Here is a 72,089-nt window from a genome sequence, read left to right as displayed (position 1 = left end):
AGCACCCAAGGCATGCCCGTTTTTCACTGTTACCATTAGGTCGGAGATACAGAAACCTGAAGGCACACACTCAGTGATTCATTAATAGCTTCTTCCCCTCTGCCATCCGATTCCTAAATTGGCATCGGACCCCTGGACATCATCTGACTTGTTCTGATATATAGTATTTAAGTTTTTTTGCACAATTTCTCATATATTCAATATATGTATACTGAGGTTTATTGATTGATTGATTATTCTTTTTTTATTCTATATTATGTTTTGCATTAAACTGCGACTACTAATTATCAAATTTCACGTCACATGCCGTTGATAATAATCCTGATTCTGATTCGTCCACCTGCAGGTTCAGACTTACCCTTCATAATAACCAGGGGAAAACCTCCAGAATTATAATCCGTAAATCTATCTCAATGAAACCCCACTAATCTCGCTAGGCTCATTTCCCACTAACATCTCAAGTATGTCCCCTCCCTGGTGGACCATTTACATGCTGTTTCTGTAAACCATCATAGATACACCTGACAAATAATCCCCCGTCCAAGCCTCAGGTGGTAAGGAGGTGCAAGTCATTCTGGAGAGAAGATTAACCAACTAGTGTATTCTATTGTTTGACATCAGTCAATAACCTGCTGACATGTCCATTTCCCTCTCTTACTGGCTATTGTGACGGGATGACTTCGAGCTGGTGACATTCTGCCTAATCAGCAGTGCGGCTCCTCAACCTCTTTTAGCTCCCTCTGGACTCTCTAAATCATCTAAATCCTGGAATGTTTAGATACCAGTCCTGACTCTCTCTCAACCAGATATCTGCAACGGATGAATCACCGTGCCATGTATAAATGCAGGATCTGGGTATGTCTGCCTTAACAGTTTTCCCCCTACACTGAAATAAACTCACTTTTGCTGTTCGGTGCCACTGTGCTCGTTATGGTGACCCCATCTTGACTTCCTTTAGGTTTGCTTTGACCTCATCTCTACCTTCCACCAATGCAACCTACTGACCTGTAGCTCTGGACACCAACATATCCTCCAGATGTCACTTGATAAAAATCATCAGGGTGGCTTCAGCAAGATTCCCTGTGAGAATATAATTTCAGTGTAATCCATCCTCCTTATACCGGAAACCCCAATGATGGGTGTTCCTGATGTCTCATTCGCTCACTATCCTTCGCGACCTCAGCCCTGGAGATGTCTCCTTCTCGAGCTCACTCCTTCACAGTCTCATTCACTCTCACTATCTCTCTCTCCCTCCCACCCCTCTCTCCTACCGCGATGTCTGCTTCTCTCGCTTTCCCTCACGCCCACCCTCGCGCACACTCTCACCCTCCTGCTCACTCTCGCGCCCTCTCCCTCAGGCTCTCCATCTTGCGCGCTCTTCCTCGCGCCCCCTTTCTCGTGAAGTCTCAGTCACTTTCTCTCTCTCCCACCGTCAAATGTGACGCTGTCTCCTTCTCACGCTCACTGCTTCACGATATCTCATTCTCTCTCTGTCTCTCTGTCTCGCTCTGTCTCTGTCTCTCTCTGTCTCTCTCTGTCTCTCTCTCTCTGTCTGTCTGTCTCTCTCTCTCTCTCTCTCTCTCTCTCTCTCTCTCTCTCTCTATCTCTCCCACTCCTCTCTCCGAACGCGATGTCTGCTTCTCCGGCCTTCCTGCGCTCTCTCTCCCTCGTGGTCACTCTCGCGCCCTCTCCCCCAGGCTCTCTACCTTCCGCGCTCTTCCCCGCGCCCCCTTTCTCGCCAGGTCTCATTCACTTTCTCTCCTTCCCACCGTCAAACCTGGCGATGTCTCCTTCTCACGCTCACTCCTTCACGATGTCTCACTCGCTCCCACTATCTCTATATTTTGACCTCTCTCTCTCTCTCCCTTTTCTCCATCTTTCTCTCTCTCCCCCCATTCTCTCTCTCTCTCTCTCTGTTTCTCTATCACTATATTCCTCAAAGAGCTACGAGTGAAAGTAATGTTAATTTGTCTTCAATTGTAAAAAAAAAAATCTCTGTTACATAGCGATAGTTCAAGGTGGCAATGAGAAGGGAAACCTTCAGGTAGAGAAGGAGGAGAAAAGAGGTTGAAGGAAAAGACGGGTTGTGACGGAAGCAGGAGTGGTTGATACAGTCGAAAATATTATCCAAGATCAGGCAGTTTTGTCAGAACCTGGAAGCAGGGGAAACAGGGTCGCCTCGAGCTTCATTTTAGCATGGCGGGACGTGAGGTGTAAAGGGGATTTCTCTGGGAATGTGAAGCCAGCGATGCCATCGGGATCAGCTTTAAACAGCTGTTTTGTCAAACTAAGCAACACACACATAATAGAAAGGAGTAAACAGTTGTCAGGTTTCTGATGAAGGGTGTCGGCCCGAAACGTCGACTATTTACTCTTTTCCATAGATGCTGCCAGACCTGCTGAGTTCCTCCAGCATTTTCTGTGAGAAACGTCATCAGGGTCTGATTTTGTGTTTGTTGTCTTGAATTGCGACCATCTGCAGATTTTCTCGTATTTGTTTTGTAACTCTGTTCATCACATTGTTACCATTTACCCACAAGTGGGGAGCTAGAATAGGGCGTATGAAGGCAGCTAAATTGTAATACTTTACAGCATTTATTTCTAACGTTTCATGAGTTTCAAAATAAGATTCCGTGGGTATTTCACCGCATTCTTTAGTTCCTCTCGGAATTTGCTCTGAGTCAGGACGTAAATACACGTGTTGGTGCAGGAACTGAGAATCTGCAGCATTATCGATGTTTGGTCTGTGACGTAACGGGGATCCGTGACAGAACGAACATAACTGTTTGTAATCCGTCTATAGATAGAGAATACCACCAGTGTTCCCCACAACAATATGAAACTACCGGTGATGCTGAACAGCAAAACGATGGATTTGCGTCGGTTCTCCATCTCCCGGTCCTTGACATTCTCTCCACTCTTTTGTCCCCGGAGCCCCCTGCGGGCTCGACTGGCCGCTAGAATCCGCCTGACAGTCAGAATATTGAACAGCAACATCAGAATGAAAGGGGCGCAAGGGTAGAAAATGCGGTGAAAAATCTCAAATGCGGCCCATGAGGGAGATTTTCTGAAGCTCGGTGTGAAAACACAATACCAGGAAACACCATCAATTATTTTTCCAGCCCCGTACAGAAAGCCCCAGGGGACAGTCTCCAAACAGGCCAGCACACTCACTGTCCCAGTAACCACAGCCGCCGTTCTCTCGGTGCAATATTTTGTTTTCAGCTTCTCACAGCAAATAGCCACAAATCGATCGACGGTGAAAGCGACAGTCAGCCAGACTGAGGTCGCAGTGCTCGCAAACATCAACCACGTGACGAGTCTGCACACAGCAGTGATGAGCAGGAATGATCGGGGAAAATAAATCTCAGCAGTCCACTTCAGCAGCGGATTCGAAATAACGACCAGGAGATCGGCCGCTGCCATTCCCACAAGGTAGAGAGTGATACATTTGGAAAGCCCGCACTTTCCTCGGGACAGGATCACAATCGCCGCCAAGTTCGCTGGAAGAGAGACAGGGAACAGCAGTTTGAGAAATTCCAAACAGAATGCAATTCTGCAGTTCGAGCGGATCCTGTAATATTTCCACTTAATTGTGCCATTTAGTGGTGGGAGGGCCGAGAGAGGCTACAAGTTGAGAAAATACTGATTAGAAACCAGTGCAGCAAGTTCAGGGGATCCTGTGATATTTCCACTTAATTGTTGAACTTAGCGGTGGGAAGCCGAGAGAGGGTACAACTGAGAAGATATTGATTATAAGCCAGTGCAGCGGGTTCAGGGGATCCTGTGATATTTCCACTTTATTGTCGAATTTAGCGGTGGGAGTGTCGAGAGAGCGCGCAGAGCTGGCGGAGACAGAAAAGTTTACACAGTAAAATAATTTGATTACGGATTACTTACTGTGACCGAAATGTGAAATGTCAACGGAAAGCTAAGACTGAGTAACTACCTCTTCAGAGTCAATACTGGAGGGAACATTTTCTACCGGTGCCTTCCGCGTCTCGTTCGGACGCTGATGGCGAGATTCCTCCATTAGACAACCATGGCGATCACTGTCGGCGACAGAACTGCCGAAGGACGGAACAAAAACAGGAAATGCTGGAAATGCTAATTCGGGTAAAACAGAATATGTGGAAAAACAGTTAAAACATGTCTCCTCAGAAGTGTCCTCAGATAGACCCCAGACACGTGTGTTAACTGCTTTCTCGTTCTGTACAAGCTGCTTGGGGTATCGTGTTTATTGTGTTGTCCATCAACTGCTTTATATTCAGTGATATTGCGCACAGTTATTAAAAATCCACAACAGGTCCGTGAAACTTCATGGGACTCCGGACATTTGCTAACGCGTTACAGCCAGTCGATTGATTGAGCACCGCACCTAACTCAGGCAATCGCTCGTATACAAATACGGACAAGATTGTGCGCGGTGTGTTTCAACACAATATTTGCAAATGCAGTTCAGCTGCTACAAGACCAAAAATACAGAAACAAGAACATCCCAAACCGTTCGTAGAACGCTGCCTGACCCACTCAGTTCCACAGATGTTGGCAGAATCCCTCAATTCCTGTAGCCGTTTATTTCAGATCCTGATCCCAGAATCCATATCCCCGGTGTTTCCATTCCAACCCTGAAATACGGAATACTAGAACTGGTATGTGGCAGTGATAGGAACAATTACAACATTGGAAGTAAATATTATTTCCCACCAACAGCAGCTGACACTGCGACTTACCGGGAATTCCAAAGGCTGAAATAAAGGGATAGTAAATGTCTCGTATCCGCCAGATGACTGGATAGACCATTTCATGAGAATCTGTGATTCGTGTTGCTCCTGAATTCACAGCTCCGGCAGATACCGAGCTGATGCTTCACATCAACCCTGATTTATACAGAAGCTCAGTCTCCAGAGATACGGTTATACTCCTCACTAAGTTTCTCAGTTACAGGTACTACAACGAGCAATTTGATTCAACACCATTGTCTCTGATGTACATATACTGTATACATGAAAATTCTGTGGCATTACCTCAGTAGTGTCTCTGGTGGAAATAGGCCGGTAGCTTTAACTACAAGGACTGAATCTTGTCACGGAGCAGCTACATTTAGAGATTTCATTTTGTTGTCTATTTATTCAGTATTCGACGAAGACGAGCGACGCTGTCCTAATCCTGCCTTCTTTTTTTCTGTAGTTTCCCATTTTGATCTGTCCTTCAGTCATTCAGCTTCATCCTGGTCAATAAGGATACAATAGAGAAAAATGTCGGGATGGAAACGATCAATTGACCACGTTACTGATGTAGAAACACGAGAAAATCTGCAGATGCTGGAAATCCAAGGGAACACACTAGAATTCTGCTGAGTTCCTGCAGCATTTTGTGTTGGAGTTTCAGATGCAGTCGTCTTTTATACACATCTTAAATTTGACATGGTCAAAAGGTAATTGGACAGAAATGTGTTCTTGTGCAACAGAATGGAAGACCGGTAAAATAATAAAAATAGTACTCGGAATTGGAAGAACAATAAATGCAGGACGACTAAAAGTGAACGAGAAAACGACTAGCGTGAGATACAGAGAGAAAGAGAGAGAGAGAGAGAGAGAGAGAGAGACAGACAGACAGACAGACAGACACAGAGAGAGAGAAAGAGAGACAAACAGACAGAGAGAGAGACAGACAGAGAGAGAGAGACAGAGAGAGAGAGAAAGAGAGAGACAGACAGAAAGACAGAAAAAGAGATAGAGTGAGAGAGACAGAGAGAGAGAGCGCGATAGAGAGTTGGAAAAAGCGAGAGAGAGAAGGGAACAGAGAGAGAGTGAGAGAGAGACAGAGAGAGAGGGGGGGAGAGGGAGAGAGAGAGAGAGAGAGAGAGAGAGAGAGAGAGAGAGAGACAGAGAGAGGGAACAGGCTGTGTGACACTGTCGGATCTGTGGTGCCCTCCAAAACTGAGATCGGCTTGTTAAATGGATGATCCGTATTATTTTGATTTCTGTACTGCGAGGTACAAAATGAACACCCTGCATTCATCGATGTTCACTCAGGAGAAGGACCTGGAGGAAAGCGAGATCAGGAAGCGGGTATGGTGACATTCTCAGACCTGTTGAACCTAAGGAAGAGCTGTTGTTGGGTCCCTCAAAGTGTATTAAGGTGGGCATATACTTTGGGGGAATTAGTCCACTGGGGGACACTGACCACATGAGGGCAAACACACAGATCGAACTCACATCATGGTCAACACACACACAGTGAGCTGACGGGACTGTTCCTGTGCTGTTCTGTTCACTGTAAATTGCTCAATGACTTGAGAAGAATGGGCAAAGGATCAAAGGATCATGTAATGACATTCTTATTTTTACACTGACTGTGGTTCTCATCTGGGGCACACTGCCCGCAGGGGTGATGGGAATAGCCAATTAAATTGTTCATAGTGGAACTGGACAGGTCCTTCCGGGGAAATAACCCGCTGAGCTGTGGGAAGAGAATTCGGAATGGGACAGTGGAATGTTGTACTATAGACTTGATGCTCTATAGTATAGAATTGATGGGTTGAATGTTCTAGGGCATCCCCCGATGATCCTGTGTCCACTAATGATCCGGAACATTCGGTCTGGCCCCCATGAACCATCTAATTTACCTGGGTGTACAAGGTATTTCTTTCTGTAATAATGAGGCACTCTGTAAAAACACTGGCAGTGCATTCCATGCCCACTGAGATGCCAGAGCACAACACTGGTCAATGAGAGTACGAAGCAGTACACGACTCTAATACAAGGACAGAAATTTATGAAAATATATTAGTATTGATCCAGAGTAGGGCAGAATAGGGGAACAGACATCACCACAACCCCAGCACTGTTTTTTTGGTGCCACAGATTTCAAGCACCAGCCCATTGGCTCTACAGATAAAGGCATGAAAACCCCAGATTAAATTTCACAGCCGAACGCAGACCATACTCATCCCGTCGTGTACACCAGCCACCTGCAAAACTGCAAGAACACTGACCTGCACAAACCAGCTCTGGACTGCACGGACACTGCCCGCTTTAGCTCCAGCAATGCACAGCAGGGAGGCGGACAAGTAGAAACCAAAAATGCCCTGCAGGAACACAGACTGCTGCAACTCAGCATGGTGAGGAAGGCCAGGCTGAATCTCTGGTATAAACATGCCCTTCATAAGAGACTGTCCAAGAACAGTCAGTAGTGGACTACAGGGACAAAGTACTTCACAATATCCAGACATTCACTTCCACGACACAGAACATTAAAACGCTCAGCACTGTGCAGTGAGCGCAGAGACATGTACACACCCGGCACTCCACCGTTAAACTCTAGTACTATCCCAGCAATTCAAGGACAGAGATCTGCACAACCCTAATAATGAACTGCATTTCATGGACTCTATCTACCCCCTCCCTCCCAGTGGGCATCTTTCAGGATAGACCGGAGAATTGATAAAGTGGCATCTTGAGATCCATTTCCAACTGTTTTTAAAATGCCAGCAGGAGAAAGTGGAACAGAAATGTAGGCAGGCTACAGGAAAGATGTAATAGCAACAGAGTAGTGTGTGACTATAATTTCCCCAATATTGAATGGAATTCATTGAGTGTGGAAGTTTTGAGGAGCAGAATTTCCTGGCATCCTGGAACGATTTACCGGCATTTACAGCCAATACTCCCCAGTTTCAGCAGATTTAATATGTTGTGTAAAACTTAGACAAACTTCTGTGGGTGTATAGTGGAGAATATCCTGACTGGATACATCATGGTCTGGTACCAATGACAATGTAAGGAATAGGAAATGAAAAGTCAAGATGCGAATACTGTTGTTTTCATGTTCCTCCGAGATTTGCTGACGATCCAAGATACAAATGGACTGTCATCGTTTGGTTTTACCGAATCGTTTCCAGCCGGGTGGGTCCAGCCGTTTGCCATTGCTCCGAGTGGGGAATTCTGTCTCTTCGTGCCCAGCTGAGTGATTGCCGGCCGTTTGCCGCTTCATAACCTACTCCGTGCCTAGACTAGAACTGTCTGTTGTTGTTTAGTTTCGGCTTCTCGTATACAGCTGAGAAGATCCGGCCGTTTGCGGCTACTCCGGGATGGGTATTCTATATCTTCGTTGTCCAAGTCCAAGTCCAAGTCCATGCTCTGAGTTCCAGGTAAGTCCAAGTCCAGGCTCTGTGCTCCAGTCCACGTCCAAGTCCAGGCTCATTGTTCCAGTCCAATTGCAAGTCCAGGCTCTGGGATCCAGTGCAAGTCCAGGTCCAGTCTCTGTATTCCAGTCCAAGTCCAAGTCCAGGTTCCGTGTCCAAATCCGAGTCCAAGTCCCGGTTCCGTGTCCAAGTTTCTAGTCATGGCTCCGTATTCAAGTTTCTTGTCGCAGCTCCCTGTCCAGGTTCGGAGTCCGAGCTCCGTGTCCAGGTTCCGAGTCCCAGCTCCGTGTCCAATTTCCGAGCCCCGGCTCCGTGTCCAGGTTCCGCCTGTTTGTCATCCTACGTTCACGTCCATGTAAGCATCTAATCCACGCTTCCTTTTTGTCCTGGCAACTATTAATAAAAAAAAAACACGCTTCCGGTAATGCTATTTACGTGTCCGTGTCCTGCTTTTAAGTCCTCTTTCCAATCGCCGCGCACATTGGAACAGAAAGCTTGTAAACTGTGTGAGAGAGAGGATAGGTAGGTGATAGAGAAGGGATGCGCTGAGACCGATGTTTCGAGATATGTCTATTTTAATGCAAGGGGTATCATGAACAAAGCTAGTGAGGTTAGATCGTGGATTAGTACTTGGAGCTATCATGTTGTGGCCATTGCAGAGACTTGTATGGCTCAGGGGCAGCTGCTTGAAGTGATATACTCTAAATATGAAGGAATTTTCAGTTGGAAGACGGACACTACCGTGGCTGACAAGTGACATCAAAGCCAAAGTAAAAGCAAGGGGAGCATACAAGGAAGCCAGAGCTGACGTGAAGGTACAGGATTGGGGAGCTTTTGAAAACTTGCAAAGGGAAACTAAGAAGGTCATTCGGAAGGAAAAGGAATAACGCGAGGAAGCTGGTGACGAATAAAAAGGAAGATACTAAAAGCAATTTTTAGGTATATAAAGGGTAAAAGACAGTCGAGGGTAGATACAGGACCAATATAAAATGATGCTCGAGATACTGTAATGACAGATGCAGAGATGGCAGTGAAACCGAATGCTTATTTTGCATAAGTCTTCACAGTGGAAGTGTACCGGACATTCAGGAGTGTCAGTGAAGTGAAGTTTTGCTGTGAAAATTACGACTGAGAAAGGTGCTCAGGAGATTTAATGGTCTCAGGGTGGATGAATCTCCTGGACCTGATCAAATGCACCCTCGGGTTCTGAAGGAAGTAGTTGGAGAGATTGTAGAGGCATTGACGATGATCATACAAGAATTGCTAGATTCTGGCATTGTCCGAGATGACTGGACAATTGCAAATGTTACTCCGCTATTTAAGAAGGCAGGGAGTCATCAGGAAGGAATCTACAGACCTGTTATCCTGATATCAGTGCTTGGGAAGCTGTTGGAATCTATTGTTAAGAAAGAGTTTACGGAGTACCTGGAGCGACATCACAAGGTAGGATAAAACCAGTATGGTTTCCTGAAAGGGACATCCTGACTGACAAACGTACTACAATCCTTTGAAGAAATTATAAGCAGGGTAGACAACGGGGATGTAGTAGACGTGGTGTACTTGGGTTTCCGAAAGGCCTTTGATAAGGTGCCGCACATGAAGCGCTTAGCAAGCTAAGAGCCCATGGAACTATAGGGAAGTTACTTGCTTGGGCGTAGCGTTAGCTGGACGGCGGAAAACAGAGAGTGAGAATAAAGGGATCCTATTCTGGTTCGCTGTCGGTTACCATTGCAGTTCCACCGGGGTCGGTGTTGGGACCACTGCTTTTTACGATGTATATCAATGATTTATCCTACGGAATTAATGGATTTGTGGCTAAATTTGCCGATGATACAAAAAAGAGGTGGAGGAACAGGTACTCTTGAGGAAACAGAGAGCCTGCAGAGAGACTTGGATAGTTTAGGGGAATGGGCAAAATCGTGGCAAATGAAGGAAAATGTTGGAAAGTGTATGGTCATGCACTTTGGTGGAAGAAATAAACGGGCAGACCATTATTTAGATGGGTAGAGAATTCAAAATGCAGAGATGCAAAGGGACTTGGGAGTCCTTGTGCTAAATGACCTAAAGGTTAACCTCCAGGTTAAATCGGTTGTGAAGAACGCGAATGCAATGTTGCCATTCATTTCCAGAGGTATGGAATACAAGAGCAGGGATGTGATTGGTGAGGATCTATAAGGCACTCGTGAGACCAGAATTGGGGTATTATTAGCAGTTTTGTGCTCCTTATTTGAGAAATAATATATTGACATTGGAAAGGGTTCAGAGAAGCTTCTCGAAAATCATTCCAGGAATGAAAGGGTTACCGTATGAGCAACGTCTGGAAGCGCTTGAGCTGTATTCCGCTGCGTTCAGGAGAGTGCGGGGGGGGTGGGGGGCGTGAGATCTTATAGAAACATTTCGAATTAACAGGCCTGAAGACATTAGATATGGCAAGGTTATTTCCCATAATAGTCGATTATAGGGCAAGAGGGCACGACTTCGGGATTGAAGGTGTCCTTTAAGAACTGAGATTCCTTTAGTCCGAGGGTGGTAAATCTGTGGAATTTGTTGCCTCTAGCGGCTGTGGATGACAAGTCATTGGGTGTATTGAAGGCAGATATAGATAAGCTCTTGATTAGCCAGGGCATCAAAGGGTATAGGGTGAAAGCAGGGGAGTGGGGATGACAAGAAGAATTGGATCAGCCAATGATTGAATGGCAGAGCAGACTCGATGTACCGAATAGCTTACGATTTTATATCTTATGGTCTTATTGTCTTAAGTTCTCAGACTGCCAGGCTTCAGATGTTTCAGAAAGGACAGGCAGGGAGGCAAAAGTGGTCGGATCGAGTCACTGCTGATCAGAGACAGCATCACGGCTGCAGAAAAGGAGGAAGTGATGGAGAGCTTGTCTACTGAGTCTCCGTGGGTGGACAATAGGAACAGGAAGGGGTTAATAACTCTACTGAGTGTTTTTTTTTAAATATATAGATCATCCAATAGTAACAGAGACATCGAGGAGCAGATGGGGAGACAAATTCTGGAAAGGTGTAACAAATAATGGTTGACGTGGTGGGAGATTTTAATTTGCCCAATATTGATTGGCATATCCCTGGTGCTAGGTGTTAAGATGGGGTAGAGTTTAAATGTGTTCAGGAAGGTTACCTGTTACAATATATAGATAAGCCTACAAGAGGAGTGGCTGCACTTGATCTACTGTTGGTAAATGAACCTGGTCAGGTGTCAGGTATCTCAGTGGGCTGTGCTGGGAGCAAGGGTGGAACAAAATGCAAGACTCAAACACATCATGTGAGGTTAACTTATATTAATTTTATTGCTCGGTGCAAAGCAGAAGCAGGAATAGTGCACTGGACAAGGACTCAAGCCTGAGACAAGGCTGGGAATAAGGGTATGGGCTAGGAGTCGGAATCACGGACCGCCAGGGCCAGGACCTAGTACTTGGAGCCACCGGGACCAGGTCCCGGGACTTGGAGCCGCCGGGCTCAGCACTCGGCACTGGGAGCCGCCGGGCTCAGCACTCGGCACTTGGAGCCGGCAGGGCCAGGACTTGAGACTTGGAGCCTCTGGAGATAGGAATTCTGTTTTATTCACGGCACAGACTCAGACACAGGACATAAAACACTGAGCCGGGAATCCTCCGTAGACACATGACGGAGTCGGGAAACTTCTTGACACAGTGACCCAGTATTCCTTGGTACAAGGCCGGGATCGCTTTTAGACGTACGACATGGATACGGAGACCACACATTAATGGACAGACCTAGAACTGGGCTCAAGTACCCTTCAAGCCGCGGCGAGCTCATGACTCACCACAGCGGGTTAACTTTGACTGACCCGTACTGCCAAGGGAAGGCGGCTTGCTGGCACTTGCTCCGGGAGGAGACTAGGCTTGCTCCGGCCAGATGACATGGGCTCGCAGTACTTTCGCTGACTTTGCAAACGCTGTCGCGCCGAACGGCTGAAAGCCGGAAACTATAAACTGCCGGTTCAGCCGAGAGTAAATTGCTTCCAATCACCAAGCCCGAAGGACACGGGAAAACAGGGAACCAAAGGGAAACAGGGAGTCAACGGTCCGGATCGTATCATAAACAAAGTAAATTTAAAGGGACGCCGATCCGGACCATGACAGTGGGAGAGCATTTTTGAGGCAGCGATCACAATTTTATCTCCTTTACCATAGCATTGGAGAGGAATAGGAACAGACAAGTAACAAAAGCATTTAACTGGAGTAAGAGGGAAATATGAAGCTATCAGGCAGAGACTTGGAAGGAACAGAGTTCTCAGGAGAATGCATGGCAGAAATGTGGCAAATGTTCAGGGGATATTTGCGTGGCTTTCTGCATAGATAGGTGTCAATGAGACAGAAAAGAGGTGCTACGGTACAGGAACCATGGTATACACATAATGAAAATATAGTCAAGAAGAAAGGCTTACGAAATGTTTAAAAAACTAGGTATTGATAGAGATATATAAAATGATAAGGCTAGCAGGAAGGAGCTTGAAAATTAAATTAGGAGAAGGGGCCATGAAAAGGCCTTGGCGAGCAGTTTAAGGAAGACCCTAAGGCAATCGACAGGTCTGTGAAGGGCGAGAGGATAAGATGTGAGAAAATAGGATCAATGAACCGTGACAATGGAAAAGTGTGTGCGGAACCAGAGGAGACAGCACAGGTACTATTCACTATGCAAAAGGACCTTGGCGATTGTATGGATTTCAGCAAGGGATTTGATAAGGTAGTCCATGCAAGGCTTACTAAGAAAGCAAGGAGACATTGCTTTGTTGACCCAGAATTCGCTTGCCCACAGATAGCAAAAAATTATTGTAGACGGATCATATTCAGATTGGATATCAGTGACCAGCGATCTGCCTCAGAGTTCTTTTCAGGGACCCCTTCTGATCGTGATTTTTATAACTGACTTGGATGAGAAATTGGAGGGGTACGTTACTAAATTTGCTGATAACACAAATGTTGGGGACATTTGGATAGTGTGGAGGGCTGTCAGAGTTTAATTCGGGACATCGCTAGGATGCAAAACAGGGCTGAAAAGTGGCAGTTGAAGTTTAACCCATTGCCATAGGCCCGTCTGGCTATTCCCCATCTTGCTATTACCTCCTTAAATGGGCCTTAATCCCCTCGTCTGATTTTCAATCATTCCCAGTTCCTCTAATTACAACACACCCCGCCTGTATTGGAACCACTGGACTTGTCCGGAGTCCCCGCAGAATAGCATAACCTGGGACAGGTATTCAGCAAACAACGGGCTCTTTCCCTGCCCCCGCACCGCCCGTATGATTGCGCTATCTTCCTGCTGGCCGGGGCCTCGTTAACTAGCAGTCGTCTTTATAACTTATCCCGACCGGACAGAGAGGCCATGGAGAAATACATTAGTGCGTCCCTCTCGGCGGGCATTATACGACCTTTATCCTCGCCGGTAGGCGCCGGTTTCTTCTTTGGATAGAAGGAGGATGGGTCAGTTCGTGCCTGTATTGATTACCGAGGCCTGAACAATATAACAGTTAAAAATAAGTACCCACTATCCTTGATTAACTCGACATTTGAACCATTTCAGGGAGCCACCATCTTCTCAAAGTTGGACCATCGTAGCGCCTACCATCTAGTCAGGATGAGGGAGGGAGCCGAGTAGAAGACGGCCTTTAATACACGTCTGAGCCACACAAATACCCCGCCGTTTTTCAAGCCCTAATCAGTGATGTGCTGCGGGACTTCATTAAACGCTTCGTGTTCGTCTACCTAGATGACATCTTAATATTTTCTAGCAGCCCCCAGAAACACGTTCACCTTGTCCGACTAGTCCTCCAGAGACTGTGGGAGAGCAGGTTAGTTGTGGAGGCCAAGAAATGTAAGTTCGACGTCCCTTTGGTCATCTCCTTGGCGATATCATCGAGAACGGGCAGGTGAGGGCAGCTCCTGATAAGGTCCGGGCGTTGGAAGAATGGCCCAGACCCACGTCTCGCAATCAACTTCAGCCGTTTTGGTGGTTTGCAAACTGTTATCGCCGTTTTATCAGGGATTACAGTCGAGTGGCGGCGCTCCTTACCGACTTACCTCGCCTACCAAACTTTTTTTGTTGGGGTTCCGCGGCTGATTCGGCTTTCACTGACCTGAAGAGGCGGTTCAGCTCACAAGAGTCCGAGCTATTTCACCTCCCCAATGTCCAATGGACTGATCGCTTCAACACCGAATACTTTGTCCTCTTTTATTTGTCTTTTTAAGACAGTATTCAGCTTGAAGAATGCAGTAAAATTTGTATCTCCCCGTCGGGGAATTGAACCCCGGTCTCCCGCGTGACAGGCGGGGATACTAACCACTATACTAACGAGGAATTGGTGGTGGTATCGGAATATATATTATTCCGGTTTTGTAATGCGACAGGCAGGAAACGATGTGCAGCTCTTCGAATTTGGAAGTGATTTTACTCACTTACCTCCGGTCTGTGGGAGGATGGCGACCACAACTTGACATAACAGGAACTGCATCAGAGTGACCAGATTCAGAAAGCAGTGCGAGTCACAGTCATAAACCACTGGAGACAGTTCAGGACACGAGTCTCCTGCAGAATGATGGAACGATGGTGATATAATGGTGAACATATCTGTCTTCCAGGCAATTGACGCAGGTTCGATTTCCGATGATCGTAGTTAATCGACTTAATATTCTTTCATCGAAAATATCAGGTGTAAACATCTCATAGAACTTCTACAGTCCGAGGGGCCTAACCTGCCAACTCGGGTACGAATTCCCCAAATTATTTAAATCGAAGAGAGAGTGTAAAATTATTATTCACACTGGGCTGTCCAGTAGATCAAGGGTGGATTTCCTGTCTTTCACATTTTCCCGATGGACCGACCAATGCAGCTTCCTACTGTCACTATAAACCAGATTCTCACAACAAACTAGGACACACCAAAACACGTCGGATGATGTGTTCACACTGAGTGTTCTCAGTCCACTCACCACTCTGTCTATTTATATCCTAAGCGATCCTTCTCTCCAAGACACGATTAAATTAAATCCTTTAATGCGATTAACAAATGTAATATAGAATCACAGAATCATTCAACCCTGAAACAGGCCTTTCGGCCCGTCACGTCGATGTTGAGAGTCAAGTACCAATCCCACCAGAAAAGAATCTCACTTATCAGCTATTGCCTTCCGTGCCTTGATGATTCAGGTGCTCGTCCAGGCAATTCTCTTATATTGTTGGAATACCTGTCTCCACTAGCCACTCCGGCATCGGTTCCAGTTTCCAGCCGCCATCTGCATGAAGTTCTTCCTCTCATGCTGTCTCGGTTTACACACGTCAGGACAGTTTCCTACTATTCTGAACGGCCCCCGTTAATTTGATATGACCTACAAAGACCTCCGTCATCTCCAGCGCTCCATGGAAACGCCCGCAGTCTATCCAGCCTCGGTTTATACCGGAACTCTCCATCTCTGGCAAAATCCTTGCGAACATCCCATGCATTCAACACTCCAGTTAGTTTACAGAATGCCAAAGTCTTCAATTCTCGAATCCGCGGTAAACTTGATAAGTCGGAGCTGGTTTCTACCGACTGGACGACCATGGGCCCAGCGCGCTCCCGCTGCGCCACTCTGCTGTTGGCTGAACGTGGTGCTGAGCTGCTCCGTTGTGGACGTTTCCCATTCTTTTCCTTCATTTTTATTTGTCAATTCTTTGCTGACGTCACATCGTTCCCCTTGCGAGCTGCTGTTTGGTGGTTTATTTCCTCGCGTGTCTCTCTGCCCGTGACTCTGTCTGTCATTCAGTGCTTGCTACCTCCTGCCCCGTCCTGTTATTGTCTCTGTGCTCCGACCCTTCCGGAGGCCTCGTTCACGACATGTCAGCCGTGAATGTGTTGTACGTCATTTAATGAGTCCAGTTTCAGTGGCCCTGCTGTTACACATTCAGTTACTCTTCCACTGTGTCTCTTCCGCGTTCTCTCTCTTTGCCTCTGGGTTGTTCATTGGGATAGACATCAATGGTTCGAACAATGGACACCAGCGGAGTTGCAGCCGAGATTATCGGAGGACACTGTTATTGGGTATTTTGAACTTTACGATGTGTTGACTCACACCTAGGTGGGTTAATTTATTGTATCCAGGAGTGTCGTTAACATCTCGTGCCGTATAGCTAATTGAATAAATAACAGAATCAAAAGGATCGCAGCAGATCCGGCTGCTGTGCTTTTCTGTCCTGCTGATGTGAAAACTGGGGTTCGAGGATTTCGGCCTACTCCGGATGCTCCGGGAGCAGATCCGTTACCGAGTCTGTTTCGAGATGCTGTTAGCTTGCTTCTCTTGTTTGGATAACGTTTTTTTTTTCCTTTCTCTGCGCAGTGGTTTTTAGTGTTTTTTTTTTGATTGGGTTATTCGAGTTTCTTGTCTTGTGGCTGCCTGGATGAAGGCAAATCTGAAAATAAATATGTTTTGAATAGTTGAATCATTACTCATTAATAGAATCTGCCTCTATCTCCCTCTGAGAAAGGGAGATCCAGACAACCCCGCTCGCTTGCCGGCAGTCAGGGGACCCTACCTGAGGAAGGATACCTTAAATGACCGAGTGGGTGCGGCAAAGGGACACTAGATTTGCCCAGTCAGGAGACCTTAGGCATTGATCGCCGATACTCTCCAGAACAATCTAATTTCTTCACACACTCAGTGAACCCTGAGATTTGGATTTTTAAGATGTGCGGCTCAACAGGAAAGCAGTTCAGTCCATGTTGGCGGCAGATGATCTCTCGAATGTCAAGGGTGACTCAACCGATAGAATTTCCAATGAACGCCCTGAATTCATAACAAGACGCTTGAAGCGCAATGCAATAAAGGGTTTTAATTTCCTTATTCCATAGTTTCAGCACGAGACGGCGAAGCAAATAATACTTTGGTAGAAGGAATGAAGAAATTTGGAATTACGTGGACACGGATTACTCTGAGAGGACCCGCCTCTCCCGCAGTGGAACTTGCGCAGTGAAACCTCAATGAACTTCTGGTGTATCGCCTAATCACTCGGCCATGACAACTGCTACCACACAGATAGCGAGGCAGAAGGACATTTTCATGGGATCCTATCACCATGTCCCGGGTCGATTGGGCTCAACATCAACGCTGAGGGTCAGAGAATCTGAACTGACATCCTCTCCACATCCACTCTATCCAGGCCGCTCAATATTTGATAGGTTTCCATGAGATGCTCCCTCATTTATCTGAATTCCAATGAGTAGAGGCTCAGAGCCATCAAATGCTCCTTGTATCTTCACCGTTTCATTCCGGGATCATTCTTGTGAGACTCCCCTGGGCCCACTCCAATGCCAGCGCATCCTTTATCAGAAATGGGCCCACAATTGTCCACAATGCTCCAAATGAATCTGATCAATGTCTTACAATTCATCTTCATTATAACCTTGCTTTTAGGTGCTAGTCCTGGCGGAATGAATGCTAAAATTGTATTTGTCTTTCTTACCACCAACTCAATCCGCAACTTATCCTTTAGGGAATCCTGCACGAGAACTCCCCAGCACATTTGCACGTCTGATTTCTGAATTTGCTCTCCATTTGGGAAATAGTCTTTGTCAATGTGCCTGACCATACATTTTCGTACTCTGTATCCCAGCTTCCACTTAGTTGCCTATTCTCCAAGACCTTCTGCAGACGTCCTGCCTCATCAATATTACCAGCCCTCCATCTAATTTTCTATCACATACAAAGCCATCAATTTCGTCATCCAGATCATTGACAGATAAGGTACAAGGCAGAGACCCCTCCAGAAGACACCTAGTTACCGACAAACGACTGAAAATGCCATATTTATTCCCAGACTTTACCTCCCACCAGTCGCCAATATATTTTCGATTCTCGTATCTTTCCTGCAATACCATGAGCTCTAGTTTTGTTTAGCAACCTTTTTGCATCACTTGACAAAGGCCTTTTGAAAATCCAAGTTAACAACACCCACTGACTCTCCTTTCTCTATCTCGACTGCTATTTCTCCAAAGAATTCCAACAGATCTGTGTGGCCAGATTTCTCTTTAAGAAAACCATGTTGGCCGGACTATTTTATCAGACGCCTGAAAGCACATCCTTACGAATGGACTACAGCATTTTCCCAACATAAAATCCATGCCAACCGGTCCGTAATATCTTGTCTTTTGTAAACTTAAAATTATTTTTGCAATTTTCCTGTCGTCTGAACCATTCCAGAATCCAGTCATTCCTGAATAATCACTATTAACGCTTCCGTGATATCGTCACCCACTTCTTTCATAAACCCGCGGTGTAGTTCATCTGGTCCAGGTGACATCCGGAATTTCTAACATACTGCTGGTATCAACATAAAATGACAGACGCAAAAAGCGTAAGTTCCTCCGCTAGTTTTGTCGCCTATCCGATTGCCATCGTCCGAGGTTTACTCTTGTATTTTTAAACTTCCCACCTACCTGAAAAACGACTGTCTGTATCCTCTTTCCATCGGGCAGAAAGCAGAAGAGCCTGAAAGAACGTATCACAGGCTCATGGATAGTTTCAATCCCACTGTTTTATCTACTGAATCGGTTCTTAGTACGATAAGGTGTACGTTTGTCCTCACAAGTCACCTCGTTATGATGCTGCACCTTATTATTTACCTGCGCTGTGCTTTCCCTGTCGCTGTTACACTTCATTCTGCACTCTGTTATTGCTTTACCTTGTGCGATCTCAACGCACTGTGTAATGATTTCATCTCCATGGACAGTATGAACGAGAAGGTTTTCACTGTATCTCGGTACATGTGTCTAAAATATAACAGTTTAAATTCCCATCGCGGCCGCAGTAGGGAGCCCCGGCCTCCCTTCAGCGCAGCGTTTCCCAGCTGCCAATGAAACACAACAGAAACAAATCTGCCGGATCACTGGCCGCCAGCCTGTCGGTTAACAGCCGGACGCGCTCGCCGATGCGCCGCAGAGACAAGTTTTGTGGAAAGTAGGAATAAATGGTTCAATTCTGCGTTGTAGAACGTGACCGACAATCGCTGCTGGGCGGGACTCGGTTTTTCACAATCTACATGACTGGTTTGCATCAGAGAGTCAAACAGAAAATGTTGGAAATACACCGTAGTCAGGACTCGAAGCTGCGCGAGGAAATCCCAATGGTTTCAGGGTGCATCGCCAAACAATTCGGCCACGACTACACACTCCCACTGATTTCCCTTCTGGCATTTATCCAAACGAAGGAAGTGCTGCGCCTGGCCGTTCACCTCCTCCCTCACAACATTCAGAGTCCCAAACAGTCCTTCCAGGTGAGGAAACACTTCAGCTGTGAGTTTCTCTGGGTCATATACTGTATCGGATGCTCCAATACGGCCTCATCTACAACTGCAAGACGCAAGATAGATTGGGGAAACATTTTGTGGAACAACTTTGCTCCGTCCGCAACGAGTAGGATTTCCCAATGGTCAACCATTTTAATTCCGCTGCGCATTCCCATTCTGACATGTTGGTCGTGGATTCCTCTACTGCCACGATGAAGCCACGCTCGGGATGGAGGAGCAACACTTCATATTCCGTCTGGGTAGCCCTCAATCTGATGGAATGAACGTCGATTTTTCTAACCCGCTAATCTCTCCATTCTCCTCTTTTTGCTTTAATTTTCTGTTCCGGATTCCCTCTTGAGTCTTCAGGTTTCCCCGCATGTTTACCGCCTCTCTCTAGTCAACCCGCCCCTCCAAACTGATCTCTGCCTTTCAACCCTTTTCCTTTTCCACCAATCACCGCCCAGCCTCTCAAATATTCCTCTTTACCCAGCATATCTAACTTCCATCTTAACCTGGCTTCTCCTATGGCCCCCAGTTTTCAATACTGCACTGTCCCCAACATATCTACCTCTTGTTCTCAACTGGCTCCACCTATCACCTCCCAGTTTTCAATCTCCCCTTTCCCCTACATATCTACATTCTTTCATCAAATTGCTTCACTTATCACCTCCCAGTTTTCAATCTCCCCTTTCCCCAACATATCTACCCTCCTTCCTCACCTGTCACCTCCCAGTTTTCAATACTCCCTTTCCCCAACATATCTACCCTCCTTCCTCACCTGTCACCTCCCAGTTTTCAATCTCCCCTTTCCCCAACATATCTACCCTCCTTCCTCACCTGTCACCTCCCAGTTTTCAATACTCCCCTTTTCCCATCATATCTACCCTCCTTCCTCACCTGTCACCTCCCAGTTTTCAATCTCCTTTCCCCAACATATCTACCCTCCTTCCTCACCTGGCTTCACCTATCACTTTGTAGCGTGAACCCCTTCTCTTCCCCAACTCTCTTATTCTGACTTCTTCCCACTTCCTTTCCAGTACTGATGAAGGAACATGATTTTTTATTCCTCTCCATAGATGCTGACTGACCTGCTGAGGTGCCCTAGTGTTTTGTGTGCGCTACTCTGATTCTTGTGCCAAAAGATACCCATCATTGATCGCCGCCCACCTGGTTTTTGATTCCTCCCCCCCCCCCCCTCCTTTCATTGCCATAGACTGCTGTCCTGGGCATTCCCCACAGTTCTGTTGTTCATATAACATAGAAACAAAAGTCCCGATGATAACAATCACAGTCACTCACTTGGTCTCACCAGATCCGCGGCTTTTCTTCTGCCTGATCACGTTCGCCCACTTTGTCTGAAACTGAAAAATACCTTATTTTCTCTCTTTCCCAGTGGTGACGAATGGGGCTCCGCCTGAAACATTATCTGTTTCCCTTTCTACAAATGTGACCGACCCGTGAACTTCGCAGAGGAGCAGCAAGTCGCCGCTTTATTTAACTTGCACGTTGATGTGAACAAGAAGCGAAACGTCCCTGCTCCTGGGTTCACAAAACGACCCGGAGAGTCGCAGTGAGATCCGTGAGGCAGTACCAGCGACCAGCCACTGGAGGGAACCGAGGGTCCGGGTCCTGTGTAGCAGCGCAGAACACTTCAGAGTTCAAAGTAAATTCAGTATCAAAGCACAAATATGCTACTATTAGATGCATATTCTCGAGAGGATTCACAGTAAGTGAAAGAAACAAAATATAATCAATGAAAGAGTGCACACAAGACGGACAATCAATGCAGAAAACATAACAGACTGAAAGTACAAAAACGCAAAATAATAATCAAATAAAGTTAACTAATGGAGCAGCAACCCTCCATGGAAAACATCCCCATAATCTGAGCAGACAGGGTGTGAAGAAGGAGACGTGGAACGCTTGGGTCAGAGTTGGAGACATCTTCCCAGAAACAGAGGGGTTCGTTGTGGCATTACAGGGCCAGGTGTTTAACACAAAAATGTTACAAATCCATAATAAAAGCCTAACAAATTAAAGTCGATAATTGCAGAAAATGACAAGAGACACCAGAAACAATCCAACACATTACAGGATGGAGCAACAGTTTAACTCAATCTGATTGCTTACACAGGGACAGTCAATTGACAAACATCACTGCTTTAAAATGCAAACTCAGAAACCTTACTATAAGTACAACCCTGTTCTAGATTAGGGTCAGAGTCGTACAATTATTTTATGACTGATCCATTACAGGACAATCCATAATAACCGTCTGCATATATAATATTACTGGATTAAAAGGCAATAACAACGTACATAATCGATATAGCCATTGCAAGCACACATAACCTACAACAATTAACAAGTGAAAAGCACCAGAACTATACTGAATTGAAAGAAACTGAAAGACGATCGAGCATGAACAGGGTATATATTGTCCCAATGGTAATATCAACAACTATCATCTCAAAGTCACTACACAATAGCATTAAACAGTTAGGCCAGCAAAGCAATATTTCTGTAAATCTGCTGAAAACCACTATACTATACACCAGTAGAATGGCCCGAAGTCCGGAGTTATTGAAGAATGAGTGTGCTTCAGCACCCCCGTACTTCAGGCTAACGTGAGCTGAGAAAGTAATAATAACAACAACAAAGCAAAAATGTCTCTAGCATGAAATGTCCAGTTTGAAAGTGAGTTGTGGAAACAGTCAGTGTTGGTGTGAGTGAAGTTCAGTGAATTGATCCTTCTGGTTCAAGTGGCGATAACATAAATTTAAACATGAAATACATTGGTGCCCTGTAAGAGTTTCTGTTGGTTTGATCGTCCATGTACAATATATTAAGTTTATGTCAACATGAATGTAAGCAAGACAGGTCGTGGTAGTGTTCTGTTTTCTATATGTGGGTTTTTAATGACTGTATTAGGAACACACGGAGCGTACAGCGAAAGCCACTGGATCAACAGCGTCCCTGAATAGACTGGAACCACCAGCATTTCGGATACAGTGCCGAACGCGCTGATGGATTGCGTCGTAGAGCCCACCTGAATAAAAGCGGAACTTCAGGTGCACTTCTGGTTTTGGAGGCGGCGAACACAGATCGGTGTTTCGACTGGCTTTTTACAATCTGCATCCGTAAGAGGAATCAAGGCGATACATACACGTAGTCGGCAGGATTCGAACCTGCGCGGGGAAACCCCAATGGATTTCTAGTCCATCGCCTTAACCACTCGGCCACGACTACAAGTTCTTCACAGCTGGATTCAAATCCCGGAGTCAGATAAACAGGGTTGATCCTGAACTAAAAGCGGGGATTGCTGGAAATATTCAGCAGATCTGTTAGCGTCTGAGAAAAGAGAAACCGAATTCACGTTCAGCTCCATGACCTTTCACCAGGAAATCAGTGCACTGAATTGGATGGAGTCTCAGTCAGAGCAGAATCGGAAGATGTAGAATTCTTCTGCGGGGATTAAGAAACTCCTCGGCTAAGACGACCCTGATGGGAGTATTTTATAGGTTTTCGGATTGTAGCCACGGATCTGGTCTACAATTTACAGCGGGAGACAGAAAAAAAACATGTAAGAAAGATCAGATTACGTCAGAGGGAGTATTTCAAAAAGCATATAGATGGAAAATCAAGTTGATGAATGCGTGAAATGCCTCCGAGATATCTGTTTGGTTGAGCCTACTGGGGAATAAACAATTCAGCACTGGGTGTTGTGTTGTGTATTGTTTGGACTACGTTGTTTTTAAATTGCCTCTAACTTGACTGCAGTCTGGACAGCTGTTGTGAACAAGCCAAGGTAGATAATCCATCAATGGATTAAACACACAGTAGTAATTAAAGCACGCTGCTGTTCAGAAGCGATTGGTGTTTGAATTCTGCTAATGAGTGGCCTCAGAATGGTCGAAGGCTCCACTGAAGGTTGCATGTAGGACGAAGTGTGTAAAGGAAATGAGGCTAATGTATGTTGGTATTTGCTTGGTGTGGAGAATAATACTCATCGCATTGATACTTCAAGCATATCTGACAAGGGAACTCCAAGTTGCAATTCTTTTTGGTTTTTAATGTTTTAAAAAAGTTATTAAACTATGGGCTCTGTTATCCAAGACTATTAAATATTATATGGGTTTAGCTAATGACGTTTTGCAGAATCCATCCCTTTTGGAATAAAGTTTGGAACTGAGGTTTAAATGGATATGTTTTACTTCCCATGTTATTATTGCTTTGCTCTTTGTTCTGATGGTTACACAAGGTATTTCCCCCGGTGTTGTTGTTTTTTTTTAAGGCTAATTTTAATAAGTTCAGTGTTTGAAAAGCACATGCCATTCTAAATTTTTTTTGTTGATCGTTTAATTTCTTATAGCTATGTTCTATTTTAAAATTATTAATTCCTGTTAAATTCCTTGATATATGGTATGAAATTAGTTACGTTATCATGTTTCTTCACGCTTTTGTTATGACATTATTTTTAAATCCTTATCGGTATTTTTTGATATAGTCATGAATTCTGCTGTTCCTTTTGTGCTATATTCACTGAGACAAAGAGTAATGTGATCCCCACAATTTTCCGTGGATGAAAAAGGAGGAGATGTTGGCCACGGAAGATTTCAAATATGTAACATAACATAGAACTCGAATGGCTCAAGGACAGTGGAAGCAGACAGAACAAGTGTCTTTGTACCAGCCATGTACTTGGAAGTGAACATGTAATTTTGTGGAACCGTTTTACATCTTCCATTTTATGAGATGAAAATTTTGGTTGTTTTAAAATTAAACAACGTTGCTTCAGGTAAATTGCGGGTTAAGAAATCTTTTCCAAATTAGAAGTTATTGTGAAGTGTTTTTGATATAACATAACATGCAAATGTGTGAATGTTGGGGTCAATCCCTGCCTGGAGTGATTGAAACTGTCACAATGGCGGGGGAAGGAGGGCGGTTGGCGTAGATGGTGGACCCAACAGGAAGACACAGACACTGAAGTACAAGGAACGGGACTTGACTAGGGCAGGGACGTGACAGGATGCAAACGAGCACGAACGAGAACACAGACTTGGGTTAGGACATGGACAAGACAGGGAACCCGGACAAGGAACTAAGCACTAGGAGCCTAGCCTTGGGCTCCGAGCCAGAGACTGGACAAAGAGCCAGAACCTGAGTCTGGACTAGGGCTCGGGCCCTAGAACCAGGCAAGGACAGGACATAACTACAGGACAGGACGTGGCTGGGGTCTAGAGTCTTGGGGCTTGAGGCTGGGGTCTTGGACTTGGCTCTTGAAGCCTGCAGGCTGGGGTCTTGGCTCTTGGTTCTTGAGGCCTGCAGAGGCTGATAACTCGAAGGCTGAAACTCGGAGACAGACTGCGAACTGTACATAAACATAGAGCCGGGATTTATACTTCGAAAAGCCGGGACTCATCTTTAACACGACACAAACATGAGACAGGACAGTACATAGACAGAGAGCGAGGACTTATCCTTAGACAAGCCAGAACTCAACTTCATCTGCACACCAAGGTGGGACACGTCCATCTGTCGGGTAACGGCAGAACGGCCGGACTTACCCAACAGAGGCAAAGACAAGGCAAGACAAGACAGGACCCCATGCAGGGCAACGGCAGAACTGCCTGACTTACCCCACGGAGGCGTGGACAAGACAAGACAGATCTCCCCACAGGCAACGGAAGAAACGGCTTGACTTACCCCCACGGAGGCAAGGACAAGAAGAAATAAACACCAAAGAACTACAGAAAGTGCCACCTCTGCATTGGGGTTGCTCCGAGTCGCAGTTCGGCCAGCAACCTCAGCTGACTACAGAAACAACCGGATCCGTACATAGCTCGGAGTGGCTGGCAGCCTCTCAGCTGGCCCTGGAAACAGCCGAATCCATACCACAAAGACAGCTCCGACTACCGACAGCAAGCCTCCATGAAGAGATGGTTCTCCAACGCGACCTTAAGATGGGAAGTGGCCGCTCGAGCCTTCCACAGGCAGGTTGCTCCCAGGGGATCATGACAAGACAAACCAGCAGCCCGCACTCAACCCCAAGGCTACTTATGTTCCAAGCCACAAGATGGGAAACAGGTGCCTATGATTAACTCAATCAAAACAAGGGACATTTGGAAGACCGGGAGTCCTGAGTCCACGGACTGGACTGTGAACCGGAATGCAGACTTCACGGAGCGGACCATGACACAAACTGGTTCCTGAAGGGAACAAAGAGCCATAAATTACTGATTGACGCTTGCTGGGAAGAGGGCAATTAATGGTTGCTGACCTGGAGCAGAGTCAACAAACAGGAGAATTCAAACCAATCAGATGGCCTACAGTCAATGACACTGGAATGGGATAACTGAACTGGAAAATATGAATATAAAAGTGGAAACTTCGAATGTGCTAGCAGCAATAACTCTTTCTAGAAACCCACCATCGCAAGGAAGAACTCCCAAGTCGGTGACTGAGAGAAGAAAGGATGGATCACTTGGCTAACTGAGATGCCCTAGTTTGGTGATATAGATGAGAAAATTAGTCTGAGTGAGTATTGGTATAGCGGGAACAGCAGAATTCCTGTTCTAAGTTGTTGGCCCGGTGTCGACACAGTTACGTTGTTGTTTATGCAGAGACAATGAAGTGCGAGTTTTGATTACCGTATTTACAGAGTGAATTTCCTAACCTAGTTTGATAGGACTATCGATGGACAGGAACGAAAATACTCTTCCAGATGCACTTCAAAAATTCCATTTCTTATCTTGCCTAAAAAATGATCTGGTTAATTTTGGAGAAGTTGAAATGTCTGATTGCTGTAATCCTATCTACAAAATGACATTTCTGTGTGATTTGCCAGCAGATCTGCTCCTCAGAATTTTACCAGCTATGGAGAGAATTACAGTATAATCCCAGCAATGTGGTTGTTGGTGGTTATTTTATTTATTCCTAAACTCAACTCATACTTACATATTCATCGGCTTTTCTAAAGAACATGAACAATCAGAATTTTCTTTCCCATTTGCTGATGCGTGAGGCCGGCGCCATTTGCAGGAATAAAACCTGCTGCAGAGTGAGGATTGATCCGACAGAGAGCAGCTCGGGATCTGGTGGAATCACATGGCGCATGGGAGCCGCTTCGCTACTCGAAACTCCCGCAACATGGAGCGACAGTGGTATAGGGATGAGCACAGCTGCCTTTCAAGCAGCTCACCCGGGTTCGATTCCCGGCGATCGCCGTGAGTTGTACCTGTTTTTCAGCACTTGTCACATAAACGCCTCGGTCTGGAATCACTCAGCCACATCACTTCCTTCTCTATGAAATGACATTTCTGCCCGTCGTTCTTCTGCCATTTTAGACCAGTTTTTCTCTTCCCTATTTGTCTTACCGTCATCGTATATTGGGGTCGCCCTATCAGAGATGTCCCCCGTTTCACTTCCCACCCATCTTCTTCTTCTCTCATCATTTCTAATTAAGTGTCAAGATCAGAAAGCGTAATCCCGTTTCATCACTCACAAATGTTTCTTGAGGTGATGAGTGTTTCCAGTATTTTCTGTTCAATCTGTTCAATACCAGACACAGCTTCATGCAGCGGAGAACCGGATGTGTTGGACAAACGCTGAGCACAACAGCAATTGTCGTTTTACCCTCGAAGTTCTCAACAAATCTCAGAAAGTGATGAAGTGAGTGGACGGAAATTTCAGTTAGAAGTACAAGTTTTTCTTTTTAAGTTAAATGTGTGTTCTGTACACAGGTGACGTGACGGCGATTTGCGGTAAAAAAAATCTGTTGAAGAATAGCAGACGGTGGTTTCGACGTGTCGGCCTCTGCATAACGGGCCCAGCACATTCCCGCTGCGCTATACTGCTGATAGGTAAATATCTCTGTTCTTCTCCTGTCTTTCTATTTGTAAATTTTGACGCTTTCCCCCGATTATCTATTGTTTTGTTTGTTGGATTATTTTCCCTGTCTAATTTCTCTCGTGTCTCTCTCACGCTTTTACCTTCCTCCCCGTCCTCTTTTCCCTGTTCGTCACTTCCTGCCCCATCCGGTTATTATCCGGTCTCTGTGCTCCGACCCAGCCGGATATCTCGTCCCCGACATTTCAGCAACGGATCTGATTTTCATTATCATTCTGGCCCTATTCCTACGGCCCTGCAGTCAGACACGCTGGTTATCTCCCTCTGTGTCTCCTTGCCTTCCTTCTCTCTGTCAGCGGGCTGTTATTTAGGCTATAAACACAGGTGCTGGAAATCCCAAGCACAGAATGCCGGAGCAAATCACCAGGTCAGACAGCATCTCTGGGGAGCAGTAAACAGTCGATGTTTCGTGCGAGATGCCGCCTGGCCCGCTGAATTTCTCCTCCATTTGTGGATGCTATTTCGGTCAGTCTCCGACATAACGAGCAGCGACCGCAGTCTGAGGTGCAGCGGAGAATACACCCACACTCCGGGATTTATTTTGTCCAATCCCGAGTCTCGTTCACCTCCCAATCCGTCCATATGATCGAATGAAGATCAGAATTCCGTCAGTTTTCAATAGTCCGCAAATCACTGGGTCTGAATGTGAAAGTGAGCTGCTGTCAGCAGTTCTCTCTCCCCTCTGTAGAGTCCTGCCGTCGGATGTCCTGCGATTCTCGTACCAGACGGTTTAGCAAGTGGTTAGAGCTCGCTCAATGATGCTCCTGTGAAATAAAAACAGATTGAAGAGGGGTTGGGGAGGTCTCACTGAAGCCAGGAAGTGGACACACCGGTGCGCTTTCTTGCTGTTCTTTGTGGCGTTCAGAGCGCAGGTTTGGTGGTCCACTCTCTCTCTCTCTGGAGGAGCCGTTTATTTGCAGTGATGAGCGGTCCCCTGGCCTAATCAATCATCTCCTTAGTCTTGTCCACGTTGAGACTCAACGCATCATTGTGCTGACTGCAAACCTGAAGATTGGGTTTGAGTTTTGCAATATTCAAAATTCAATGCTCACCAGCGTGGAGATGCCGGGGATCGAACCCGGGAGTCTCATACATGCAAAGCATGCGCTCTTCCACTGAGCTACATCCCCACTTAAAATGCAGAAGTGTTCAGGTCCAAACCTTCCTGCATATCACAATTGAGCAGTGCGACACAGATAATGTCTGATGGCCACAGTCATTCGGCGCCGAGTCTGCTGCACCATCCAGTGCGATCATACTTAATCCTTGTTCAGTTCTCTTCTTAAACACCATGATAATTTTTGTGGAAGGAAACCAATTAGACTCCAGCAGAATGATCACGAAAAAGGAAACACATACCACATTCTGAAGGATAATTTCAATCTCGCTGTTCTGTCTATTGAATGGTTTCCTTGTGAAAAAAGGTGGACGCTTGACCTCACAATCTACCCCGTTATGACACTCCACCTTATTGTTTACCCGCACTGTGCTTTCTCTGTCGCTGTTGCACTTTATTCTGCATTTTATTATTTATTTTCCTTGTTCTCTCTCAAGGAACTGTGTAATGATATGATGTCTATGAATAGTATGAAAGAGAAGCTTTTGTCACATATTGTATCTAGGTACGGCAGCAGAAAGGGAGCACGGACACAGAACACGGACACTAAACACGGGGACAAAAAGAGACAGTTCCGAACTCAACGATAGATAGTTTCTTCCCTTGGCGTGGCAATGCTCCACTCTCACTCCAGCGGTTGAACTTGATGGGGATACTGACGAGGATGCAGGCGACGGTTTCAGGCAGGAAGGGAACGGAACAGTCCAGCAAACAATCCCTGGTTTGCAGAGGTATTTATGTGCCAGACCAAAATGAGAATCGCCCCTGCTATTTCTGCACTAACCTTCAACAAGGACAAAGGGATACCTTACGAGGCCATGAAGTATTTACACCCCAATTTGCCCCCTCTTTTGCAATCAGAGTATTGCCCATAACCTCACTAATGTTTTACCTTAGTTATATAGATCGTGCGTCCGTTTCCTGAGAAAATTAAAGTAAAACAATATTCTTTTAAGTTCTCCCTAATCTCCTTTGGTTCCATTTACAGATGACCACGCTGACCATCGTGAAGGCCAATGTTGTTTCCTCGCTATCCTTTTGCTCTTAATATATCTGTAGAATCCCTTGGGATTCTCCTTCCAGTTGTCTGCCAAAGCAAACTTATACTTTCCTTTCCTCTCCTAATTTTCCCTTTAAGTGTTGTTTGCATTCTTTGCATGATTAAAGCATCATGCGTCCCTCGTCCCTGGTCTATCAAGGTGCACACTCGTGTCCCAGTCTATCGAAGAGGGCGAAATCCTCAAAACTGTCAAAATATGTAAGCACATCATTCTCATTCCACCGCTGGCTATTGATGTCACTTTCTGCAGAAAGAAGGAGCAAGTCGTTGTTCTCCATGGCCAGAGACACCGTATCTGTATCTGTATCACACAACCGAGTTAATCATGGGGCGATACATTCCCCAGTCTTTTGAACAATTTTGTCCCGCGTATCCACCTATTCCTCGCCTCGGCGCCCCAGTCACTTTGTGTCGTCCCGTCGCCTCCCATAACTGAACAGGCTGACGCGCTTGGGAAGCGGATTCATCTGTGCCGGATGGACTTCATTGCAGAGATATGAAAGAGGTAGCTGAACAGATGGTGCATCTTTTCAAGAATCACTAGATTCAGAAATGTTTCCGGAAAGTGGAAAATTGAAACTCTCTCTCCACCTTTCGAAGAATGGAAGGGGGCAACAACCATATGGCCTGATTTCAGTGTTTAACATGATGTTGGAGTCCATTATTAAGCATTATTTTACAAATAAATTATTTTCTTGTCAACTGATTTTTCAATAAGGAGAAAATTCAGACATTAGGTACAAATGAAGTTAGGTGTCCTTGTGCAGGATTCCCCAAATGCTGACTTGCAGCTTGAGTTGGGAGTAAGGAGGTAAATACAATGTTCGCATTCAGTTTGAGAGGACACAGGTACAGTGTAATCTCATTTTAGAAAGGCAGAGACGAGTCACGATCACGTGATGCGTGGATTTATTCAAGAGGTAACAAGTAGGCATGGTGCAGGGTTTATCAGTAAATTTGAGTATGTTTCACAAAACAGGCAGGTCAAAAACATTTCTACACATTAGTCTCTGTACAGTGTAAGAGTGTGGGTTTCATTTCGTACCTGTCAATCTCTGGTGTAGGTGAGACTGGAGGTTCATTCTGTACCTGTCAGTCTCTGGTGCAAATGAGACTGGGGGTTCATTCTGTACCTGTCAGTCTCTGGTACAGTGTGAGAGTGTGGGGTTCATTCTGTATCAGTCAGTCTCTGGTACAATGTGAGAGTGTGGGCTTCACTCTGTACCTCTCACTGTCTGGTACAGTGTTAGAGTGTGGGGTTCATTCTGTACCTGTCAGTCTCTGGTACAGTGTGAGTGTGTGGGGTTCATTCTGTACCTGTCAGTCTCTGGTACAGTGTGAGGGTGTGGGGTTCATTCTGTACCTGTCAGTCTCTGTTACAGTGTGAGAGTGTGGGCTTCATTCTGTATCCATCAATCTCTGGCACAAACTGAGAGCGTGGGGTTCAATCTATAACTGTCAGTTCCTGGTATAGTGCAGAGGTTTAGTGCACAGTTTACCTCGAAGTAATGTTAATTCAGTTTCACTACTGCAGTTGATAAATTTGTTTAAATCTTCTTTGAACAATTAGACACAATGATCCGCATGAATACAGTATCTCAGAATCAATGCTATCAGTCAATAACAGCATCAGACACAGGAGCAGTGTTATGTGACTGGGCCCATGGAGTCTGCTCCTCCATTCGATCGTGGCTGATTTATTATCCCTCCCAACCCTATTCTCCTGCCGTCTTTCCATAATGTGTGACACTCTTAATATTTAAGAACTTACCTACGTCCGCTTTAAATAGACCCAGTAACTTTACCACCAGAGCCGTCCGTTTTTAATATACAAATTACTTGGCTTCCTCAGCAATGAATGCCACAGATTCCTATCTTCTATTTCCGTAGATAATGCATTCCGTTCGGTGCAGTCCTCTGCCACAATCCTGTCCCAGAGAATAAAGCTGTGGGTCTGCGCCAATCTTTTCACCTCCTGCCCAACAATGTGAAACAGCATCCGCATCTCACCAAATGGATTCATCTCCCTAAGGTACAAAGTTGAAAGATTAAACGAAATTTATTACCGAAGTATATACTCGTAACCACATGAGCATCCACTGTAAATACAATGAAACACAATAGAATCAATGAAAGACCGCACTCAAGAAAGACAGCAGACGAGCGATGTGCAAAAGACTATAAACTATGCAAATACAATAAAGAACAAACGAAATATTAATAATAAATAAATAATCAATAAATGTCGAGAACATGAACAGACTTGAAAGTGAGTTTATGGGTTGTGGGTACAGTTCAGTGTTGGGTGAATGAAGCTATCCATTCTTCTTCAGGAGTCTGATGGTTGCGGGGTGATGGGTCTGTTGATGTGTTACCTCCTTCCTGATGGAGCTGTGTGAAGAGAGTATGACCTGCATGGTCGCGGCCCTCTATTCCGTGTAGATGCGCTCAGCGGTGGGGAGGGGCATAACTGTGCTGGACTGGACTCTATCCATTACGCTTTCTGGGCTTTTCCATACAAGGACACTGGCGGTTCCATGTCAGGTCCTCTTGCCACCAGTCAATATAATCTCCACCACACATCTGTTGAAGTCTGTCAAATCTTTAGATGACATGTAGAGCACCGCCGTGCCTTCTTTGTAACAGGAGGTATGTGCCGGGCCCAGGAGAGAGAATCTGAAATGATAACACTGAGGAAGTTATATTTCCTCCTTCATCCTTCCCTCGCTGCTGCTCCCTCGTCCCTCACCATCCGCACTGCGCTCTCACTTGGCTTCTGGCATAGATTCCCTTCTCACTTCTTTCATTTAATTTCGTGAGCTGAGTTTGTCAACTCGCTCCTATAACGCTACTTCCGTGATAGCTCAACTACCTAAAATGTTTCCAGTGCTTCTTACGGTGTTGTCTTCCACAGCACCGTCTCTTCAAAGGCATAACACGCTGCCAGGAGGTTATGACCGTCGCGTAATTATTGATGTCCGCATGCAACGAATATTTAGACAGGTCCTCTGAGGTATTTCCAGACCTGTTTTTTTTTATATCCCTCTGTTTTGTCACATTTAGACTTTCAGTTTTCCAGCGTAAATGTGCGTGTGTGTGTGTGTGTGTGCGCGCGCGCGCGCGCGCGCGCCTCTGGTGTGTGTCTGTGTGTGTATGTTTGTCTCTGTGTGTGTTGTTTGTGTGGGTGTGAGATTCACCAGCAGATATAATTTCAATTTAATATTTGGGAACTCATTCCCAGACCAGAGAAACAACTCGTATCAAGAGTCTGCCTCTGGAAGGGAAAGGGTCAGTTTCGTAAATCAAAAAAGGTACTTTAATTACATTTTCTGTGGCTGGTTTTGGTATGTGTTAATAGCTTTTATTGAATTAATCAATCCGAATTTTATTTTTACCACATAAGAACATTTCTCAGAATATCTACTTAAAAAGCAGAGAAGATAGCTGCACGACGCAGCACGCAGTGGCCACTCCGGAATGAATATCTGTAATCTGTCAAGTAGGGTGCCGTGCACAATCCTGATTTGATGGAGGCGGACGTGAGAAACACAGAGGAACATCTGGTGAAACTTCTGACATGTCTGTTTCGCTGCCGCTATACTGTGCGATCCAGAATCTCCAGAGGGGAAGGCCCCGAATCCTCAGCGTTGCCTGTTGCTTGGCGGCTGGGGCCAGGGTCGAAGCTCTCGGCAGAGATGGTGCCCGGTGCTCGGTGTCGGAGACTCGAAGTTTTTGGACGGACTCAGAATCGGCTGTAATCGAATGCTTCCAGGATGCTGCATCGGCAAGCTGGAGGTTCATGGCAGGTAGAGATTTTCATCCTTCTACCATCTGCGTGAGATGATGGGGCTATCGGGACTCTGAGACATTTTTTTTTTACCGTGCCCATGGCCTGCTCTGTATCAAATTACGGTATTGTTTTGCACTGTTGTAACTATACATGTATGTTATAATTATGCGTCTTTTTGTCAGTTTTGGTCTTGGTCTGTCTTGTATTTCTGTGATATCATACTGGAGGAACATTGTATCATTTCTTAATGCAGGCATTACTAAATGACAATAAACGAGGACGGAGTATCCTCATAATCTAATCTAATCAAAGATTTGGGGAGATGTTATGAGGAAGCAGATTCAGCGGTTTGCCAAGTGAGATAGAAGACACGGATCAACACATACAAAATGCTGGAGGAACAGGCAGCATCTATGGAAAAGAGAACAGTCGACGTTTCAGGCCGAGATCCTTCAGCAGGACTGGAGCAATAAAAAGATGAGTGGTAGAATTAAAATGTAGGGAAAGGAAAGGATGAAGCCAAGTGAGTGGTGAAACCGGGAGGGGCTGGGCAGAGCAAACAGTTGGGAAGTTGTTTTGCGAAAGAGATACAGGACTGGAAAAGAGGGAGTCTGATAGGAGAGGACAGAAGGCCATGGAAGAAAGGAAACGGAGGAGGAGCACCAGGGGAGGCGATGGACAGGCAAGGAATTCAATCCCCGGCATCTCCAGGTTGGTGACTGTGAATTTAAAAAAATCGGTGGGAAATCCCAGATGTTGAAATTCCGAGCAACACACACAAAATGCTGGAGTAACTCAGCAGACCAGGGGATAAGCAACTGCCTGCCTGTCTTCACACCGTCCCACGTGGAGAGTTAAAACCCGACCCTTACTGTTTCAGTTACAAAGCTGTGGTGGTGAAATGGAAAACCCGCCCCGCGTGGCAGGGAGGTGCGAAGCATCAGCGATACTCCACATCTCCCCATCTGTCACTCACTGGTCCGGCCGTGATGGTCTGAACATGACACCAACAGGTAATCCCGGTGGAGGAGTTGCTGCGTTTGAGGTGAGTGCTTGCAGTACATCAACGTCGCGAGTTCCGCTCACAAGGTGAACTGCGGGTTCAACACTGAAGGAACTCCGACATTCATTCAATCATCAGGACAGGATTAGGAAGTTAATGGCACCTCGGCTGAAAACGTCCTATTTATTAAAAATGAGCTTACCAGTGGGATGAATTGTCCGTCTAGACAATTAAGTGAAGTAAAACACATTTCGCGGGTGAAATATCGGGAACGAGGTGCAAGACGGGATAGAACACAAAAGGCACGGAGATAATAACCAGATGGGCCAGAAAGTGGGGAAACAAGAAAGAAAGGTGGAGAAAAAGAGAAAGAGGAAAAACAGGGAATGAACAAAAGAAATGAAGTACGTTTGAGTTTGTATACGAGAAAGAGACGGAATGGACCCAGACATATACTGGCACAGACCCAGAGCATGACATGTACAGACACAGGCATATACAGACAGAGAACCAGACCCAGACATTTACAGACACAGGCATAAACACATACATACATTCACACAAAACATCGCGCAACATTCACAGTTCTACAATTCTTAATAATCCCTGTAGCAGAGTGGCGCAGCGGAAGCGTGCTGGGTCCATAACCCAGAGGTCAATGGATCGAAACCATCCTCTGCTATATTCTCTGTTGGCGGCAGCAGATATTCATCCTCATGTTTTGAAACACCAATGTGTCACATCATACATCTAGAGAGGAAACCGCATTTCAATTGAAATTCTTCATTTAATCGTACTTGTTCAATTCTTGTCTCTGTGGCGCAATCGGTGAGCGCGTTCGGCTGTTAACCGAAAGGTTGGTGGTTCGAGCCCACCCAGGGACGCTAGTATTCCGGTATTTTTTTCTCTCTCTCTTGTAACCGAGAAAATGTTCAGCAGCATCTATGGAATAAAGTACACAGTCAGTGTTTCAGGCCGAAACCCTTCTTCAAGATCATGAAGCAGCCTAGCCTACTGAGTTATTTTGTGTGTGTTCCAGCCTTTTGTGTGTGTTGCTTGGATTTCCAGCATCTGCTGCACATTTTCTTGTTTGTGATTCGACTAGTGCACGACGAAATCTCTTCCATGGAATTGGATTGGATTGAACTGACTTTAGTAATTACGTCCTTCACATACATGAGGAGTAAAAATATTTACGTTACGTCTCCGTTTAAATGTGCAATGTGCAATTTATAGTAAATATGTAGTAGATATTACTATATTTATTACAGTCAATATGACAGAAATACGATTCTATCAGCTTGAATTAATCATTCTGATGGTCTGGTGGAAGAAGCTGTCCCGGAGCCTGTTGGTCCTGGCTTTTATGCTGCGGTACTGTTTCCCGGATGGTAGCAGCAGAAACAGTTTGAGATTCGGGTCACTCGGATCCTCAACAATCCTTCGGACCATTTTTACAAACCTGTCTCTGTAAATGTCCTGAATAGTGGGAGGTTCACATCTACCGATGCGCTGGGCTGTCCGCACCACTCTCTGCAGAGTCCTGCGATTGAGGGAAGTACAGTTCCCATACCAGGCAGTGATGCAGCCAGTCAGGGTGCTCCCAATTCTGTGCCTGTAGAAAGTCCTTAGGATTTGGGGACCCATACCAAATTTCTTCAACTGTCTGGGGTGAAAGAGGCGCTGCTGTGCCTTTTTCACCATGCAGCCGGTATTTACAGACTCGTGAGATCCTCGCTGATGTGCATGCCGAGAACCTTTCAACCTCTCAACCCCAGATCCAATGATGTCGATAGGGCTGCGTACTCTGAAGAAGTTTGAATCTTCCCTTCGACGGGAGTTAGTGAAACCCTCTCTCACTGTTCCCCCTCTGTGATCTCAGCTCTTGTTTTTCTGCTGTGTTTCATTACCAGCTGGGAAACTCTGCGCTGTCCGGAGGCCGGCGCTCCCTACTGCTGCCGCAACGGGCTCAGGGGGAATTGAATCTGTTCTACGAGTTTCAGTCACATACTGTACCGTAATACAGTTAAAAGCTTCTCATTCTCACTGTTCAGAGAGATCAAACGATTACACACTGTATTGGGAGAGAACAAGGTGAAGCAATAACAAAATGCAAAATAAAGTGTAACAGCGACAGAGAAAGCACGGCGCAGGTAAATAATAAGGTGCAGCTTCGTACCGAGGTGGATTATGAGGTCAAACGTCCATCCTACCTTATGGGAAACCATTCAATAGACACAACAGTGGGACTGAAACTATCCCTGAGACTGTGACGCGTGCTTTCAAGCTTTTGTACTTTCTGCCGGATGAAAGAGGGAACGAGAGAATATCTGGGGCAGGTCATGTCTTTGGTTAGGAAAATGTATGTTCGATTTGACCAGAAAGTGTGTGTTTCCTACAGCGGAGTCCGTGGAACTAACCGACTTCCCTGGTCTAATGCTGTTTTTCTCGTTCAGTTCGGGGTCCTCGATCATCCTACATGAGGGACCACCACCATCGTACATGAGGAATTCATCAGATCCATTAGAGTGAATTTCACTCAGAACAAATTGCTCAGGAATTAGAGTTCTGCGTTCATGATGCTTGGCGAGGGATTTTTTTTAGCCTGAAAGTGTACAACCTGCAATGGCCGGGAATGGAAACCGTGTCAACTGCTTGGGAAGCAGCTATACCACCATCTCCCCATGATGCAAACCAGATTCGGTTACTGAATGGTCTCTGGTGCTATCAGATTCTGTAACTCGATTCTCAGTGTCTGAGCTGTTTTCTGAAGGATCATTCCTCACTCTGTTGCAGTTCCTTTTCCGACCACTGGATGTCGCGACGTTCCGACAGACCGGAGAAACACAGCACCTGGGATCCGACTGAAGGGAGAATCGACCCGGGAGATTCGAAGGGCTACAAATGGTTTCCTGCTTCACGTATCAGTAAAAGGGAAACAAATCCTGATTATAAATATCCGTTCAAACAACACGCAGTTAGACGTTAATGGGATCCCCTCCTTTGCCCAGTCCTTGAACACAGTAAGTGACTGAATCGCTAATGAATCCTGAGACCCGTCCAGGCACAAAGTGAGGAGCGGATGGGTAAAATGCACCAGCTCTACACTCAGCAAACGAACATCAGAGTGACTCTATGAGTTCTCCTACACACTGACATCCGTGTGATAGGTTCCATACTCTTCGCTAGTTCAGTGGTTAGTATCCCCGCCTGTCACGCGGGAGACCAAGGTTCATTTCGCCGACGAGGAGACCGTTTTCCTGCTTCAAATGAAGACGGGATTATAATATGGGACAATCTAGTGTGCAAATAGCCCAAAACTGGAGTGTTTCCCGAGAACAAGGGACATTCATCATTTTGTTTTCACTTTTCCCTCACGACGTCTGTATCTCAAGGCCGTTTGACGTTACACTCAATGACCGAATCCGTCACTCCGAAACATTATACAGAGACTGCTGCCGTGAGATATGAACTCCCGCACTTTCCCAGCACTCGTGCCGACTCTCTCAGTTTGTCTGGTTGACTGTGTGGAGAAGACAGGCAAAGGAACAGCTGAAACACTTTGGAGAGAACGATGCCATGGAATGTGTAACGCCGGGTTTAAAGCCACCCTGCCCCTCCCGCAACACTGGACCCGCTGAACAGACGTTCAGAAAATGAATTTGGGGGCGGGGGAAGGTACGATTGAGTTTGTGACGTCATTACAACACGTGAGCATTCGGTTCGTAGCTCCGCCCCTAGACCTGATTGACAGCAAAATACCTGAAAACGGTGCGAGTTGCTGATTGGCTCAGTAGCGTTGGTGGCGCTGGCTGTGAATGTGCGGGGATGATGGGAAATAAAGTAAGTTCAGGTTGGGGGTGGGGGGCGAAGAGTGTCTGGAAAAGGAACCGGAAATAAAGGGTCCGGGTGAGTGCGGTAAGAGGTTGGAATGAAGTTGGATCTAGATCTGTAAAACGGAAAAAGGAAAACAATATTGCAATCATTTCAAGAGATTTGAGAGGATACTTAAAAAAGGAAAGAAGACTTCAAGGTACTGTTTAAATTTTACCCGAAACAGATTTATTTTACCAATCCCATTAAATTAACTGCAGCAATACACAAAATGCTGGAGGAATTCAACAGCATCTATGAAAAGAGTTCAGTCGACATTTCAGACCGAGACCATTCATCAGTCCTCAGTTCCTCCGGCATTTCATTTGTGTAGCTTGGATTTCCAGCATCTGCACGTTTTCTCATTTGAAATTAACTAAATTTGGTAACTATTTTAGGGAATATAGATTGTGCTCAAACCTTAAGGGGAGGTGATGTGCTAATCGTTAAGATAAGAAACTGTGAGAAGGCATTACATTTGAAGACTTTATTTGGTTAAAAAAAGATGGTATCTGTGTTGCCTAATGAAAATACAGGTATCGGGGTGTTAGGACAGGTGTTCTGGTGGAGATTTCGATAAAGAGATTAAGAATGTAAATAGATTACAAGTGCAAACACGAGGATATCTGCAGATACTGCAAATTCAAGCAACACACACACAAAAGTGCTGGTGAACGCAGCAGGTCAGGTAGCGTCTATAGAAACAGTTGCAGTCGACGTTTCGGACCGAGACCCTTCGTCAGGACTCGGGCCGAAACGTCGACTGTACCCCTTCCTATAGATGCTGCCTGGCCTGCTGCGTTCACCAGCATTTTGTGTGTGTGTTGCAGAGATTACAAGTAGTTTGAAATGGAGAAAACATGGACAGTTTAACTGCATTGATATATTTTGATGAGGTGAAGCTTTCAAGTAAAGTTAGTCTGGGGTATGTTAGTTATAATGCACGAGCGCATATTCCACCTCCGCTTAGATGTCACAATGTCAGAGATTTGGGCATCTTGTGGCAGTATCTCCTGGGAAACTAAGGTGTAGTTAGTGTTGTGGGAAACTTAAGTATGAAGATTGTGAAGGTGTAAAGTTTGACTGGTGTAATTGTAGAGGAGAACATAGTGCAGTCTAGTCATAGTCATAGTCATAGTCATACTTTATTGATCCTGGGGGAAATTGGTTTTTGTTACAGTTGCACCATAAATAATAAATAGCAATAGAACCATAAATAGTTTAATAGTAATATGTAAATTATGCCAGTAAATTATGAAATAAGTCCAGGACCAGCCTATTGGCTCAGGGTGTCTGACCCTCCATGGGAGGAGTTGTAAAGTTTGATGGCCACAGGCAGGAATGACTTTCTATGATGCTCAGTGTTGCATCTCGGTGGAATGAGTCTCTGGCTGAATGTACTCCTGTGCCCACCCAGTCCATTATGTAGTGGATGGGAGACATTGTCCAAGATGGCATGCAACTTAGACAGCATCCTCCTTTCAGACACCACTGTGAGAGAGTCCAGTTCCATCCCCACAACATCACTGGTGTTACAAATGAGTTTGTTGATTCTGTTGGTGTCTGCTACACCCAGCCTGCTGCCCCAGCACACAATAGCACTGGCCACCACAGACTTGTAGAACATCCTCAGCATTGTCTGGCAGATGTTAAACAACCTCAGTCTTCTCAGGAAATAGAGATGGCTCTGTCCCTTCTTGTAGACAGCCTCAGTGTTCTTTGACCAGTCCAGTTTATTGTCAATTTGTACCCCCAGGTATTTGTAATCCTCCACCATGTCCACACTGACCCCCTGGATGGAAACAGGGGTCACCGGTGCCTTAGCTCTCCTCAGGTCTACCACCAGCTCCTTTGTCTTTTTCACATTAAGCTGCAGATAATTCAGCTCACACCATGTTACAAGGATGTGAAGTACAGTACTTAAGAAAGCAGCTGGTTGAACAGGTTAAAGTACAGTTAGGTGTGTCTTAAACAGAGGCCTTGCAACAAAGTTAAACAAATGTTGATCAAGTATAACCAGTCAGATAGAATATGAAGTCAGTGGCTATGTGTCACATCACAGGTCCATTAATAAAGATACTTTACTAGTCAATGAAATGAAGTTTGTGATGTTTATAAAGGATGTGGTGAATTGTACTGTTCAGTCATCTAGACATACTGAGAAAATTAAAATTATTCTGAAAGCTGCTGAAAGGTATCTAGGTATAACTGGTGTTTCATGGGAAACTGTAAAAGAAGCTCTGATGGGTGGGGTATCTGTATTTCAGTCTCTTTGTGCAGGTACAGAATGGGATTAAGAATATTGCAGTGGAATGAGAGAAATGCGATGGTCAAGACATTAGGAAGTTTATTTCTGATTCATCAAATCGGCCCAATATGAAACCGGGCTGTTACGGCATTTCCTTTACAGGAAATTATATTGTAAAATGGCATGATAGGTTAGGTGATAGAGGGGGTGGTGTTGCATGTTTAATATGGGAAGGGGCGGGACACAGAGTTGTGGATGTGAATGAAGTGTATGAGGTGTTTGTAGCAGAAGCATTTGATTCAACAGGAAGGGTTACTAAATTGGTAAAGCTCTTGTGGAGAGCTTTTGCTTGATTTGTTGGAAAGCATATGTCACTCTAGATCACTAAGGGTTGTATGGTTGGGGATTTTTATGCACAGTTCACTGTGGGGTCATTCATGGAACTGTTTGATTGTAGAAGAATGTTCAGGTATTTCCAATCTTGTATGCTTTAATGATGGAAGGGGTATGAAATGTAATGTTTCTAATCGTCTGAAAACTGCTGTAAATTTAACTCCTGTTTCAAACATTCTGGCTGGAGTGACTGAATGAGATGTTATGGGTGAGGAGACAATGGGGAGTGATTATTTTCCTATATTTATAAGCTTAGGTTTGGAGTTATATAGGGGGCAGGAGACTGTTCTTAGGAGGTGGAATTTTGATGAAGCAAACTGGGAGAATGTTGAGGATGATATGGGTTTCTGCAATGAATGATTATGTCACATTATTCATCAAACTGCGGTGGAAGTGATGCCTGTTAAAAATGACATTAATAGGAGGAAGACTGCACCTTGGTGGATGGGGGAGTGTGCAGAGCGAATTAGGGAGAGAAATAAGGTGTTTGGGAGAGCTGAGAATTATCATTCTCTGAGTGACCTTATTAAGTATGAAAGGGTACAAGCTATGGTGAGGAAAGTGGTGAAGGTTGTGAAAGAGGTTTACTGGAGGTCATCTTCTGATAGTATTGGACAGGATACTAAACTTGGAGATGTTTGGGGAATGATTCAGAAAATTGGGGTGTGGGGTTCATCGGGTTAATAACATTCCAGTATTGATTAAAGAAGGTGATTGTTAGAACATAGAACATAGAACAGTACAGCACAGTACAGGCCATTCGGCCCACAATATTGTGCCGACCCTCAAACCCTGCCTTCTATTTAACTCCCCACCTTAAATTCCTCCATATACCTGTCTAGTAGTCTCTTAAACCTCACTAGTGTATCTGCCTCCACCACTGACTCAGGCAGTGCATTCCACGCACCAACCACTCTCTGAGTAAAAAACCTTCCTCTAATATCCCCCTTGAACTTCCCACCCCTTACCTTAAAGACATGTCCTCTTGTATTGAGCAGTGGTGCCCTGGGGAAGAGGTGCTGGCTATCCATTCAATCTATTCCTTTTATTATCTTGTACACCTCTATCATGTCTCTTCTCATCCTCCTTCACTCCAAAGAGTAAAGCCCTAGCTCCCTCAATCTCTGATCATAATGCATAGTCTCTAAACCAGGCAGCATCCTGGTAAATCTCCTCTGTACCCTTTCCAATGCTTCCACATCCTTCCTCTAGTGAGGCGACCAGAACTGGACACAGTACTCCAAGTGTGGCCTAACCAGTGTTATATAGAGCTGCATCATTACATCGTGACTCTTAAACTCTGTCCCTGGACTTATGAAAGCTAACACCCCATATGCTTTCTTAACTACCCTATCCACCTGTGAGGCAACTTTCAGGGAATCTGTGGACATGTACCCCCAGATCCCTCTGCTCTTCCATGCTACCAAGCATGCTGGCATTTACTTTGTACTCTGCCTTGGAATTTGTCCTTCCAAAGTGTACCACCTCAGACTTCTCAGGCTTGAACTCCATCTGCCACTTCTCAGCCCACTTCTGCATCCTACCAATGTCTCTCTGCAATCTTTGACAATCCTCTACACTATCTACTACACCACCAACATTTGTGTCATCTGCAAACTTGCCAACCCACCCTTCTACCCCCACATCCAGGTCGTCAATGAAAATCAGGAAAAGCAGAGGTCCCAGAACAGATCCTTGTGGGACACCACTAGTCACGATCCTCCAATCTGAATGTACCCCCTCTACTGAAATAGAGAAGGCTGAGTTACTGGCTTGGTCATTTGCTGCAAGTCACAATCAAGATAATTTAAGTGAAGAGCCTAAATGATGTCAAGATGAGGTTTTAAGTGAATACACTGATGTGTTGAAAGCCAGCTGTAACAATGATAGTATTAGTTACGTAGAGTTTATTTGTGTGAATGTAAGAAAGCTATTAACAGTGCAAGTCAGATGGCTGTAGGAAAGGATGATATATGTTATTGTATGTTTAAACAAATAGCTTACAACTCTTGAGATAATATTAACAATTTGGAATCATATTTGGAGTTTAGACCATATTTCCTCCTTATAGAAAATGGTAGTACCTGTTCCGAAACCTGGAAATCCCCACAGGATCCTTCTAATTATAGACCAATATCATTAACATCCCATCTCATTTCGGTAAACTTACGGAACGTATGGTAATAGAGTTAATGAATTATATTTTGGAAAAGAGAGGTGATGTAGCATTTTATCAGTGTGGATTTTGAAAGTGCAGAATGACATTGGATTCAGTTTTATATTCGGAAGATGATATTGGGAAAGCACTTGTAAATAAAGAAGTTGTAATTGCAGTATTTTTGTATTGAAAAAAAACATCTTGTGTTATGAAAGGATTAAATTATAGAAATGTGGAGTGAGAAGAAGGCTACATTATTTTTTTCTGAGTTTTTTATTTGTATGCTCCAGGCAGTTAAGGATACGTAAGGTATATTTGGGCTTCTATGTGGTAGAGAATGGGACCCCATAAGACAGTATTTGTAGCCCCTTATTGTTTAATATTATGATTAGTGATTTTTTTTCTGAGATAGGTACTGGGGTGGGGAAATGACTTTTTGCAGATGATGCAGATTTATGGATCAGAGGTAGAAAATTCAATTGAATTGTATAAAGAATGTGATTAGTGATTAATAAAGTCAAACAGTGGGAATATAGACAGGGTTTTAAGCTTTCAGAAGCTAAAATACATTTGTGTTTTACTAAGATGATCAATAGACCTCTTTATTGATCCATATCATCCTCAATAGCAATTGATCTGAAATTATATGTTCAAACTCTTGAATAAGTGTCAGTGGTAAGATTTTATGGCATGTGGCTTGATAATAAGCCGACGTGGAAGCACCATATCAGTAAAATAATTGATAAATGTAAAGTAGCACCGAATATTCTGGGGTGTCTGTGTACGTATTGTTGGGGCACTACTGGCCCATCACTGTGACTCTGTAAATAATTGATAAGTGTAAAGGAGCACTGAATATCCCTGGGTGTCTGTGTGGGTATTCTTGGGGAGCTATCGGCCCATCACCGTGACTCTGACAGGGAACCAATGCTACTAGAAATCCACCGATCTGCTCATCTGTAAACTTCCCTTCCAGCATCTGGTGCAGAAGATCAGGCAGGACTTCAAAACCGATCTATGCTTCCAGAGCTCGACCATCAAAGGCCTGGAGGAGAATAACGAGGCTTACCTGGTCGGGCTCTTTGCACCATCCACACCAAGCGAGTCACCCTTGTGCCCAAAGAAATTCAGTTGGCTCGCCGCATCCGCCGGAAGCGAGCTTCAGCCTGGCCTCGGCAGCAAGCACAACAAAAGGCTCTTTTAAAAGCCACTAACCTGGAAGAGGAAAGGGTTGTCGCTTTCTCTTCATTACACTGTTGTGGTGTTGACACACTGATCTCCCCCATGGGAGTTTTGGGGTTGTTTGATGGGAAATCCCAATTCTCACACCAACTGATCTACTTGTTTTGGTCTCAGCTCATTTCATCAACACATTGATGTCACACTTTAGCCAAAGATGACCATCCACACCAGCAATAACTCCATCGTCTCACAGTCAGTGTGAACTTACTGCTCACGGTTCCTATATCCACTCCCAAATCACTCAGTTGTATCACAAATAGCAAGGGTCACAGAACAGATTCATGTGGAACAACACTTGTCACCAGCATCTGATCACAAAACTACTCTCTGCCATCACTCTGTCTCCTATTGCAAAGCCAATTCTGGATCCAATTTCCCAAATGGCCTGACTGAGGCCCATATGAACCATATCAATAAACTTCATCAGTGATGGCAGACCTGGGTGAGGATGGTCAGGACCCAGGTGCTGGAGTATCGGAGACTAAAATCCAGACACGATAGGAGACGGAAACAACGACAGGGTTCAAAACCAGTCTGTGTCTGTCGGAAAGAGCACTTTGAGTAACTCCTTTGCTCCAAATTGGAGAAAAAAATAAGTAAATAGAGAAGAAATAAAAATTACAATAAAAACTGCAGATTCTGTAGTCTGAAGCAAAAGCAGAAAACAGGAAACTCCAGACCTGAGTGTTCACCGCTTGTACCAGGGAAACATTTGGAGCTGTAACAAAGCAGGAATTTTTTGCCAACTTACAAAACCATCAGCCAAAGTCAGCAGAGTCTGGTGAAAGTGACTCCATGTTTAACAAACACATTCGAGTGGTTGGAGCAGTAACACCAACTGTGGATAAAGGGTCCCAGTGACGCACTGAACCGAGATGTCCAGGACACGTTTGATAAGCCGCTCCATCACAGGGGGTTGGGGAAAATGAGAGCTGACCGTGATTTCTGAACTTGCTGATCACAAACACTGATGGGAACTGAGTTGTGAAGAGCGGTGAGGAGTCTACAAAGGGGTAGATACAGGTGACGTGATTGGACACAGGTCTGACAGCTGGGATATTGTGGGGGAGGGAGGGTGTGAACTTGTACCTGACCCTTTGGCTAAAGAAATGTCTTCTTATCTCTTTTCTGAAGAGACATTCTTCTATTCTGAGTGTGTGCCATCTGGTGCTGGACTAACCCACTACAGGAAACATCCACTCCACGTTCACTCAAGTGGTTATAATGTCACTCTCTTCTCATTCTTATGAAGTCCAGCAAGTACAGGCCCAGAGCCATGAAATGCTCCTAATGTGTTAACCTTTTCATTCCCGGGGTCATTCTCGTCAACCTGCTCTGGACCCTCCCCAATGCAAACACATCAATCCTTGGATGAAGGGCCCAGCATTGCTCACAATACTCCTTGCAGACTGACAAATGTCAGCGTGGACAAGTGGGCCCCCTGTTTTCACATTTCTGTGAGAAAAGTAACTAATTTTCATTCTTATATTTTGCTGGTTTTAATGTAATCTTCTTCCTCAGTTGTAATTTCTGTTTCCCTTCATGGTGAAAACTTTGCATTCAAAGTCAACATCTCCTCCACAATCACCAACAGCACTGGTGCACCACAAGGTTGTGCTTGGCCCATGACTCTACTCACTTTATACCTGTGATTGTGTGGCTAAGTACAACCCCAATGACATATTTAAGTTTGCAGATGACACCACTGTTGGATGAATCAAGGGTTGTGACACATTTGCCCTCAGGAGGGAGATGTGTGATCCGGTTGAATGGTGCCACAACGACAACCTCTCACTCAATATCAGCAGATCACTGACCACAGGGGCAGGAAACCGGACGTCCACGGATCAGTCATCATCAGGGGACTGGAGGTGGAGAGAGTCAGTAACATTAAATTTCTGAGCATTATCATTTCAGAGGGTCTGTCCTGGGACTAGCAGTAAGTGTCACTATAAAGCAGGCAGGGCAGAGACTCTGCCTGTGTGTAATCAGCGTGACATCTCAAACTTTGACATATATAGATGCAGAGTGGAGAGTAACCTGACTGGTTTCATCATGGCCTGATATGGAAACACAATGATCAGGAATGGAAAGGAAAATGTCTGCAAGAAATTTGTGGAGATGTCAGGTGTAATTTTTTTTTACCAGAGCGTGGTGAGTGCGTGGAATAGGCTACCGGCAAAGGTAGTGGAGGCAGATACAATAGAGTATTTTCACAGACTCCTGGATAGGTACATGGAGCTTAGAAAAACAAAGGGCTCTGGGTAATGCCAGGTAATTTCTAAAATAGGTAGAGGTTTGGCACGGCATCGTGGGCCGAAGGGCCTGTATTGTGCTGCAGGTTTTCCATGTTTCTAACTGGTGGATGCATCCCAGTACATCACAGGCAAAGCCCTCCCCATCATTCAGTACATTTACAAGCAGCACTTCTACAAGAAAGCTGCATCCATCATCAACAACATCCTTCAGCCACCTCATGCTCTCTTCCACTGCTGCCATCGGGAAGGACGTACAGGAGCCTTAGGTCCCACACCACCAGGTTCAGGAAGAGTTGTTACCCTACACCAGTCATGCTCTTGAAATGGTGTAGGCATCTTCACTGAACTGATTCCATAACCTGCAGACTCACTTTCAAGTACTCCACAACTGAATTGCACAGTAATATTTATGTTTTAGTATTTGCATGATCTGTCTTTTGCACATTGGTTGTCTGTCAGTCTTTGCTGTTTATAGTTTTTCTAAATTCCACTGTCTTCATTTCCCTGTAAATACCTGAAAGAAAATGAATCTGAAAGTAGTAACCTGTTGCACCAGATGTCCCAACACAGGAGATCACTGCTACACTACGATAAGGAATGTCTATCGTTTGCTCCCAAGACCACATTTTGTTCAGTGGGATCATTTGGCTGTACTCCTGCTACCTGCACACAGACAGAGCCTAAGGAACAAGGCTTCAGAGATCAAGATAACCGAGGGGTGGTGTTGGGAGGCAGAGGAACGGTTACAGGATTGCCTTGAGTCAGCAGGCTGAGCCATGTTCATGAACTCATCTCAGGACCTGAAGGACGACACCGGGGTCACTACAGACTTCAATAAAACAGCTGTGGAGGCGTGTGTCCCCACAAAATCATTCAGGCTTTTCCCAATTCAGTAGGCCTGGATGAGCAATGAGATCCGGAACCTGCTGAGTGCCAGGTCAGAGGCATTCAAATCTGGAGATCAGGAATGCTACAAGAGCTGCAGGTTTGATCTCCAGAAACCATCTCTCAGGCAACGTGGAGATTCCAGGCTAGACTGGAATAAAAGAGAGATGCTTGACAGCTGTGGCAGGGTTTGAATGCCAGAACCTCCTGCAAAGGTAAATCTTGTGATAAAAGGGGACAGCACAGCTTCGCTTCCAGACGAGCTCAATGCCTTCTATGCTCACTTTGTCCACCAGAAGAGGGAGGAACCATCGTGCACCCCCCTGTCTCCCGATGGTCATTTGGTCTCAGTATCTGAAGATGACCTGCAGGCTGCCTTCAAGAGAGTGAATCCAAGGAAAGCATCCAGTCTGGATGGAGTACCTGGCCGAGTACTGAAGACCTGTGCTGACCAGCTGGCTGGTGTATTCACGGATATCTTCAACCCCTCGATCTGGCAGTGTGTGGTACCCACCTACTTCAAGGAAGCTTCAATTATTACGGTGCCCAACAGGAGCATGGTAACCTGTTTAAATGACTATTGCCCAGTGGCACTTACATCCACAGTGATGAAGTGTTTTGACAGGCTGGTGTTGAAGCATCTCAGCTCTTGTCTGAATGGTGACTTGGATCCCCTGCAATTCACCGACCGAAGCAACAGCAGATGCTGTCTCGTTGTCTCTTCACACAACTCTGGAACATCTGGACAGCAAAGATGCAAACATCTGGATGCCCTTTATTGATTACAGTTCAGCATTTAACACTGTCATCCCCTCAAAACTGATCAGTAAACTCCCAGTCCTGGGCCTCAATACCTCCTTGTGCAATTGGATCCTGGATTTCCTGAGGTGCAGATCCAAATCAGTTCAGATTGGCAAAAACATATACTCCACAATCTATATCAGCACAGGAGCAGCACAAGGAAGTGTGCTTAGCCCCCAGCTCTACTCACTTTACACCTATGACTGTGTAGCTGAGTACAGATCCAACACCATATACAAGTTTGCTGATTACACCACAATCAAAGGTGGTGATGAATCAGTAAACAGGAGGGAGATTGAAAACTTTGCTGAGTGGTGTAATAACAACAACCCCTCACTCAATGTCAGTAAGACTAAGGGACGGATTGTACACTTTAGGAGGGAGAAACCAAAGGTCCATGAGCTAGTAATCAAAGGACGATCAGAGGTGGAGAGAGCCAGTAACTTTAAATTCCTGTGTGTCACTCACTCAGAGGATCTGTCCTGGACCCATCGCATAAATATAATTGTGAAGAAAGCACAACAGCATTCTACTTCCTCAGGACTCTGTGGATGTTCAGCATGTCATTGAAAACCTTGGCAAACTTATATAAATGTGTGGTGGAAGGTGTGCTGACTGGCTGCATTACGGCCTGGTATAGGAACACCAATGCCTTTGAGTGGAAAATCCTGCAAAGGGTAGTGGATTCGGCCCAGTATAAAGCAGCGTCCATCAACAAAGATCCTCACCACCCAGGCAACGATCTTTTCTCACTGCTGCCATCAGGTAGAAGGTACAGGTACCTCAGGACTCGCCCCACCAGGTTCAAGAACAGTTACTACCCCTCAACCATCAGTGTCCTGAACAAAACACTCATGTCACCACTGTTATATCGTTATTTCATGCTTGTTATTTATTGCTATTTATTTCTCTGCATTTACACAATTTGTTTACAGTTCCTCATATTTACAGTTCACAGTTACTGTTCTATAGATTTGCTAAGATTGCCTGCAGAACAAGACTCTCTGGGTTGTCTGTGGTGACATGTATGTACTCTGAGAATAAATTTGAATTTGAACTTTTAACAATATGGTGACATATGCACAGTGTGATAACAACTTACTTTGGATAAAATTTTGGCTTTGACAATATTTTTCCGTGATGCTCTTTTATCATGATCCAGTTCCAACATATTTTATCCAAAATTATAAAAAGATTATCCACACAAAATTATAGAAAATACAAACATGACATATTTATAAGATCGAAGAGCTAAATTATAATATGAATGTTACTGTGTATAACACACTCAATTCCAGGGAATGGGGCAGTGGGTCACGTCCCTGGAAATCTCCCGCTCTCCCCATTCTGTTTACAATGGTCGCAAGTTTTTCAGCCGCTCTGCTGATTGACAGCTCCCTCTGCCCCGCCTGCCCGGCTGCGGCTCCCTGTCACGTGATACGATGTGATTGTTGACCCGTGACGCGCTGACGTCACAAAGCCCCACCTTCAGCGACGTCGTTTCCCGGGGAACGGGCCGTGGTGGGCGGTAAGTCCGGGGTGGTGGAGTCGGTCTCCACTTGTTGGGGTTTCGGCCTCTCCTCTTCCTGCCCGCGGAACAGTGAGTGTCTGTCAGCGCCTCACTGCACCGGCTCTCTGCCTCAGGTACAATATTTAAAACATATTTGCACAGTCACATGGATGGGAAAGGTTGAGAGGGATACGGGCCTAATGCAGGCAGACTGGCCGAGTTCAGGCCGACAACTTGGTCGGCGGGGATGAGTTGTACCGAAGGGACTGTTTCATTTCTGTATAAACCAGTGACTCTATTTTGCGAGGTTAAATCATGGCAGGATGCACACAGATTCCTGAGAAGTTTCTGCCCCCCTCCCCCACACCTCTTCTGGTACTGATTTCGATACCAGTTATTCCCTGTGTGAAATATTTACCCCTCAGATCCCCTTTGAATCCGTCTTTAAACAGTTTTGTCTTGCTGTAATGAGAGGCAGTTCTTTGGCTGACAAGGCAAGTAGAACACACAACCCTGTCTTCCTGTGATGCCACATACAGGGAACTGTGTAACAATATTAGAGGCACATGCACAGGTACTTCAGTGAGCAAGGCCCAGAGGGATATGAAACTAATGCAAGAAAGTGGGATTAGTACAGCTGTGCATGATGGGCCAGAGGGTCTGTTTCTATCCAGTACAACCCTGACCACAGCAGTCCTCCACTGCAGTGGGGTTTGTCACCTTCATTGTTAATTGTGAGCTTGTTCCACTGAACCCCTTATCCTCTGAGAAGACATTTGCACCCTACCACTGTGACCAAGCTGTCAGACATCTCTCCTAATATCACCCAGAGTACTTCACCAAATTCCCATAGAAAACTATTGTTACTTGTGCACAGGGAATGGCAGCATTTTGGTAGCCTTTTGAGGGGTTGGTTCAGTATTTGACCATTAATACCTTTGTACAACAACAATCCCATCATACTGGGTACTGAATGTTTTAGGTATGACCATCCTGAAGTTCTGTGTTTCAGGTTCGCATTGCACTTTCACAGTCAGTGGTTTCTGCATGTCCATACTGACCATCGAGAATCTGTCTCCACTAACTCAGCACTTGGTCTGTCTCCTACCCTGCCTTGGTGATTCAAATGCTCATCCAGATGGTCCTTAAATACCAGCCTGCACCACCCCTTCAGACTGTGTTCCAGATTGTAACCTCCCTCTGGGGAGAAAGGAAACATAGAAAACCTACAGCACAATGCAGGCCCTTCGGCCCACAAAGTTGTGCCAAACATGTACCTACCTTTGAAATTACTAGGGTTACCCACAACCCTCTATCTTTCTAAGCTCCGTGTATCTATCCAAACGTCTCTTAAAAGACCCTATCGTATCAGCCTCCACCACCATTGCTGGCAGCCCACTCCATACACTCACCACTCTCTGCGTTTAAAATAAAGAAAAAAAAACAACAACTTAACCTGACATCTTCTCTGTACCTACTCCCAAGCACCTTAAACCTGTGCCCTCTTGTGGCAGCCATTTCAGCCCTGGGAAAAAGCCTCTGACTATCCACACAGTCAATGCCTCTCATCATCTTATACACCTCTACCAGGTCACCTCTCATCCTCTGTCGCTCCAAGGAGAAAAGGCCGAGCTCATTCTACCTATTCTCATAAGGCATGCTCCCCAATCCAGGTAACATCCTTGTAATTCTCCTCTGCACCTTTCTGTGGTTTCCACATCCTTCCTGTAGTGAGGCGACCAGAACTGAGCACAGTCCTCCAAGTGGGTCTGACCAAGGTCCTATCGAGCTGCCACATTACCTCTCGGCTCCTCAGTTCAATTCCACGATTGATGAAGGCCAATGAACGGTATGCCTTCCTTACCACAGAGTCAACCTGCGCAGCTGCTTTGAACGTCCTATGGACTCTGACCCCAAGATCCCTCAGGTCCTCTACACTGCCTTGGTCTTACCATTAATACTATATGCTGTCATCATATTTGACCTACCACAATGAACCACTTCACACTTATCTGGGTTGAACTCCACCTGCCACTTCTCAGCCCAGTTTTGCATCCTATCAGTGTTCCGCTGTAACCTCTGACAGCCCTCCACACTATCCACAACACCCCCAACCTTTGTGTCATCAGCAAACTTACCAATCCATCCCTCCACTTCCTCATCCAGTTCATTTATAAAAATCACAAAAAGTAAGGGTCCCAGAACAGATCCTTGAGGCACACCACTGGTCACCGACCTCCATGCAGAATATGACCCGTTTACAGCCACTCTTTGCCTTCTGTGGGCAAGCCAGTTCTGGATCCGCAAAACATTGTCCCCTTTGATCCCATGCCTCCTTACTTTCTCAATAAGCCTTGCATGGGGTACCTTATCAAATGCCTTGCTGAAATCCATATGCACTACATCTACTGCTCTCCCTTCATCAATGTGTTCAGTCACATGCTCAAAAAATTCAATCAGGCTCGTAAGGCACAACCTGCCCTTGACAAAGCTATGCTGACTATTCCTAATCATATTATACCTCTCCAAATGTTCATAAATCCTGCTTCTCACGATCTTCTTCATCAGCTTACCAACCACTGAAGTAAGACTCCCTGGTCAATAATTTCCTGGACTATCTCACTCCCTTTCTTGAATGAGGGAACAACATCCTCAGTCCTCCGGAACCTCTCTTGTCCCCATTGATGATGCAAAGATCATTGCCAGAGGCTCAGCAATCTCCTCCCTCGCCTCCCACAGTATCTTGGGGTACATATCCTCTGGTCCCGGCCTCTTATCCAACCTGATGCTTTCCAAAAGCTCCAGCACATCCTCTTTCTTAATATCTACATGCTCAAGCTTTTCAGTCCACTGCAAGTCATCACTAAAATCATCAAGATCCTTTTCTGTAGTGAATATTGAAGTGATGTATTCATTAAATACCTCTGCTATTTCCTCCGGTTCCATACACACTTTCCCACTGTCACACTTGATAGGTCCTATTCTTTCACGTCTTATCCTCTTGCTCTTCACATACTTGTAGAATGCCTTGGAGTTTTCCTTAATCCTGCCCACCAAGGCCTTCTCATGGCCCCTTCTGGCTCTCCTAATTTCCTTCTTAAGCTCCTTCCTGTTAGCCTGACAATCTTCTAGATCTCTAACAGTACCTAGCTCTCTTAACCTTTTGTAAGCTTTTCTTTTCTTCTTGACTAGATTTACTACAGCCTTTGTACACCACAGTTCCTGTACCCTACCATAACTTCCCTGTCTCATTGGAACGTACAGATGCAGAACTTCACACGAATATCCCCTGAACATTTGCCACATTTCTTCCGTACCTTTCCCTGAGAACATCTGTTCCCAATTTAAGCTTCCAAGTTTCTGCCTGACAGCCTCATAATTCCCCTTACTCCAATTAAACACTTTTCTAACTTGTCTGTTCCTATCTCTCCCAATGCTATTGTAAAGGAAATAGAATTATGATCACTATCTCTAAAATGCTGTCCTGCTGAGAGAACTGGCACCTGACCAGGTTCATTTCCCAATACCAAATCAAGTACAGTCTCTCCTCTTGTAGGCTTATCTACACATTGTGTCAAGAAACCTTCCTGAACACACCTAACAAACTCCACCCTATCTAAACCCCTTGCTCGGGGGAGATGCCAATCGATATTTGGGAAATTAAAATCTCCCACCGCAACAACTCTTATTATTACACGCTTCCAGGATCTGTTCCCCTATCTGCTCCTCGATATCGCTGTTACTATTGGGTGGCCTATGCAAACCACCCAGTAGAGTAATTGACCCCTTCCTGTTCCTAACCTCCACCCACAGAGACTCTGCAGACAATCCTCCCACGACGTCCTCCTTTTCTGCAGGCATGACACTATCTCTGATCAACAGTGCCACGCCCCACCTGTTTTGTCTTCCTCTCTGTCCTTCCTGAAACATCTAAAACCCGGCACTTGAAGTAACCATTCCTGTCCCTGAGCCATCCAAGTCTCTGTAATGGCCACCACATCATAGCTCCAAGTAGTGATACGTGCTCTAAGCTCATCTGCTTTGTTCACAATACTCCCTGCGTTAAAATAGACACACCTTAAACCGTTGGTCTGAGCATGTACCTTCTCTATCACTTGCCTGTCCTCCCTCACGCACCGTCTCCAAGCTTTCTCTATTTGTGAGCCAACTGCCTCTTCCTCAGTCTCTTCAGTTCAGTCCCCACCCCCCAACAGTTCTAGTTTAAACTCTCCCCAGTAGCAAACCTCCCCGCCAAGATATTGGTCCCCGTGGGATTCAAGTGCAACTCGTCCTTTTTGTACAGGTCACACCTGCCCCAAAAGAGGTCTCAATGATCCAGAAATCTCAATCCCTGCCCCCTGCTTCAATCCCTCAGCCACGCATTTATCCTCCAGCTCATTCTATTCCTATACTCACTGTCCCGTGGCATAGGCAGTAATCCCGAGATTACTACCTTTGCTCTCCTGCTTCTCATCTTCCTTCCTAACTCCCTGTGGACTGTTTTCAGGACCTCTTCCCTTTTCCTACCTATGTCAGTGGTACCAATATGTACCACGAGCTCTGGCTGTTCTCCATTCCACTGCAGGATATTTTGGACGTGATCTGAAACTTCCCGGACCCTGGCATCGAGGAGGCAAACTACCATCCGTGTTTCTATCCTGCGTCCACAGAATTGCCTAACTGAAGAGTCCCCTATCACTGCTGCCTTTCTCTTCCTTTACCTACCCTTCTGAGCCACACGGCCAGACTCTGTGTCAGAGGCACGGCCACTGTTGCTTTCCCCAGGTAGGCTATCTCACCCCTCCCCCCCCAACAGTACTCAAACAGGAGTACTTATTGTTCAGGGGGACAGCCACAGGGGTACTCGCTGGTACCTGACTCTTCCCCTTCCCTCTCCTGACTATTAACCAGTTGTCTGTCTCCTGTGGTCCCGGTGTGACTACCTGCCTATAACTCCCTTCTATCACCTCCTCGCTCTCCCTGACCAGACAAAGGTCAACGAGCTGCAACTCCCGTTCCCTAACACAGTCCCTTAGGAACCACAGCTCAACACACCGGGTGCGGATATTGCCATCCAGGAGGCTGGGAGACTCCAGAACTTTCCACATCTGACACCGAGCACAGAACACCGGCCTCACACACGTAGTTCCTTTCCGCAATTAACGCAGGTAAACCTACCTCACCTCATTACCACCTACGCCCGTTTAGCCAAAGCCCTCTCACTCTGCTGCCTGCTGGATATGGCGGTCTTCTTTTTAACCTTTTCCCGCTGTACTGGCTGATGTCACGCACCTGTGCAGTCTTGCCTCTCTTTACTCCGAGTAGTAAAATACCTTTGCTCCGGAAATCCTGAGCCGTTCCACTCGCAGCCTTGCGCTTTTCCTCATCCTCTTTAAACCACACATTTCTCTCGTTAAACTTCTGTTGCACACACCTCATAATTGTCTATATTAAATTCCATCTGCCATTTTAACAGCTGGACAATGTCCCATATCAATATTTGCTAGCCTTCCTTGCTGTCCACTGCACCCCTAATCTTGGTGTTGTCTGCAAACTTGCTGATCCAGTTTACCACATTCTCATCCAGATCATTAATACAGACGGAAAACAACAATGGACCCAGCACTGGGAAGTTTAACCAGGACAGGATGTACACAGTGAATGACAGGTTCCTGAGAAGTGTTCATGAACAGAGACTTTGTGTGTTTCTGTCTCCACCACCTCCTCTGGCAGGTCATTCAGGAGACCATCACTGATCCTTATCCCTCTCAAACCCCCCTCCCATTCCTCCCACAATCAAGAACATCCACATTAAATATACCCAATGAATTGGCCACAGCCGTCTGTGGGGATGAATTCAGAGTCAGAACCAGAATCAGGTTTATTACCACCGGCGTGTGTCATGAAATTTGTTAATGTAGCAACAGCAGTTCAATGCAGTACATGATAATATAGAAAGAATAAATAAATTACAGTGTGTGTGTGTGTATGGATATGTTTATTATGTAGATTGAAAACTGTGCAAAAACAGAAATAACATATATAGAATACATCTATAGCAGTTTTGTCTCTTTTAAATTGAGAAATCAAATATCTTCAAACTCCTGATGAAACATATCCGCTGTCTTGCCTTCTTTATACTGTAGCTGCATTGATATGTTGGGACCAGTTTAGGTGCTCAGAGATATTGATATCCAGGAACTTGAAATTATTCACTCTCTCCACTTCTGATCCCTCTCTGAGGATTGGTTTGTGTTCTGTCATCTTACCTTTCCTTCAATCAGCTCTTTTGTCGCACTGACATTAAGCACAAGGTAGTTGCTGCGACACCACTCAGCTAGCTGGTATATCTTGCTCCTGTAAGTCCTCTCCTCTCCATATGAGATTGTACCAGCAATGGTTGTATCCAGCATATTTATGGATGGCTTTTGAGCTACGCTTAGTCACATAGTCATGGGTAGAGGGGGAGTGGAGCAGTCAGCTAAGCACAATCCCTGAGGTGCACCAGTGTCAGTTTGATCGTCAGCAAGGAGGAGATATTAATCTGAATTTGAATTGAATTTATTTCTTGTATCCTTCATGTACATGAGGAGTAAAAATCTTTGTTACATCTCTGTCTAAATGTGCAATTTACAATCACAGTAATTTATATTAATTTATAATAAATAGAACAGCCAATGTAACATAGAAATACACTCAAATCAGTGTGAGTTAATCAGTCTGCTGGCCTGGTGGAAGAAGCTGTCCCGGAGCCTGTGTGTCCTGGCTTTTATGTTGTGGTACTGTTTCCCGGATGGTTGCAGCTGGAATAGATCGTGGTTGGGGTGATTCAGGTCCCCAGTGATCCTTCAGGCCCTTTTCTCACACCTTCTGTTGTAAGTGTCCTCAGTCATGGGAAGTTCACAACTACAGATGCGCTGGGCTGTCTGCACCACTCTCTGTAGAGTCCTGCGATTAACGGAGATGCAGTTTCCATACCAGGCAGTGATGCAGCCATTCAGGATGTTCACAATTTTGCCCCTGTAGAAAGTTCTTAGGATTTGGGGGCTCATAGCAAACTTCCTCACCCGTCTGAGGTGAAAGTGATGCTGTTGTGCCTTTTTCACCGCTCAGCTCGTGTGTGCAGACTGCGTGAGATCCTCGGGTATGCTGATGCTCAGGAACTTAAAGCTGTTTACCGTCTCAACCCCAGATCCATTGATGTCAACAGGGGTTAGCCCGTCTCCATTAATCCACACAGATTGTGGTCTCCCGGTTAGGAAGTCGAGGATCGAGTTGCAGAGAGACCAGGTTCTGCAGCTTATTAATCAGGACTGTGGGATTGATGATATTAAACACTGAGCTATAGTCAATGAACAACATCCTGACACAGGCTGTGCAGATGCACTACCCCTTGGTATGGAAATTATTCCTGATCTTTGTTCTAACAGGATGTCCTAGTATTCTGAGGCTGTGCCCTGTGATCCCAGACTGCCCCGCTATCAGAAACATCCTCCCCACTCCATTGTAGGTCTTTCTATTTTTGATAGGTTTCAATGAGATTTCCTCATTCTTCTAAAGTCTAGCGAGTACAGGCCGAGAGCCAGCAAATAATCCTCGTGCATTAACCCTTTTATTGTCAGGATCATTCTTGTGAACCTCCTCTGGACCCCCTCCAATGTGAACACGTACCTTTTTAGATAAGGGGCCCAGAACAGTTCACAATACTCCAAATGTGATCGGACCACTGCCTTATAAAGTCTGAGCGTTACATCCTTGCTTTTGTGTTGTAGTCTTCTTGAAATGAATGCTGACGTTGCATTTGGTTTCCTTACCACCAAATCAACTGGCAAGTTTACCATTAGGAAATCCTGCACATCGGAGACGTGCCTGACCCCAGCACCCAGGAGGGGACACCCCACCGTGGCATCTCTCTTGCTGCCACAGAATCTCCTGCACATCCCCTGTACTGTGAGTCTGTTGTCATCACTGCTGTGATTGACCTTTCCTCCCGCGGAGCATCGGACCGGGGTGTCAGTATCACTGACATGACGGGCTGCTGTTCTCTGGTTCGTCATCCTCCCAGGGGTATCCAAAGGAGTGTACTTGTTGCTGAGGGTCACAGCCACAGGGAGACATTGCACTGTCTGTCTCTTCCCCTTTCCAGTCGTGGTAGTCACCAAACTGACCAACCCACTGAATCTCTGGTCTCAGCATCCTGGAAACTCTGGGTCTGTCCATCTCCAGCACCATTCCCACTTCTAGTGGTCACCCTCGTGCATTAATCCTTTTATTGCCAGGATCATTTGTGGCACCCTGTCAAAGAAAGCCTTTTGAAAGTCCAAATATATGACATCAGTGCATCCCCTTTATCCATCCTGTGTGTAATCTGCTCAGAAAGTATTCCAACAGGTTCATCAGGCAAGACTTTCCCTTAAGGAAACCGTGCTGACTTTGTCCTTTCTTGTCCTGTGTTTCCAATACTCCTTAACAATTCACTCCGGTATCTTCCCAACCACTGAGGTCAGTCTAACTGGTCTATAATTCCCTTTCTGCTGCCTTGTCTAATCCAGTATAGCTGTTCCCCTAGTAGCTCAATGACAAACTGCTCCAAAAAGCCATCTGTTCAGCATTCACCAAACTCACTCTCTTGAGATCTATTTCCAACCTGATTTTCCCAATTGACCTGCATGTTAAAATCTCCCCTGAATCCCATGAAATCTCGAATAACATTCCCTTTTTGACATGACTTTTCTATTTACTATTGTAATTTGTGGCCCACATCCCAGCAACTCTTGGGAGGCCTGTATATAGCTACCATCAGCGTCTTTTACCCTTGCAGTTTTTTAACTCAATTCACAAGGATTCAACATCTTCCAATCTTATGTCACATCTTTCTACTGATTTGTTACCATTCTTTATCAGCAGAGCCATTCCATCCCCATTGCCCACCTTCCTGTCTCTCTGATACGTGTAACCTTGGGCACTTAGCTCCCAACTACAAACATTCTTCAGCCGTGATTCAGTGATGGTCACGACAATCCGTAATAGGGCAATAAGATTATCCACCTTATTTCTTATACTCCGTGTATTGAGATATAACAGTTTGAGTACTGTATTTGCTACCCTTAGTAATTCTGCATCCCTCATGCACTGATACTAACCCTGCTGGCTGCAGTTATGTCTTATCACCTGCCTGCCCTTCCTGACAGTGTGACTGCATGCAATCTTTGCTTTCTTTACCATCTGTCCTACCTTGAGTCTTTTCACACCTGTTCCCACACCCCTCCCAAATTAGTTTAAATCCTCCCCAACCGCTCTAACAAACCAGCAGTATGCCCACAAGAAAACTAATCTCAGGGTTGTATATGGTGACAAATGTATTTTGATAATACATTTATTTTCAGCTTTGAACTTTGTCGTAGAGAGCCGGGTGTTGTCCTGGTCTGTGTCCTCACTGGCCGGTGCTGTGCTCTGGCAGCTCAGTGTGCTTGGTATATAGTGTCAGTGTTTCGACAGAAGTGTGTCCTTATTACACAATTGATCTTGTCCACCCTGGAGCTTGGAAGATTCACTGGAGACCAGAATGTTTTTTTCAGACTATTATTGGGTAGAGAATCATTCTGTGATCATCGAGACTATTTGACCCATCAAATTTATACCACCTCCTGCTACAACATTTCCACAGTCCCCACTCTGTTCCCACAGCTCTGCAGGTCATTTCCCCTGAAGGACCTGTCTAATTCCTCTTTGAACACTGGTTGTTCCTTCCACCACTCTGCTGAGTCCCATATTTCCCAAGGTGAAGTCAAGAATGTCCCCCTCCCTGGTGGACGACATATTGTTTCAGGAAACCTTCCTGAACACAAATAATGCCCCATCCAAGCCTCAGGGTGTAACGGAGTCCCAGTTACTCTGAGGAGATATTCACTCACCAAATCTACTCTGTAGTTTTTGCATCATCCCATAACCTGCTAACATATCTGTTTCTGTCTCTTACTGGCTATTGGGAGGTCTGCAGTATAATCCCATCATGGTGATTGCACCTTTCTTATTCCTGATTTCTACCCACATTGTCTTACTGGATGAGCCTCTGGGATGACCTTGACCTTGTGACATTCTGCCTGATCAGCAGTACAGAGCCCGAACCTCATTCACCACCCTCTGGACTGTCTGAATCATCTGAATCCTGGAATGTTTATCTGTCAGTGCTGCCCTTCTCTCAGCCAGATCTCTGTAATGGCTGGATCACCGTGCCATATACTAATCCAGGCTCTAAGTACGTCTGCCGTAACCGTTCTACACTGCACTGATATAAACACACTTCAGGCCCTCAGTGCCACTGTGCTCAGTAACTTGGCCTAACTTCACAGTGGTGTACTGAGCCAATGGCACCAACACGGGTGATGCTATCCGACTCAAACTGATTGGAAAGGCTGGTTCTGTTATAGGAGAGAAACTGGACACACTGGGGGCCGTGGTAAAACAAAGGACCCTACGGAAAATCCTGGCAATTCTGGACAATGTTTCTCACCCTCTGCATGCCACCTTGGCTGAACAGAGGAGCACCTTCTGTAACAGAATAAGACAACTCTGCTGCTCCAAGGAGCGCTGTATGAAGTCATTCTTACACTGGGCCATCAGGGTCAATAATGAGTCAACCTATAGCCGGGGAAGTGATGACCCCCCCCCCCCCCCCATGTTAGACTGTTGGAGATAACCTACTTTTTATTCTTTCTCTTGCTTCTCTTCTGATATTTGTATATCTGTGCACTTGTAATGCTGCTGAGACACTGTAATTTATCCACTTGGACTTACTTCCTGTGTTAATCCACATCCGTCAATGCCAGTTACTGACCTCTTACTCTTCCCATCACCTGTCCTGAAGGAGAGCCCAATGATCCATGTAACTAAAACCCTCCGTCCTGCACCAGCTCGTGAGCCACACATATAACTGTACCACACTTTTATTCCTTCCCTCGCTAGCAGGTGGCACTGGGATTTCCACCACCGCCGCCCCCCCCCCCACCCCGACCACAGAGTTTCCACTTCACTTTTTCCCCAAATCCCTGAGCTCTCCTTGCAGGACTTTGTCTCTTTTGTTAGTGTCAATATGGACCACGACCTCTGGCTGCTCACCCTGCCCTTTCAGAATGGCCTGTACTTGTTCAGTTCCATCCTTGGCCCTGGTACCAGGGAGGTAATGCACCATCCTGCAGTCTGTCTCCTTACGGCAGATACACTTGTCTGAGACCCCGGCTAAAGACTCCCCTGTCACTGAGGCTCACCGAGAACACAGAACAGTACAGCACAGGAACAGACCCTTCTACCCATGATGTCTGTGCTGAACACGATGCCAAATGAAACTAAGTCTCTTCAGCCCGCTTATAATTCATAGAAAACATACATAGAAAATAGGTGCAGGAGTAGGCCATTCGGCCCTTCGAGCCTGCATTGCCATTTATTATGATCATGGCTGATCATCCAACTCAGAACCCCGCCCCAGCCTTCCCTCCATACCCCCTGACCCCCGTAGCCACAAGGGCCATATCTAACTCCATCTTAAATATAGCCAATGAACTGGCCTCAACTGTTTCCTGTGGCAGAGAATTCCACAGATTCACCACTCTCTGTGTGAAGAAGTTTTTCCTAATCTCGGTCCTAAAAGGCTTCCCCTCAATCCTCAAACTGTGGCCCCTCGTTCTGGACTTCCCCAACATCAGGAACAATCTTCCTGCATCTAGCCTGTCCAATCCCTTTGGGATCTTATACGTTTCAATCAGATCCCCCCTCACTCTTCTAAATTCCAACGAGTACAAGCCCAGTTCATCCAGTCTTTCTTCATATGAAAGTCCTGCCATCCCAGGAATCAATCTGGTGAACCTTCTTTGTACTCCCTCTATGGCAAGGATGTCTTTCCTCAGATTAGGGGACCAAAACTGCACACAATACTCCAGGTGTGGTCTCACCAAGGCCTTGTACAACTGCAGTAGTACCTCCCTGCTCCTGTACTCGAATCCTCTCGCTATAAATGCCAGCATACCATTCGCCTTCTTCACCGCCTGCTGTACCTGCATGCCCACTTTCAATGACTGGTGTATAATGACACCCAGGTCTCGTTGCACCTCCCCTTTTCCTAATCGGCCACCATTCAGATAATAATCTGTTTTCCTATTTTTGCCACCAAAGTGGATAACTTCACATTTATCCACATTAAATTGCATCTGCCATGAATTTGCCCACTCACCCAACCTATCCAAGTCACCCTGCATCCTCTTAGCATCCTCCTCACAGCTAACACTGCCACCCAGCTTCGTGTCATCCGCAAACTTGGAGATGCTGCATTTAATTCCCTCATCCAAGTCATTAATATATATTGTAAACAACTCAGGTCCCAGCACTGAGCCTTGCGGTACCCCACTAGTCACCGCCTGCCATTCTGAAAAGGTCCTGTTTATTCCCACTCTTTGCTTCCTGTCTGCTGACCAACTCTCCACCCACACCAATCCCTTACCCGCAATACCGTGTGCTTTAAGTTTGCACACTAATCTCCTGTGTGGAACCTTGTCAAAAGCCTTCTGAAAATCCAAATATACCACATCCACTTGTTCTCCCCTATCCACTCTGCTAGTTACATTCTCAAAAAATTCTATGAGATTCGTCAGACATGATTTTCCTTTCACAAATCCATGCTGACTTTGTCCGATCATTTCACCGCTTTCCAAATGTGCTGTTATTACGTCCTTGATAACTGACTCCAGCAGTTTCCCCACCACCGACGTTAGGCTAACCGGTCTATAATTCCCTGGTTTCTCTCTCCCTCCTTTTTTAAAAAGTGGAGTTACATTAGCCACCCTCCAATCCTCAGGAACTAGTCCAGAATCTAACGAGTTTTGAAAAATTATCACTAATGCATCCACTATTTCTTGGGCTACTTCCTTAAGCACCCTGGGATGCAGACCATCTGGCCCTGGGGATTTATCTGCCGTCAATCCCGTCAATTTTCCTAACACCACTTCCCTACTAACATGTATTTCGCTCAGTTCCTCCATCTCACTGGACCCTCTGTCCCCTACTATTTCTGGAAGATTATTTATGTCCTCCTTAGTGAAGACAGAACCAAAGTAATTATTCAATTGGTCTGCCATGTCCTTGCTCCCCATAATCAATTCACCTGTTTCTGCCTGCAGGGGACCAACATTTGTCTTTACCAGTTTTTTCCTTTTTACATATCTGTAAAAGCTTTTACAGTCCGTTTTTATGTTTCCTGCCAGTTTTCTCTCATAACCTTTTTTCCCCTTCCTAATTAAGCCCTTTGTCCTCCTCTGCTGAACTCTGAATTTCTCCCAGTCCTCAGGTGATCCACTTTCTCTGGCTAATTTGTATTCTTCTTCTTTGGAATTGATACTATCCCTAATTTTTCTTGTCAGCCACGGATGCACTACCTTCCTTGATTTATTCTTTTGCCAAACTGGGATGAACAATTGTTGTAGTTCATCCATGCAACCTTTAAATGCTTGCCGTTGCATATCCACCGTCAATCCTTTAAGTGTCATTTGCCAGTCTATCTTAGCTAATTCACGTCTCATACCTTCAAAGTTACCCCTCTTTAAGTTCAGAACCTTTGTTTCTGAATTAACTTTGTTTCATGTGCTTCAATTCTCTGAATAATCATTTGGTTATCTAAAACCCTGTTAAATGTCATTATCATATCTGCTTCCACCACTCCCCATGGCAGCCCATACGAAGCCCTCACCACTCTCTGTACAGAAACAGAAATCTTACCTGTCCTAACGTCCAATTTTAAATTCTCACCCTGGCATTTTAAAGCTGCGCCTTCTCATATTTGATATTTCTACCCTGGCAAAATGATCTTGCCTGTTTACCTTGTTTACACCTCTGATAGTTCTATAATCTTCTGTCAGGTCTCCCCTCGGTCTCCTTCACTCCAGGGAAAACAGTCCCAGTCAGTCTGATCTTTCCTTGTAACTCAAGCCCCCAGAGCAGGTAACATTCCTGTGAATCGTTTCTGTACCTTTCCAGCTTAATCACATCCTTCTTCTCATGTGACCAGAACTGCACAGGGTACTCCTGGTGTGGTGTCATTATTGATTTGTACAACTGTAATGTGATGTCCCAACTCCTCTCAGAGCCTTTGCCGATGAAGACAAGCATGTTGTGCTCCTTCTTCACCACCTTGTCTGCCTGTGTTGGCACTTTCAGGGAGTAAGGTACATGTGCCCCAGGTTTCTCTTTCATCAACACTCCTCAGGACCTTCCATTCACTGGGTATGTCCTGACCTGCTTTAACTTCCCAAAATCCATCATGGTGCACTTGTCTGTCACAGTAACAACACTTCTCTGTTTCTCTGCACCAACACCCCAGCAGTAAATGTCAATGGACCATTCAGCTCTGAACCTTGGTCATATATGGCTTTATGAACCACTCACTGCTCCCGTCTCTATTTTGTTGTGTAGTTCAGCACCTCGACCCCTCTCTATTTCTCTCATTTATAATTTATCTCCACATAAATAATAGTTTGACTTTTGATTCCTCCTACCGCTCTACATGCCATCACACTTCACCACATTAAACTCCATTTACCATGTATTCTGCTCGCCAGCTTCCCAGGTCCCATTGAAGAGATGAAATGTCCAATCACAACATGTCCCCCACCACATTCCCTGTCATTGCCACCGTGGATTCCTCACTCTCTGCCCCTCCTCCGGGTCATTAATATCAATAATAAATCATTGACAATCCAGAACTGGTCACTGGGACACTCCACTAGTAATATCATCCCAGTCTGAAACAGACCTGTTATTCTGTCTCAGTATGATGACCAGTCTTCAGTCAGTATTAACACACTTCCTTCCCAGTACTGAGCTCTGGTCTTGTGCACCAGCCTTACATGTGGCACCTTGGCAAATGGCTCCCGAAAATCCAAGAACACCACTTCTCCAACTTCCCCTGTAAAGTCTCAAATCTCTGGTGTGTTTGTCAAACATGACTTAACATTCAACAACCCAGGTTACAGGGTCCAAGACCAGGTTCCAGATGGACAAGGTGGTGAAGAGGCTTTTGGAACACTGGCCTTCACTCAGGGCCCCGAATATAGAAGCTGGGATAAGATGTTGCAGTTGTCCAACACGTTGGTTTGGCCACATTTTGCAAATAGTGTTTAGTTTCTGTGACCCTGCTGTATGACAGACACCATTCAGCTGGAAAGAGTACAAAGGAGATTTATGGGGATGTTACTGGATCTCAAAGGATTTGTGGAAAGGTGTTTTGGATAATTTTCCCTGTAATGTTGGAGAATGAGTGCTGATATTGCAGAGGTGTATAAAATCATGAGGGACCTGGAGGCTGGAAATGGAATGAGCTGCTAGGGGGAATGGTTGAGTCAGGTACATTAAAAAAGCACTTGGACAGATAGATGGAAAGGAAAGGTTTTGAAGTATCTGGGCCAAATGCAGAGACATGGGACAAGGAAGAGGATAACCTTCTTCATAATGTGGTGGTGAGGGGGTTACAGACCACAAGCTCAGATGGGAACTTTGGTCATCGTGGAATCTGTGTGAACCTGACTGTAGACATTGAACTTTTCCAAATAATTTGTTATTTCTTGATAGATTATCAACTCCAGTACCTGAAGTGAAGTTAACAGGACTACAGTTACCTGCTTTTTATCTTCCACCCTTCTTCAGCAATGGTTTTCAACTCCACTGGGACCTTTCTGTAACAGTGAGTTTTGACAAACTTCAATGTCTCTACTTTCTCTACAGACTTCCTGTGAAACCCTCCAGTGCAGGTTGTTGGGACCTGGTAAAGTTTGCTTTTAGTCCCATTAGTTTCTCCCTTGTGATGCCAATTGTTACACATTATGGCACAATGTTGAAATATCACTGTTAGATATCTATGGGATGTTTGCTGTGTCCCACTGTGAGCACTAATGCAAATTACTGAGTTAACTTCTCTGCGTGTTCCTTGTTACTTTTAGCTTTTCACTGGTTCCTAGAAAATCTCTGATTCTCTTGTGCACCACCAGCGCCTCTTTGTATGTTCTTTGATTTAATATTTCCTTGAATGCCTTTGACCATACCCCAGGATCTTGAGGCCACTCCTACCAATGTTGTCTTTCCCTCCCCCTTTCACCATCATTGTCCCTACATATAAAGTTCCTATGAAAATTTACAGCATTGAATCTCAGTGGATTGAATTTGGCTTTTTTTGAAACCAATCAATGGAAAAAGACTCTTTTGTGTCAAAGCGAAAACAAATCTCTACAAAATGCTCTCAACTATTTACAAATCTAAAACACAAAATAATTGTCTGTTTAAGTATTCACCCCCTTTAATATGACACACCAAATCATCATTGGTGCAGCCAATTAGTTTTCCATGTTGCATGATCAGTTAAATGGAGATGACCGTGTGCAGTCAAGGTGTTTCAATTGATTGTAGTAATAGTACACCTGTAAGTGGAAGGTCGAACTGCTGGTGAGTCAGTATCCTGGGAGAAACTACACCGTGAAGACAAATCAACACTCCGAGCTGCTCTGCAAACAGGTAATTGAAAAACACAAGCCAGGAGATGGAGTCAAGAAAATTTCCAAGTCACTGAATGCCCTTGGAGTACAGTTAAGTCACTCATCCAGAAGTGGGAAGAATATGGCACAGCTGTAAATCTACCAAGAGCAGACTATCCTCAAAAACTGAATGGCCATGCAAGAAGGGGCCAGTGGGGGAGGCCACCAAGAGACCAATGATAACTCTAGAGGAGTTACAAGCTTCAGTGGTGGGAGAGATTGTGCAAACATCAACTGTTGCCCGGGTGTTTCACCAGTCGCAGCTTTACGGGAGAGTGGCAGAGAAAAAGCCACTGTTGAAAAATGCTCTCATGAAATCTTGCCTGGAGTTTGCCAGAATTGTTGGGAGCTCTGAAGTTAGTTGGAAGAAGATTCTATGGTCTGATGAAAACAAAATTGAACCTTTTGACCATCACAAACACTAAGTTTGGAGTAAGCCAAACACCGCACAGCATCAAAAACACACCATCCCTACCGTGAAGTATGGTGGAGGCTGCATCATCCTGTGGGTGTGCTTCACTGTAGCAGGCCCTGAAAGGCACATAAAGGTAGAGGGTAAAATGAATGCAGCAAAATACAGGGAAATCCTGGAGGAAAACCTAATTCAGTCTTCAAATGAACTGCAACTTAGGAGAAAATTAATTTTCCAGCAAGACAATGACCGCAAGCATAAAACCAAAGCTGCAAAGGAATGCCTTAAAACAACAAAGTTAATGTCCCGGAGTGGCTTTGTGAGAGTCCAGACCTCAATCCAATTGAGAATTTGTGGCTGGACTTGAAAAGAAGTGTTCACTCACCAACCCATGTATTCTGACAGAGCTTCAGCAGTTTTGTAAAGAAGAATGTGGAAAAATTGCAGTGTTCAGATGTGCAAAGCTGATAGACACCTATTGACACAGACTCAACTGTAAATACTGCCAAAGGTGCATCAACTAATTACGGATTTGAAGGAGGTAAATACTAAGGCAATGAATTATTTTGTTTCATATTTACAATTAATTTAGATTTGTTTTCACTTTGACACCGTGGAGTCTTTTCTGTTGATCAGTGTCAAAAAAGCCAAATTAAATCCATTGCAAAAGAATAAAACATAATAACTTCTAAGGAGACTGAACATTTTTTATAGGCACTGTATCCACTCCTTCAGCAGCAGGTTATGAACAAATCCACCCTGCTCCTTTCCATTTCGCTGATTCTGTGTGGAACATTGAATATAGTGGAATGTCGAAGTCCCAGTCTCTGCAACCATGTCCCTGCCAATAGCTGTTAGATCAAACATATTCATCAGTACACAATATGGAACAGATGGCAACCTGCCCTTCGGCCCAGAATATCTGCGCCAATCATAATAATGATCAGACTTTATAAAGTACTGAGGAGGTCTCACTGGAGTATTGTGAGCAGTTTTCGGCCCTTTATCTCAGGAAGGATGAGCTGAAACTCAATGGGTTTCAAAGGACGTTCTCCAGATTGATTGCAGGATGAAACAGGTTGCCACATGAAGAGTGTTTGATGGCTCTGGGCCTGTATTCACTGGAATTTTTGATCAATGAGGGGTGGCCCAATTGAAACCTATCGAATGGTGAAACACAGTCATAAAGTGGATGTGCAGAGGATTGGAGTGACTAATATCAGGACACAGCCTCAGAATAGAGGAGCATCCTTGTAGAATGTGGAGATGGGGATTTTTTTTCGCCAGAGAGTGGTTCATCTGTGGAATTCATTGCCACACGGAGCTGTCAAGCCAGGTCTTTATGTATATTTAAGGCAGAGGTTGATAGATTCTTGATTGGTCAGAGTATGAAGGGATACAGGGGAAAGGCAGGAGACTGGGGCTGAGAGGAAAAATGGATCAGCCACAATGAAATGTCGGAGCAGACTCGATGGGCCAAATGGTCGAATTCTGCTCCTATATCTTAGTCTGTGTCACCTCCTCAATGATTTTTATCAAGCATGATCTCCCTACACAAAACCATGTTGAATGTCCCTAAGCAGGCCATGCCTTTCTGAATGTGCATAAATCCTGTACCTCAATATCCTCCCCAGTAGCTTCTCTGCCACTGAAATGAGGCTGCCTTGCCTTTTGGTTCCTGGATTCTTGTTATTTCCCTTCTTGATCAAAGCTGCAACATTTCCGACACTCCAGTCCTGTGGGACCTCACATGTTGTGATCGAAGACACATAGATCCTTGTCAAATCGCCAGCAATCTGCTCACTTGTTTCCTTCACTGTTGTAGGATATTTGCCTTCAGGCCCTGGAGTCTTAGCCATCTTATTGCTTTTCAGACGTCCCAGCACAACCTGCTCCTTAATCTCAAAATGTCTCTGCACATTCACATGCCTCATTCTGTTTTCATTGCCATTCAATTCCTTCACTTCAGTAAATACTGACACAACGTACTCATTCAGTACCTCAGCCACTTGATCTGACTTCAACCACATCATTCCTCCTTTAATCTTGAGTCGACATTTCTATTCTCTGGTTATCCTCGTCTTATTAATACAAACCACAAGGCCTTGGGATCATCTTTGGTCCTACATTACAAGGACAGTTTGTGGCCCCTTTTGGCCTTTCCTATCACCTGCTTTAGCATTTCCCTGCTACCTTTATATTCCAAAGGTACCCAGTCTGACTTTAGCTTCACAAACCTTCCATAACCTTTTGACTAAATTTAGGATCTCTCCGCTTGTCTAAAAATCCCTTACTTACCATCCTTCTCCTCACTCCTCACCGGAACATGCTGATCCTGAACTCAGAGTTGCTGGTCTTTAAACAACTCCCACACATCAGATGTGGACTTGTCTGACAGTGGCTGCTCCCAATCAATGTCCCTTGGCTCCTGTCTTCCTCCGTCCTGACTTGTCCTCCTGCAAATTAGTACCTTCATACAAGATCTACTTTTATTCTTACTTGTAACTAAGAAAAAAGAAACTTGTGATCACTGTTCCCAAAATGTTCACTGACTCTCAACTGTCACCTGGCCTGGCTCATTCCCAACTGTTCTCACCTCTGGTTGGGCCCTGTACATAATGTTTCAAACACCTCTCAGATTCACTGAAGAAATCTGGCGCATTTAAGAATTAAGCAAGTTCCAGTTAATCTAGAGAAGATAATGTCCCCCCACTGGTTGTTGCGGGGCCAATACAAACGCCCCAACAGTGTAACTGCAGATTGCCTCTGTAAATGAACCTTCCAGTTTGCTGTGACATTCTCAGTGGGGTAACCTCTGCATTTTTAACCCCCCACTCACATGTAAAACAATGAATCCCAGGAATGTTGAGCTGCCAGCCCTGTCCGTCCGATAACATAGTACTCCTAGTGTTGAAATAAACTCATTTCAGCCCATCAGTCCCACCATGTTTATTAGCCTGACATTGGCTCTCGTTCTTTTCAGACTGTGTGTGAGGGAGTTTTGTTTTTCGCTGGAGCGCTTTGTGTCGGATGAATCGTTGGAAATTGGCGGTTGTGGTAAAGTGAAGGCGGAGCTGGACGATGAGAGGCCGCTCTCGGCTCTGTCCGTCACTCTGACTCTGTCTCCTCCCCTCCCCGCCTCTGTCTCTCTGCGCGTTTCTCGGGCAGGTCGGGGCGCTGTGTATAAAAGGAGACAGCAGCAGGCAGTTTGTCAGTGAGCAGCGACCTGAGTGAAGCAGCATCATGTCTGGCAGAGGGAAAGGAGGCAAAGGACTGGGCAAAGGCGGAGCCAAGCGGCACCGTAAAGTGCTCCGTGATAACATCCAGGGCATCACCAAACCGGCCATCCGCCGTCTGGCTCGCCGTGGCGGCGTCAAGCGGATCTCGGGTCTGATCTACGAGGAGACCCGCGGGGTGCTGAAGGTTTTCCTGGAGAATGTGATCCGGGATGCGGTCACCTACACCGAACACGCCAAGCGCAAGACGGTGACTGCCATGGATGTGGTTTACGCTCTGAAACGCCAGGGCCGCACTCTCTATGGCTTCGGCGGCTGAAAAACTCCCACTTCCTCCCGAGCACAAAACAAAGGCTCTTCTAAGAGCCACCCACCGCCTCACAGTCGGAGCCGTATCCACACCCTTTTAATTATTTTTATCGATACATTCCGCTGAGTTACATTTGAAACAGATTAATCGGTTCGGTTTGCAATATTCCTGCGAATCTGCCATTTCCAGTCGGTGATTACTTCAGAACCTCTGAACGCGTTAAGATCGATCTTCATCCTTTTATCTGTCTCGGACAGGAATCAGTTCACTCCTTTAGAGAAGCGACTCCATAATTATGCATTTAAATCTTAGCTCAGGGGATTAGATATTAAATTTATTAAATGAAACTCAAATTGTATAATGCGTGATAAAACTAACGGTAAATAATTTTTTAAAAAGTCTTCCAGCACCGTTGCTGGGTGCTCTGAAATTGGCGGGCAATTTGAAATTGATCCTGCGCCAATCACACTGTATTCTGATCCGATGAAGTCCAACCGCCAATAAATTCCTAGAACTCCTTCTGTACGTGGTGTTAGAGGGCGTTTTTTTCTCTCTCTCTGGAGCTCTGTGTTTCGGACAAACCGTTGGAAATTGCCGGGTGTATTAAAGTGAAGACGGAGCTGGACGATGAGAGGCCGCTCTCGGCTCTGTCCGTCACTCTGACTCTGTCTCCTCCCCTCCCCGCCTCTGTCTCTCTGCGCGTTTCTCGGGCAGGAGTGGTGGCAGAGGACTGGAGGATGGGTCATGTTATCCAGTAACTTAGGATCGAAGGAAAACCAAACACAAGACCATTGTGCAGATGCTGATGGAGGGTCTCGGCCTGAAACGTTGGCTGTTTCCAGTTTCTCATAGATGCTGCCTGGCCTGCTGAGTTCCTCCAGCACTGCGCGTGTATCGCTGCGAGGAAAAGCCTGGGAGCTGAGTCAGGGCTGATAACGTCACTGCCCGGCTCAGCAAATTTACCGATGTCAGTAAAGTTGGTGATATCGTGGAGTGTGAAACAATGTAACTAACATTACAACAGGATGGTGATCAATGAGGTCACTGATTTGAGGAATGACAGATAAATGTGAGATGTTCCATTGTCATTGACGAACCAGGGCAGAACTGCCGTGGGGAATGGTCTGGCCCTGGGAGTGCTGTAAAACAGAGATATCGGGGTGCGGATATCGAATTCCTTCAGAGTGCAAACACAGGTCGGCAGGACGGTGAAGAAGCTGTTCGCCACACTCGCATTCATCGGTCAGAGTATCGGGCACTGGACTGTGACGTCACATTACAGCTCTACCAGCCTCGGGGAAACTACTCTCGGAGCACGGAGTACAGTTATAGTTGCCCTGGGATCAGAGGGTGACATTAAACTGGAGAGGGTGCAAAAGGGATTTAACAGGAGGCTGCATAGGCCAGGACCTTTCTCACCAGAGTGTATGTGACATTAGAGAGGTGATAAAATAATGGCAGTCATAGATACGGTCAACAGTGAATCTGTTATCTCCAGGTTTATGGAGTTGGAAGCGAGAGATTACAGATATAAAGTGAGAGAGGAAAGATTTAAATAGGATCCTGAGGAGCAGGTTTTGTACACAGAATGTGCTGTTTACATGGAACAAACTACCCCAAGTGGTGGTGTAGTTGGGCACAGTTGCAATATCTCTTGGACTGTGGAGAGGGAAGTTTCACAGGGACATGGGCCAAATGCAGGCAACTGACAATAATTTTGTTTGGCCACTTGGTCAGCATGGATGTGTTGGGCTGAAGGACCTGTTTCTGTGCTGCATAACTCAGTGACTATGTCTGCTGCTGTGGCAGAGCGGGAGGGACAGTGTCAGTAGTGAGAAGGTTTGGGGGATGTAGACAGGAGAGTGAA

General features: G+C 45.4%; 1 protein-coding gene and 4 non-coding genes across 6 annotated transcripts; 2 read left to right on the top strand and 3 right to left on the bottom strand.

Moving 5' to 3' along the window:
* Window positions 1–14,416: 14,416 nt before the first annotated feature.
* trnad-guc (transfer RNA aspartic acid (anticodon GUC)) lies at window positions 14,417–14,488 on the bottom strand. The gene has a single exon. It is a non-coding gene; the product is annotated as a tRNA-Asp (tRNA).
* An 8,129-nt stretch (window positions 14,489–22,617) lies between these two features.
* trnas-aga (transfer RNA serine (anticodon AGA)) lies at window positions 22,618–22,699 on the bottom strand. The gene has a single exon. It is a non-coding gene; the product is annotated as a tRNA-Ser (tRNA).
* Window positions 22,700–28,415: 5,716 nt separating this feature from the next.
* On the bottom strand, window positions 28,416–28,488 carry trnaa-ugc (transfer RNA alanine (anticodon UGC)). The gene has a single exon. It is a non-coding gene; the product is annotated as a tRNA-Ala (tRNA).
* Window positions 28,489–35,138: 6,650 nt separating this feature from the next.
* trnan-guu (transfer RNA asparagine (anticodon GUU)) lies at window positions 35,139–35,212 on the top strand. Its single transcript has one exon. It is a non-coding gene; the product is annotated as a tRNA-Asn (tRNA).
* A 14,494-nt stretch (window positions 35,213–49,706) lies between these two features.
* LOC140189057 (histone H4) lies at window positions 49,707–70,288 on the top strand. Of its 2 annotated transcripts, XM_072245760.1 has the most exons (3): window positions 49,707–49,830; window positions 65,309–65,420; window positions 69,660–70,288. In XM_072245760.1, exon 3 carries the CDS (start codon window positions 69,920–69,922, stop codon window positions 70,229–70,231), a length of 312 nt encoding a protein of 103 aa, XP_072101861.1. In that variant the 5' UTR covers window positions 49,707–49,830; window positions 65,309–65,420; window positions 69,660–69,919; the 3' UTR covers window positions 70,232–70,288. The 2 variants fall into 2 exon arrangements, with proteins under 2 accessions (XP_072101861.1, XP_072101863.1); XM_072245762.1 differs by lacking the exon at window positions 65,309–65,420.
* Window positions 70,289–72,089: the final 1,801 nt, after the last annotated feature.

The sequence above is a fragment of the Mobula birostris genome, chromosome 28, assembly GCF_030028105.1.
Source record: "Mobula birostris isolate sMobBir1 chromosome 28, sMobBir1.hap1, whole genome shotgun sequence".
Lineage (NCBI taxonomy): Eukaryota > Metazoa > Chordata > Chondrichthyes > Myliobatiformes > Myliobatidae > Mobula > Mobula birostris.
This window is presented reverse-complemented; position numbering and strand designations above follow the sequence as displayed.

What these genes read in the sequence shown, in the direction of transcription:
- LOC140189057 (XM_072245762.1), top strand. Translation starts at nt 69,920, where the DNA reads ATGTCTGGCAGAGGGAAAGGAGGCAAAGGACTGGGCAAAGGCGGAGCC.